Source organism: Apodemus sylvaticus, chromosome 22, assembly GCF_947179515.1.
Source record: "Apodemus sylvaticus chromosome 22, mApoSyl1.1, whole genome shotgun sequence".
NCBI classification, from domain to species: domain Eukaryota; kingdom Metazoa; phylum Chordata; class Mammalia; order Rodentia; family Muridae; genus Apodemus; species Apodemus sylvaticus.
The window spans coordinates 19632961-19705049 of record NC_067493.1 but is presented as its reverse complement, the minus strand read 5'-3'; the positions used below and the strand labels follow the sequence as shown (position 1 = coordinate 19705049).

The window sequence follows — 72089 nt, the reverse complement described above, 5'->3', positions numbered from 1 at the left end:
GGTGAGTACATTGCACATGATATATAGGCTGGGTGCATGTGTACATGTATGGGGTGTGTGCATGCATACATGTTTTGCGTGTGTGCACATGTACAAGTATGGGGTGGGTGCATGTGTACATGTGTGAGGTGGATGCATGTGTACATGTGTACATGTATTGAGTGAGTGCACTTGTACATGTGTGGGGTGGGTTCATGTGTACATGAGTGGGGGTTGTTGCATATGTGTGTGGGGGTGGGTAATGTGTATGTACCTGTGTAGAGTTGCTATATGAGTACATGTGTGAGAATAGGTGCAGAAGCCAACCTCTATTATCTTTGCAGATCATAATCTACCTTCTAGTTTGAGACGGTTTCTCAGGAACCTAGAGTTTGCTACTGAGATAGGCTGGCTCACCAGCAAGCTCAGGGAGCCTCCTCTGTCTGCACTCCACCCTCCAATGCTGGGGTTATAGGCACACAGCTGCTGGATGGGGGTGGGGATCCAAACATGGGTCCTCATGCCTATGCAACAAGAACTTTATCTAGTTAGCAATCTTTCTAGATCACTACTTTATCCTTTCTAAAAACTTAGGCCCAGTCCACGGAAAAGTGTTGTCAGCATTAAGGTTGAATCTTTCTACCTCTATAACCCGATCTAGAAACTCTCTCACAGACATTGCAGATCCTTGTCTCCTAGATGATTCTAGCTTCTATCAAGTTGACAATTGGTATAAACCACCACTGGTGGTAAAATTTCTTGTTGCCATAGAAAACATTCCTTGTTATACTTATAGATCCCAAATGCAGGAACAGACATCATGTCATGGAAATCACAGAAGGAAATACCAAGTGTTGAAAAAAAAAATCTGTGGGGTCAGGGTGGGGGTGGGAGTTGAAGGCAAGAACTCTTGTTCTGGTGCCCATAGGAATGAATGACTATAGCTGTATTCCAGGTTTAGGACTTGTCAGTTTGGAGTATCCTTGGGGTTCTGGAGTGTGGATGCTATTCCTGACACTGTAGTGTTTGGCCCTGGATATGTATATTGCAGCTAAAAGTACAAAATCATGCGAAGGAAAGTGGCTTCCTTCTGTGTAAGTCTGTGGAATCTGAGTTGGCTGGTTATATTTGAAGAAGGTTCCCCCAGTAAGATGTCCTCCTTCAGTCATGGAAGATGACAAGGATCATGATGGGCCAAGGTTAAAGGACTTGGGTAACTGTCATACATGCAGGGCAGATACGAAAGCTTGCCATTTCAATGATAGAAATGTGACTGAGGGAGCAGGTAATGACTGAGTTGGTAAATCACTTGTCATGACTGTGTCCTAGTTTCATTTCTGTTGCTATCATAAAATACCCTGGTTAAAAGCAAGTTTTGCGAGAAAGGGGTTAGTTCAGCTTTCATAGTTCCAAGGTACAAACTGGCATGGTGGGAAAGTTGAGGCACCAGAAACTTGAGGTAGTGACATCACATCCACAATCAACAGCAGAGAGAAATGGATGCCTCTGTGCTCACTCACAAGCTGGATCTCTCCACTCTTACACAGTTCAGGGTCTCTTGCCTAGGTAGTGGTGCTGTGCACTGTGGGTTTTCCCACCTAACTAACATAACTAAGAAACTCCTCCACAGACACACCCACAGGCCAACCCAATGTAGACAAACCCTAAGACTATCTTTCCAGGTGACTCTAAGTTGTATTAAGATAACAGTGAAAACTAACCCTTATGTGGTGCAAACATGAGGCCCTGATTCCATCCCCTGAACCCACAGAAGAAAGACAGGTGTTTTGTCATGTGCTTGTCTTCTCAGCACTGGGAAGGCAGAAACAGTGGATCTGATGCTCACTAGAAAGTTAGTGTAATAAAGAGCGTTTAACTGGTGCTTATGGTTCCAGGGGCTTACAGTCCATGACCGTCATGGAAGGGAGCATGGCAGCAGGAATGTAGTCATGGCGCTGGAGCAGTAGCTGAGAGTGCACATCTCAACCCACAAGCACAGGGCAGAGAGCTGGCTAGGAGTGGCGTGGCCCTTTAACACTGCAAAGCCCACCCGCCACCCGTAACACACCCCCTCCAACAAGCCACACCTCCTAGTCCTTCCCAAACAGTTGCACTTACTGGGACCAAGCATTCAAGTGTGGGAGCCTGTGGGAGCCATGGTCATTCAAAGCACCACAATTGGTTTTGCAGTTTCATGAAATACTGGAACAAAGGAGAACCCAACAACGAGTGGGAAGAAGACTGTGCAGAGTTCAGAGGTGATGGCTGGAATGATGCCCCATGTGCAGTAAAGAAATACTGGATCTGCAAGAAGTCTGCTATGTCCTGCCCTGAGAAATGATGTGTCATCTCTCTGTAACACCTGTTGTCCAAATGGCCCTGCAGGGTGACTGAACTTAACCCACAGTCTATGCATGCCAGTTCCTTCTTCTGCCAGCATGAAGCTCTTAAGTGCATCTGTTTCCTGATTCATCCTCCCCCCTTCACTCTCTCTCTTTCTCTCTCCCTCCCCACGCCCCAGTGTGTGTGTGTGTGTGTGTGTGTGTGTGAGTGTGTGTGTGTGTGAGTGTGTGTGTGTCTTATATTTTGCTGCTAGGTAGGGGGCACTTTAAAGGACATATGACAGGAGCTGGAGTGGGACATAAGGAGTGGTGAGCTGGCCAGTCCAGGTGGCCCACCCGCAAGGCATTGTTAAACACCTCTGAGTCTTGATCATGCCCTCACAGCTTCCAAACAAGGGTGAGGGACAGGAAGGAAGCAGGACACAGAATTCCCTTCTGTCATTCCTGGCCCCCAGCAAGGACATTCTGGAAACTGTTAGATTGGGAGTCCCTGCCCTATCTGTGTCTATATCCTCATCAGAACAAAATTAAGGCTGTACCCATTAAGCAAGAGGTCATACAGCCCCCTGGAAACCTTCATTCCCTTTCATGTCTCTGTTAAAGTCACCACTCCTGCAAACAAAATTCTACAACACCTTTCTTTCTGCAGCTAGCTTGTTTTGCTTGGCATAATATCCCTAAGGCCCACAGTGTGGAGTCTATCATACATTTTTCTTATTCACCCCTAATTGTGGGCCGGACCTAGTAAGGCACCCCCCCCCATGCACATTATGTAACCGATATACAGTTCGGTCTTCATGTGGATCCCCTAACAACTGGAACATGGCATTGTGTGTGTGTGGTGGGGAGGGGTGGCCCTGACTCTATTGCAAGCTTGTGGATCCTGTTCTCCTAACTGGGCTACCATATCTGCCCACAGAAGGAGAGGATATACCCAGCCCTACAGTGACTTGATGTGCCAGGGAGGGTTGGTGCCCAGGAGGGTCTCCCCCTTCTCAGAGGAGAAGGAGAGGGGGCATAGGGGGAGGGAATGTGTGAAGGAGGTATTGGGAGGAATGGGGCTGCAATCAGGATGTAAAGTGAATAAATAAATTAATTAATGGGGAAAATATTCCATTGTATGTGTGATGGTTATGTTTGGTTGTCAACTACCAGGATCTCCGGTCAACTAAGAGGCAGGCCTATGGAGCACATCTGTGAGGGTATTTTTTTTTTTTTTGAAGTAAGAGGATTCTGATCTGTATGTGAGTAGAGAGGCACAGACATGCTCTCTGTTCTGGTCTATGATCAGTTGTTTCAAGTTCCTGCAATAATAGACTGTAATATGAAATTGTAAGCTAAATAGATGCTGAGTGCTTTTCTTTGAGTAGTTTATCACAGCAACAGGAAACTTAATGGAGACCCAGCATCTTTTATGAACCTGGAGCTTGTTACATAAACCAGGCTGGCTGGTCAGACTGCCCCGGGGATCCTTCTGCCTCTGCCTTCCCAGGTCTTGGGTTATAAGCATGCCTGGCTTTCTCATGAGTTCTGATGCTTGGACTTGGCTCCTCATGCTCACTTAGCAAACAGCTAAGCAATGTCCTAGCCAATACAGAATTCGTTATGTGTAAGCATTTTCTCCCATCTGTGAGTTTCTCTTTATTCCTCTTCCTGATTTCAAGGGGAGTGCTGGTAACGTTTTTTGAAATGTGAATGAAGCTTACTGTGGTTTCTGTTTGTGCATGTGAGGAGTGATATATGTGTACCTGCATGTATGCAGGTTCACATGCCCATGCACATGTATGTGAGACCAGGAGAAGAAGTCGCACGCCCTCCTCTACCTCTGCCAACTTTATTACTTTGAACCAAAGTCACCTCTGACTGAGTGTAGAACAGCCCTTTTTCAGTTAGGTTGGCATGTAGGGATGCCCAACGATCCTCGTGTCTTCAGTCCCAACCCAGCACTGATATTTCAGGGCTACACCCAGTCATCTAGTCTACTTCAACTCTCAATGGGTTATATAAAGGACAGGAAGAAATAAAATTGAGAGGAAAATGAGAGTTTGGGAAGGGTTGTCAGGAGAGAGAATGGTGTGAGTATGATCTAAATGCAATGTATATGTGAAAGAAATCACCAAAGAACAAGTTAAAGACTGGTTGTTTGTTGTTCAGAGTGTATGTGGAGAAACATAACCTCTCACCTCAGCCAGTGCATCAAGCTTTGCCTCCTCAGTCACCCAGGTGTCTGGACTCTGGGGTAGGGGGCGGAGCAAGATGGTTTCATGGTGTGGGCACCCCTGACACACTAACAACAGCAGCACGGACAGCAGTAGGTTTGGGACACTGTTCTGGGACTTTTATTCACCCCAGGTGAGGCGACAGTGATGGATCAAAGAAACAATTCCACTCAAGTCTAGCTCAGTGGACCCATGACTCTGTTGGAGCTACTTATAAAAATGAGCGGCTGGAGAACACTGTTGCGGGGAGTATTAATCAAGGTCCCGCCATCTCTCCCATCCCGCCATGTCTCCTGCTCAGCCCTGAACTAGTGTCTCCCAGCTGCCTCCCACAGCATCTAAGCTGGGTTTCCCCTCTGCCATAAATCCCTTTAGTCGGCTGTCTCACATTCCAGTAACCAAGTAAATCAAAACTCTTAAAGCTTAATTGACCAATCAGATTTATGTATCAATAAAATCACAATTTACAGGATGTCAATACAGTCATTTAAGAGCCAATTGATAATGGTAAAAGCTTTATCCCAATATTTCTAACCTTATAAAAACTTAACTATTTGTGGCTAGTAAATGCCACACAGGTCCATGCTCGAAGCCATCTCGATTCTTCTTTTCCCTTTCCCTCCTGTGACCTCTGCCCCCACAACTCCTAGCTCCCCCTCCCTTTTCCTGTCCAATCACAGGCGTTCCACTGCCCTAATATGATTGGACATGGAAAATCCTGCAATAAAGCACCTTGACATTTTTCATTTCGATTAACATACTAGGTATTAGATATCACAAAGGAATTTTCTAACAAGATGAGCTCCTGGATTTTCCTTTCCCTGGGAGTCGACTCCCTCCTCTGAGCTCCCTGAGCAGCAGGCAGCTAGCTCTCCCTTAGCTAAATTCTACATTGTGGGATTTAATGTCTCCTATGCAAATCTATTCATAAAGTCATCATCTGTAAATCCCTTGGAGTTTCTTCTACATCATTCCCACAGGTTAAAGGCATTAAACATCTTTTATAAAGCTCAATTTAAAGTCATTTGCCATAGGTAACTGACCATTCAGTGTCCTCCTGTTTGACCACCCAACTGGCTCTGAGGCCAGAACCATTTGTAGCCTCTCAGCTTCTACCCAGGTTAAGTCAGTAAGCAGCTCAGAAGGCATGGCCCAAACCACAATCCTAGTACAGCCAGAAGAAAGGGACATTAGACAAGTTAGAGACATTAGACAAGTTTTAAACATCCATCAGCCATTCCAAAATACCTAGAGCTTGTTTTGAAACATGTTTTGAAACATTCCTGGCTTGTTAGCACAGTAACTGTTAGCATTCTGTCTAAACTCCACCTCCACAGTTACCTGGCAACAGTCAGGTAGCCCAGCCCACTATAAAAGGGGCTGCTTGCCCCGCCTCCCTCTCTTGCTCCTCTCTTGCCTTCTTGTTCCTTCTCTCTCCCCATTCCCTTCTCCCTGTCTCCACTGGGGCCAAGTCTGGTCTCTACTTCTCTACTCTCTCCTTCTCTCTGCCTTTCTCTGCCTCTAGTACTCTCTTAACTCCCCTCCCCATGCCCTAAATAATATCTCTATACTATACTGTTGTGTGGCTTTTCCCTCAGGGGGAAGGGATGCCTTGGCATGAGCCCGCTGAGGCACCCCCTTCTCCCATACCTCACCACACCCCCATAGAACATACCTTTGTATCTTTTTCTCTTTTTATAATCACAACAGTAACAGCACCCTTCTTTCAAGAAGGCACTTAACCCCCATTCTTGTCAATTGGTAGATGGCCCTTTTACAGGATTGGAAGGCTCTATTCAATTTCAAGATTGCATTCAATGATATATATGTGTGTGTGTGTGTGTGTGTGTGTGTGTGTATACATATGTATATATATATATATACACACACACACACACACACACATATATATATATATCATTGTTATTTGGATTCATAGACAGGTATAGCTTGTTAAAGAATTCAGATTTTTTTTGTAAACCTATATATTTCCAGATATATCAGAACTAGCAAAATTCTTTGTCAGAGTCCAACCCTGAGGAGCCACAATGGCTAGCCCTGTAAAAGGCATAGTGGATACTATATACTATTATCATGAATCCAAAAGGACTAAGGGCCACCATTACCCCTGACTCCAAATGTCCCCTGCTGAATTCCTCAACTTTCTGCACTGCGTAGACCTGCTGGCACCCAGATTTACAACTAGAGCAGGGATGAAGAACCAGACCTCCTGTCTCTGAAAGGACTGATCTGGGTGAGCTTTCACAGTCCGGCTCTGCTGCTCAGGTGGCACTGCTTCCTTGACCCAGGCACCCAGGCGTGGTGGGTCCACGGGATGGCACCTGTAACTTAGTGTTTAAATGAGGGCCCATAGTTCATTCTGATGCTGACTGGTTCCGACTTATATTATCTAAAACTCTCCTGGGGACTCCTTGTAGAATCGGGTATCATTCTCAGGACGACTTTGTTAAGAGAACAGAAAGCCCAGGGGAAAGGGTATGGCTGATTGAACTAGTTGTGTGGCAAGCTTAGGCACAAGATTTCCTTGTTCACAATATCTTCATGTATCAGTTTGGGAGACACTGAGGACAATGTATTTATTTGTTTCCATTGCTTAAGGTTGCTTAAGATGTTTAAGATGTGAGTACTGGGTTAGAGTTTTAGAGAATTTAGCCCCCTACCATGTCAGACATGAGGAATAATTTGTTTTCCCTATAGATAGGGAGGAAGTTTTCTTGACCTGGTATATACAGAAGAAGACAGAGCAGCAGGCTCTGGTCACTCTTGTGTCCCTGTGCATCCTTATCCTATATACAAATTTTCTCTGATGGGGTCTGTGTCGCATCTGAGGGAAAAGGTATTACCTGAGCCTGGAGATGTCCTGCCATGTAGATGTATTGTAAACATAACCCATTTTTCTTGAATATTGAAGTCTCTATAACTAGTTTTTTAATATACCTGACTTTAAATATTACTTTATATAAAACAAACTTTAATTTTTACATTTAAACTTGTTTTGAGTTAAACCGTTTTAGGCCTAACTTTAACAATTTTATCTAGAATGACAATTTTATCTAGAATTTTATCTACAAAGGGAGATATGACTTGATCTGTCATGAAATAAGTTCCATTTGCACTAACATGACTGCAGACATAACTCTGGGGCACTAAGGACATGGAGGACAGAAGTGGCTGCTGATTAGCTGCTTTTGTAGTTGTTTCAACAGTTCACAATATATTAGCAACTCTCGAAAGATTAGAATTTGTTAACTATGGAAATGTATCCCTGTTTAAGCTTTTGAGCCTCATCCCAAAAGCTGTTGCCAGTATATGGGATATGTTCTTCTAGCTGGGCTGCCTTGTCTGGCCTCAGTGGGGGAAGAAGTGCCTAGCCTTGCAGAAACTTGAAGTGTCCGGGTGGGGGAATACCCAGGAGAGCCCCGCCTACTCAGAGGAGAAAGGGAGGAGGTAGGGAGAAGAAATGTGTGTGTGTGTGTGTGGGGGGGGGGGTGTTGGCCTGGATGGAGCAGTGAGTGGGGTGTAAAATAAATAAATAAATAAATAAATAGATAGATAGATAGATAGATAGATAGATAAATAAAAATTACAAAAATTTTGAGGCTTAAAAACTATAATTTTTGAATTGAACCTTTTTTTTTAGTACTAAAATGTGGCCGCGGTGAACTGGAGACCTGGAAGAGAATTTTGGGGATAAACAGGGAGGCGATGAAAGAGAAATGAGTCAGGACGACATTTGCTGATCAAGACTGATTTTTACTAATATTTAGTCAATATATAGCCTTTAAAGAAAAGCCCTGCCCCTCCCCCCCACTTCAAGGAGATAACCGAGAACTCATTGGCTCTTCTTCTCAGCCTGCTGGGATTAAAGGACTTCATGTCTCACCGGTCTCTGCGGGTAAGACTGCCCTGAGGCAGCCTTGGTTGTCAAGGTGAAAACAGCAGTATTGTTCTCAGAGGAACAAAAGCCAGAGATAACACAAGCGGAAGGCTGGGGGCTGGCAGCCAATAATGTCGTAGCTGATGGGATGGGCTGAGAAGTCCAGCTCAGTGCCGTGGGGGAAGGGACACTAAAATAGGTTTTAAACCTTACACAAAGTTCATGGGGAATCTGGGCATCTAAGTCTCCTGATCCCTTTAAAGTATACTTTAGCAAAGTCTAAGTCAATTTGACAGATCTGTTTATGGCCTCATTAGCATAGAGGATACAGTTAAAGGACAGAAGAATAAGATTGCTTCTCACAGAGATGTCTGTGAGAGTAAAAAGGTGCACAGCTAACTTTTACAACAGTTCTTACATGACTCAGTTTCTCCAAATAGCAAAAGCTTAACAAAGTTGCCAAACACATGAATTACTCGGTATACAACTTTAAGTCAGTCTATATCTGAAGGAACATTTTTAAATTTTCAGCATTACATAATTTATCTTTGCATGTGGGGTACTCAGACCTTCTCCAACTTGGCTTCAAACTTTTATGGTTTTGTCCCGAGTCTTTATTTACCTAATTTATCCTCTCCACAATAGCTTAACACTTTTACTAGGTAAACATGTCTGCCCCTGTGCCAGAGACTCTGGTTTATGTTATTATCACTTCATGTTTATATCTTTTGTAACTTTCTTATGGTCCCATTGGGCCTGAGAGAGAAACTCACATCTCAGCAAGACCTTTAGTGATATCAACAACGTTGAATAGGAGAACATTCTTCACAAACACGAATGGGACTATTTAGAGACCTAAACACAGGAAATTACAGTTTTAGATAGAAATGACAAGTGTTAATGTCACCATGCGAGAAAACCCACCACGACAACTTTTGAGCCAAATATAAAGTAATCTTTATTAAATTCTGGCCAGGAAGATGGACTCTGGCTAGATATGTACCTGGGATTCCCAGAGACAATGCTACATTGTCCAGGTGCTTATAAAGGCAAACCTACAAGGTTATCTATTTCCCACCTTATCCAGTTGAGGACAAGCATACATCCTAACATATTTCCTGCCTACATGATTCCCACTTAGATGTCACCAAAGGCATCTACTGCAGTTTGGTCAACCAAACTTGCTTAGAGAAATAGGAATATGTGGCTTGTTTTCTTATGTGAGCAGCAGCCTCCAACATCCCAGGAAGTATCTGTCTTTGGGCAAGGAGCTAACAGATTAGAGGTATTTTTGTATTATAGATCTTTTAGGCACAGTAATTAAAACTTAAAAACATAACTTTGGCTCTCACATAAGGTGCTGTCTTATCTAGATTCCATTCTGTACCTGCCAAGTTACTTTACAGCCATGCCTACTTTTGTAACACATTTGGGATTTCCATAACTCTTGGTTATGTTCTGGATGCATTAACCAAAGCGATTAATCTTTATACAAACTAAACATGAGCTAAAATAACAGAAAGGGCTATAAATCAAAATTAATTGTCATTCTGTGTCTGAAATTGTTAGGGTTTAGCATCTGGAAGAGTACATCTGTGGATGGGGCCTCAGAGATCACACCACAAAACAGATCTCACACAAGAGATTTACTGGGGGGTGAGGTAAAGGCCATCTCTGAATGGGGACAAGAGACAGACAGATAGACAGACAGCAGGCCATGGTGGCAGGGACTTTTTAAAGATATATAGCACATTCACATAGGGAGACTAAAATGCTCACGGCAACAGTAGAAAGGGTGTCAAATTTGGAAGTTAGTGATAAGGTAATAAGGGCTAGGTGGCCCTTGGTTTACCAACAGAAATAACTACAGTGTTCTCTTAAATGTTTTAAAGTTACTCTGATCCTCATCTAACAATCATGCAATTTTGGGTTTGCCTCTAAAAAAAAAATTTTTTTTAAAAATCAACCTACTGAGCTTTGACACCAAAAGATTCTGAGAAGTGACCCTGCTCTTGGTCTCCAGCCAACATGAAAGGACACATAATTTTTTCGTTATTGTTGTTTTGGATTTTGTTTGTTTGTTTGTTTATGTGAGTCCAACATGTCCTGATTGGCTCATGTAGTCTTTGGGGTTTGTTTGTTTTAATTTTAAAATTTTATTTATTTATTCACTTTACATCCCAAAATCAGCAACCGATCTCTCCTCAGTACCCCCTCACACAGATACACCTCCCATTTCCCCCTCCTCTTCTTTTTTGAGAAAGGGAACCCCCCCAACCATCCTTCCTACCCCCCCACCACCACCCCAGCACATTAAGTCACTGCAGGAGTAGAGGAATCCTCTTTCTTTGAGGACAGACCAAGTGTTAGGGGAAGGATCAGGGACAGCAGATGCAGGGACAACCCTCGCCCCACTCTTCCTCTTAATTGCCTTGATCAGCGTGCTGTTTGTACCTTTCTCACAAGGATTATTTCAAGATGAAAAATCATATTTTACCTTGAAAACATTCAGCCATCTTAATCTTTACATATAAATCTCCTTGATCAAACAACTTAAAATTTTAAAATGCCATAAGACACAACAACAATAAATTTGCCATTCACTGTGAGAATTTTTTCCCCCCAAAGGAAATATCTTTACCCAGAACTTATAACAGCTTTCCCACTGCTGCTTAGATAGCTCCTTTTTCTTTTAGAGATATAGGATACTGAATAGGACTCCTTTTTCCTTGTAGAAAGGGTCCCAGGTTTTAATTGGACCTTTTTTTTGTTAGGGAGTGAGGGGAGAGATCTGGGACAGAAACTTAGCTCTCAGTCACAGATGGTGCAGGCTCCAGTGTGGAAGTGAATTTACAATCTAGTTTATTTGGCTCAATCCAGCTGGACAGGTTTTCTGAAAGCAAATTCAGCCTCATCACCCTGCACATCAGAGTCTCCACAACATACAGAGTTCCAGGACAAACAAGCAAGCCTCACAACCCCTCACTATTCCTTTGACGCTTACAACATGCTCGCTCCCATTCTTTTCCTAATAGACAACCTGACTGTCGGCATTCCTAGGAAGCCTCTCTGGTGGGCATCATGTGCCACCCCAACCTGTTAGCTTTACTAGAAAGCTCCCTTAGGGCTTGCTCAGAGCCCTCTTCCACCCTATGGGGAAGGACCTGGGTTGAGACCTGGAGCTCTTTGCCCTAACCCATCCTTCATGTTCCCTCTTGAGTTTTTCTCTCTGAAAGGGTCTGACTGGTGATCAGCGGTTGGGAGAGTCCAGAGTGTCCTTCAGAGGAAATACTATTTTCCCAGACTCCTCCTGCCCCATCAGCTGAGCAACCTTCCCAGTTAGGAATTACTCTGAACACTTAGAATCCATGAAGAATGGGCCCTATAATAGTACTTGTCCAGCTCTGGCTAGTACACACGGTAGACACAGGCATCCCACACACCATATTCTTAAATCTCTTTCAGGTCCCAGCCCCAGGTTATACTTTGAACATTTTAAACAGAGACAGGAGACTCCAAGTCTGCACTTAGACCAATAAGAGACTTACAAAGCAAAGATAATGAAAAAAAAAAAACTTTATATCAATGTTATTTTTCAAGCAGTTGTTTCCTAGGATCATCTTGCTCACCTAGCAGAATTATATTTGTCTCAGGAAGAAAGCAAGGGGCTATCTGGCAGGTCAGGACTTAACACTAGCTGTCACTATAGAGGTGCTGATGTAGAAGATGGACCTAATGGCTGTTTTAGATCACTGTTGTCTTCTTTGTACTGGAAATGGACTCAAACAGCCGTTATATCCACGTGAACAAAATTTTTATATCCTAGACTCATTCATGGCTTTAGCTTCTCTAACGGGCCTGGTTATCATGCTGCTCACCTTAAGTTTTGAGATAGTCTGTCAGTGAACCTGGAACTACCAATTTGACTAGGTTAGTAGATCAATGAGCTCCTGTGGTCGTCCTGTCTCCACTTCTCACAATACTGGGGTAACCAGTGAGTGCTGCCACATCTGGCTTTTTACCAGATGCTGCCACATCTGGCTTTTTACCTGAGTGCTGGGATCTGAACTCAGGTCCTCTCCCTTGTACAACAGCACTTTACCCAGAGAGCCACCTGGCCAGCTTGGTTTGTTGTCCCAACATTCTACGATTCTGATATAGCTGGGGAACGTATCATTTCATCCTTGGAACTATTTGATTCTCCTTGGTTTACAACATAGAAGCAGATTACCCACGTTCAATCCTCAGCTTCACTGTGAACCAGCTGTCTGACTATTATTAGACAGTTGCCTAGTCTGGCTATTATGCAGTTTCCCAGCTACCACAGCGCAACGAGGTTTGAGGACTGATCCCACTCAGCAGTCAGAAGTCCTGACAACAGCAGCTGAACAATTGACAGGTGCATGAGAACAGCAAAGTCAGCAGAAATCTCCATGGATCAGGCAAAGCAAGATAGCCTGGAGTCAGAACGGTCAGAACGGCAGAGGAATTGGGAAGATGGGATATTGCTTTCAGCATAGGTGAACAGGGCATAACAAAGTAGATTTGTTGTATTGGCTTTGAAATGGCACCCATAATTTGGTCACACCATGAACACACCAGTTCTTTCTGCTACAAAATCCGAATCTTCAATACCCCCCTTAAGAAACAAACAAACAAACAAACAAACAAACTAAATCTTGAGTTATCTTACATGAGATAAACTGTGTCAAAGGTGCAGGCTCTCCCTCAGGCTCTTCTGCAATTCATGGGCTTCCTTTTTCCCCTTCCGGAGTGAAAGGACATTTAGAGAACATCAGGATATAAAAGCTGTGGTCTCCAGCATTCCTGCACACCAGGGGACGGTGATGACCATGAGTGACTTCACAGGAGCCAAGATGCAGCCTTTTAATTCCATGGGTGAGGCTAAGATGGGATTCTGGGAGCTTGGTAAGGGAAGTCAGAGGGATCTGCTCAGAGCTGAGCCCACCCAGTCTTCACTGATGCTCTCTTTCCTCAGAGGATGACGAGTTGAAGGTCAGTGACAGCAGGTATTCTATCAAAAGCTCCAGACTACGAGCAAATTCTGGAATCAAGAGTTTGGCAGGTACAACATGGTGGGGGGGGACTGAGGAAAAGTGGACAACCCTCTTCAAAGTGGGTCTTCAGGAGTTGAAGGCTAGGACTCTGGACTTCTTCTTCCTGGGGAGAGAGTGGCTGGACAAGGAATGGAGGGCGACTGGGAAGGCTGGGGTAGATGGTTAGGGGAGACATCCCAGGCTGTGGGAGGAGGGGTCTAGGGAAGGAAATCATTCTCCATGGGAAGGAGGAGGGTAGGACACGAAAACTTGGGCTATGGTACGGTGGAAGTTGGGACAGGGAATGGAGGGTCCTGGAAAGATGGAGGGTAAAGCAAGGAATTAAAAGTCTTGGGGAAGAGGAATCTGTGGAAGGGAGCTGAGGGTGTGAGCAGGGGGAGGCTGGATCATAGGCTGTGAGGAGACTGAGGCCAGGGGATAAGACCGTGGCCCATGGGGAGGTAGAATCTGAGTCTAGAGTCACATGCCAGGTGAGAGGGGGCGCTGATCATCTGTTCTGTAACCAGGTTACTAAAAAATGCACTTTTTCCCTGGAAGGATGCCTGGGGCACAGCCAAGCCCCCTTGGTCCTGCAGCTGTTCTCCTTCCTGTTCTTGACTGGGCTCCTACTGATGGTTCTTTTCCAAGGTCAGGCACAATGAAGGGCTAAGCTATTGCAGGACCTTCTGCTAGGGCCTTTCTGGGTCTGGGAGGGAAATGGAGAGTGTAGGTGGGTGCCATATCTTTAAAGGTCATTCCCATCTCGGGTGTAGGACAGAATGAGTAAGGAGAGATGGGTGGATCGAGGGTCCATTTCTCCTTATGGCTCAGGCTTTTCTGAGTGGTAGGTTTCCTAGTCTTCAAACAGAATTAAGGAAGACATTAATGAGAAACTGTCTCAGACCCTGGAGTGCTGCCGTGAGCCTATAGTCCCAGCTACTAGGGAAGCTGAGGCAATATGAGCATATTCTTTGCACCAAAGAGTATGAGAGATTGACAGCACAATGAGACCCATCTAAAAAAGATAAAGAAAAGACATAATGTATCTGTGCAGGACTTGACACATAGGAAGTATTTAATGATGAAATTCTTTTTTTTTCTCTTCCTCACAGTCTCCAAAACCTCAAACACCCAGGGACAGGAGGAACCAAAGGAAGAGAAGATTCTCCAGGAACTGACCCAGCTGACAGATGCACTTCGTGAGTAACCACCAACAGGAAGTGTCCTGGCCTCAGGAGGGCTCTGGGAAAAGGGGTCAATTTTCCCAAGTTGTCAGATCTCTTTGATCCTCAGTTTTCTCAATTCTGTGAATTAAGACCACAAGATTAACAATGACCAAAAAAAAAAAAAAAAAAAAAATGGTACTTGGTATCAATATGGGTTGTGCACACAGTAGGTTCTCAGTGTCTACAGAGGCTGTGTACACAGTAAGCACTCAATATCCACAAGGGTCATATACATAGTAGGCATTCAGTGTTCCCAGAGGGCATGCACATACTTGGCACACAACACGTACTGTGCATGCAGAAGACACGGCATATTCATTGGGTCCATAACCACATGGACTCATTCACAGGACTCATTCACACAGTGAGTACTCAATTAGACAGTTCTCTTGGCCTCTGTTCTGATTGCCAATCAAATTCTCTCAGTCTAGAGGATCATACTTGGGACTCCTGGTGCTGGGGGTTAGGGGTGGGAGGTGTTGGGAAGTAGAAAGGGGAATGTTTCCCTAGGATGCTGTGTCACTCTGGAGGGCCTGAAGCTAAAGTAGACAAAGAGCATAGCCATCCATTGGTGGGTTTATTCTGACCTGCCTCCCCTGAGATTGGATGTTCTTCTGGGCGCTCCATTTCCCAGTCTTCAAAGGAGATAAAACAAACTATCCATCAGAAACTGTCCTAGATCCTGGAATGACAGCAGCTACCTGTAGTCTGAGATACTGGGGAAGCTGAGCGAGGGATGGCAATTTATGTGCAGGAGTTTGAGAGAAGCATTGACACCAACTGAAACTTGTCTAAAGAGCAAAATGGCACATGAGCCAGCAGACAAAAGTTAATTTAGCAGACAAAAGTGCTTGTTTCCAAGCCTGATGACCTGAATTCAATATCTTGAACTCACATGGCAGAAGGAGAGACTCCTCAAGTCTTCCTCTGACCTCCATGCACACACACATGCATACCCCCTCACCCCCATGATAAATGCTTTTTTAAATGATACAATATCCCTGGAGACCAGTGAAACATGGTAGGTGTTACTAATGACCCTTTTTTTTTCTTGGTACAGTGTCCAGGATCCCTGTCTCCCAAGGGCAGAATGAGTCCATGCAGGAGAAGATCACTGATCAGTTGATGCAACTGAAAGCTGAACTTTGTGAGTGATAAACCAGCAGTCCAAGGCCTTGGGTCTGTAAGGGCCAATTTTAAGCCATCAAACTTCTTTGAGACTCAGTTTCCTCATCTGTAAATTGAAACCACAAAGCAACAACAAGGATAATATTTGCTCCTTACAGGGACTGTACACATAGTAGGCACTCACATTCCCAGGGCTTGATCACAGGGTAGGCCCTCAGTGCTCCGACGAACCATGCATACATACCTCAGGCATCTAAGGTTCACAGTCGTCATATGCACAGTGTAAACTCAGTGTTCACAGTGCTGTACACACAGTGGATATTCAAGCCAATGTCTTGGCTCCTATTCTGAACTCTCTATTTCTCCTGTCAGAGGAAGCAGATAGGGACTCCTGGGCTTTCCTGGGATTGGGGGGATTTATGAGGCAGAGAAGGGAGTAGTTCTCCAGAGTGCTGTGTCAAGGGAGGACCTTCACTCTGGAGGGCCTGAAGGTTGAAGAGAAAAGGAACATAGGCATTCACTCAAGTGTGGGCTCATTTTAACCCCCAACCCCAGTTCCAGGATTAGACGCCTTCTGAATGTTTACTTCCTCAGTCTCCAAAAGAGAGTAAACATGACATCAATCCAAAACCATCCCAGAAGCCAGGGTGGTAACCTGTGCCTACAGTCCTAGCCACTGGGGAACTGGAAAGGGAATGCTCATTTGGGCCAGAATTTGCAGCAAGTGTGGTTTTTTGTGACACAGTGTGGTTCATAAAATATGACATAAGATCTCCCAGGGACAGGCAATGGCACGTTGTAGCTGTTTAATAATGGCAGTTTGTTATTTTTCTCTTTGTTTTTCTTGGCACAGTGTCCAGGATCCCCATCCTCCAGAGGCAGAACGAGTCCATGCAGAAGATCTCTGACCAACTGACGCAGCTGAAGGCTGAACTCCGTGAGTGATCAGAACCCAGAGGTTCTGAGGCTTCCAGCCACTATAGGGGTCAATCTTCTTGAGTCGTCAGATGCATTTATACCTCAGATTCTTCATCTGTGAATTGAGGCCACAAGCGACAGCAAGGAGAGCACTTGACGTTTGCAGAGGCAGGCACCCAGTATGCATTCAGTGTTGATAGGGGCCATACACACATTAGGTACTTGGGGCTTATAAGCACCATGCATACCATAGGAACTCAATGTTCAGAGGGACATGCACACAGTAGGTACTATGTGTTTGTAGGGACCATATACACACTAGGCACTCAACATTTACAAACCCTGCATTGCTCAGGTTCTCTGGAAGAACGGATTCTATAAAATGAATATTTATCAAAAAGACTCTCCTAGATTAGTTTACACGATATGGTCTAACAAGTCCACGGTAGCTGTCTCCATGCTGCAGAGGATGAGAACATGGCAGATGCCCACCCCTTGAGTCTGGGTGCCTCTGAGTCCTGATCTGGGGCTTGGAGGATTCCTGGAAAGCACAGATTATCAGGCCACAATAAAAAGCTGAAGTTGTGAGGATGAAGATCAGCAGAAGACAGATGCACCAGAGGCGGTATCTTTCCACCAACCAGAGGGTACCTGGTAGATCCTCTGGTAGATGGAAAGATGGACAGACAACAGCAGTCCTGACGTTCTCTCAGGTCCTTCATATCTGGGCCAGCACTGGAAGGTGTTCCTTATCCTGTTAATCTTTCCTAGAAACAGTCTCACAACCATGCCCTAAGGTGCATCTCTTGGTTTGTTCAAGATATAATCATGTTAACATCAACTGTGCCATGAGTGCAGTAGGGACTCCATTTTCACCAAATTTGTGCACATAGTAGGCAGTCAGTGATCACAGGGACTGTGCACAGAGTCTTCACACAATGTTCTTGGAGTTATACACAGAGTAGGAACTCAATATTCATAGGTAACATGCACATATTAGGCACTTAGTTAACTCAGTCTACTGGCCTCTGTTCTGAGATCTAAGCCTCTACTTCTCACATATAGAAGAAAAAGTGGAGTCAAGACTCCTGGGTGTTAGCTCCCCAAATCTTTATAAGGAAAAACTATCCCTGACTCTGGGTTGGGGCACTTGCCTGAAATCCAAGCTCCTCAAGAGGTCAAGGGATGCTGTACCCTAGGAGTTTGAGAGGTTTAGACAAGAGGGTGAGCTCCACGTCAAAGGAGAAATTACATAATGTCCATGGGGACACAGTTCCAGTCAATGTACTCAGTAGCTGTTTAATAGCTGCAATTCCACCCTCTTTATCCTTGACCCAGTTTCCAAGATCCCCAGCTTCCCAGTACAGGATAATTCTAAGCAAGAGGAGATCTACCAACAGCTGTTACAGATGAAGACTGAACTCCGTAAGTGAACAGAGACCAGAGGCCTCTGGAACCTCAGGCAGTCATTTCTCTGGGTCAATTTCTTTGAGTTCTCAGACATCTTTGAACCCCAGTTCCCTACTCTAAAATGGGTCTATAATGTAGCAGCAAAGATTGCAATTGCTATTTAGAGGGGTTGTGCAAACAGCGGGCACTCAGTGTTAACAGGGACTGTGCACACACAGTGAACACTGAGTGTTCATAGTTGTGCACACTTCAGGCACTTTAGTAATCACAAAGGCCATGAGTTCATCTCCTACCCTCTGTCCTAAACTTTATTCCCCACTTCTTCCAGTCTAGAGGAAATGGAGCTAGGATTCCTCTGAGTTCCTCTAGAGTTTCAAAGGGGTATAGAAAGTAGGGAAGAAATGGTTCCCCAGGATGTTGTGTAGAGGCCCTGATTCTAGAGTTTGAAAGCTAACCAGGCACAAGATCACAGACATCCTAACCCACTTCTCCAACAGTCCGCCTGTGTAGACTCTGCCCTTGGGACTGGACATACCTCCTAGGAAACTGTTATTTCTTCTCCAAGTCCCAGCGGAACTGGAATGATGCCGTCACAGCTTGCAGAGAAGTGAAGGCTCAACTAGTCATCATCAATAGTGATGAAGAGCAGGTACATCTGGTGGGACTCCGTCATTGTCTGGTCTGTGAACCTGGCTCCTGCTCACGTGGGATTAAGATAATTTGCCAAAGTTATGTGAGGAAAAGAAGAGAAGGGGACCTTGAGCTCTTGGCATACAACTATGTTCTGAACATCTGTGAGTGCTTTGAGGACTAAAACGCAGTGGATATCATCTCTCTGCTGGTCACTATTTAGTCACCTGCTCTTGGAGAGATAAAAGTCTTGGTGTGCAGGCTGGTTAGATAGCACAGCATACAAAGACGCTTGCCTCTAAGCCTCATGCCCTGAGTTCAATTCCTAGGACCCTCATGGTAATAGGAGAGAATCAGCTCTTTAAGTTGCCCTCTGTCAGACATACCTACACTTGGCATATGCCCATCCAGACATAGAATTAGACATAATTATAAGAAAAAATTAAGTCCTGATATTGGCCTGCTTCACAAGCTTGAGGACCTTGAGTTCAAATCCCGAAGATAGGGTATGAGGTGAGATGGCTCAGCAGGTGAAGCCTGCAGTTGATGCCAAGCCTGACAACCTGAAATTTATCCTCTGAACCCACATGGAGAAAAGAGAGAACCACCCTACAAATTATCCTTTGACCTCTACATATGAGCTGTGGCATGTACACCCACACTCATATACATATACACATATATATACACATGCATAGATAAGCACACATACTCACACACATAATCTGATATGACATATAGTGCTTGCCAGTTCCCCTCATGTATTCTTACCATGGACAATTTTAAGTTTATGAAGAGATGCCACTGAAGAATTGAAAAGAAGGGGTATACATCTTAGGTAACCATGAATTGGCATGATCTGCTTCTATCACAGTAAAGCCAGTCATGAGGAAATTCTATAGACTCATTCTATAGACTCAGAATTTTTAAGAGCTATCCAGCAATATAAGCAGAATGGGAGATGTGGTGGACAGCTGTTTTAAATATATATATATATATATATATATATATATATATATATATATATATATATATATATATATAATTGCTATCTGGCCTGGAACTCACAGAAATCCTGTGTATTTCTGAGATTAAAGGCATGTACCTTCATGTCCAGCCAGCTGGATACTACCCTGTGCCAAGTGAATGTGCTGCCAATAGGCTAAAGATACAAAAATAGCTGACATCATCTAAGCACACATGAGTGTTCATGGTCTGATAGAGCAGAAGGGGAAAGATAAGATTGCGAGTAGAAGATTCTGCAAGAGGTTGGGGAGAGAAGCTGAAAGTAGAAAAGAGTCTCCCCTAACTCCCCGCCTCTTTACCTCCAGACCTTCCTACAGCAGACTTCTAAGGCTAAAGGATTGACCTGGATGGGCCTGTCAGACCTGAAGAAGGAGGCTACGTGGCTCTGGGTAGATGGTTCTGCTCTGTCATCCAGGTAGATCCAGGGAACAACCAGTAGAATGGAGTCGAGAGACAGGTCTCTGATGCTCTGATAGCTACCTTTGGGTCTCATCCTCCTCTCCCTGGTCTCTTCAGAATAAGAGCTGCCCATATTAGCTGATAAGAGGAAGTCTTCCTACCTATGCACAGATACAATATCAGCAAATCCCACCATCAAAGCAACAAGAGAAACTTCCCCCTGAAGGGTGTTGATTTTAATGTAGGCTATTAGTAGAAAATACAAAATAAAGCAAGGCCACAGGGTGAGAGAAATATCAACATTGAAAGAAGGCTTGTTGGCTTGGGGATATAAGTATGTTCATAAAGCAGCACAATGTTTGATCCCCAGCACTGCATAACCTGGTACGGTGGTCCATGCCTGTAACCTGACAAGTTAGGAAGCAGAGGTTCAGTGTTATCTTTAGCTACATAATGGGTTCTGAGCCAGCCTAGGCTACACGAGACCCTACCTCAAAAATAAATGTTTTGAAAAGGGGAGATACAAAGGAAGGAAGGGGGAGGGAAGAAGAGAAAATGGGAAGGAAATGTAAGGAAGGGGAAGAGGACAATAGCTTAAAGGTAGTTTACAAGGACGCTCACCAATCCCACAGCACACAGAGAGATCATGGAGAAGAACCACAACAAGTCAGAATAAAAAGGAAGGATACATTGTGGGAAAGAACCTTTACTTTGTTGTCTATGCATAAGAACAGTAGAGACAAGCTTAGCATATGTTAGTTTACCATTTTAGCGTTCTGATCCCTAATTGTCTGGCGCTTGGTATGAGGCAGATTTATTGTGGACCAGAGTACAAGACCCCAGTAAGAAAGGTGGGATCCAGATTGATTGGTTTACATCAAAAAACCACACTCTTTCAACATAGGGCATAGCAAGAGTCAGAATCCAAAGCCAACTGGCCCGGGCATGCCCCTATCTCCAGAGTGAGGCCCATCTACAGTAGGCATTCTGGAAAGATGTGGAGATATTGAGTTTCAGAAAGCTAAGAATGTGGCATGGTTCAGAGCAAGCCGCTGGAGCAGACTAATGTTTTGCTGACTGACTTTTCAGATTCCAGAAATATTGGAATAGAGGGGAACCCAACAATGCTGGTGAAGAAGACTGTGTCGAATTTGCTGGGGATGGCTGGAATGACTCTAAATGTGAGCTCAAAAAGTTCTGGATCTGCAAGAAGTCTGCAACCTCATGCACTGAAGGCTAGCTCATCTCAGCTTCTACCTTCATGATACTCTGCCAGGGAGATGGATGTGCCTCAGTTCCGTGCCCGCTCCTTTTCCCTGTCTGTTGGACTCAGGATGTTAAAAAAAAAAAAAAAAAAAAAAAAAAAAAAAAAAGCCCTGGGATTCTTTTTTTATCAGATTCTTCATCCTCTGCATTTACCCTTGTTTCATTTCTGTTGGTGTGATAAAATGCTCTAACAAAAGAACAACTAAGAGAGAAAGGGGTTATTTTATCTTACATTCCAGACGACAGCAGGGAGGTCAGGATGGCTGGAACTTGAGACAACTGCTTACACAGCCAGGAGCAGACAGAAGTGTGTGCAAGCTAACTCACCATTTGCTTATTCTCAGTTCCATTTTCCTACTCCTACAGTGTAGGACCCCTGCCTAGGAAATGCTGCCATTCATACTGGCTAGATGTTCCCACCTCTGTTAACTTAATTAAGGCAATCCCCCACAGTCTTGTTCACAGGCCAACCCAGTGCAGGCAATTCCCCATTGAGACTCTTCCCAGGTGACAATTAAACTGACTGTCTCCTAGGGATTCACTCACTATTGTCTTTTTGCTTTCAGGTTGCTCTGGGCTTAGGGCCCACTGTTGTCCCCCACTTCAACCTGAGGGGGGATGCATTCAGGACCTGGGTGTTTTCTGCTAATCTTCTCCATCTTCCTTGCTGAGATACATACACTCAAAGGCCAGAAGAAGATATTGGTATCCTTGATAGCGCTTCACTTTATTCCCTTGAGACAGGAGTTGGAGGTCATTATTTTTCAGCAAGGCTAGCAACCTGAAAGATGCAGCATTTTCCCGTCTCCACTCACCTCCTAAATGGAGTTACAGGCACATGTGGCCACCCACACACCCACGCACGTACTCACACACGCACGCACGCACGCACGCACGGCCCTTAACAGTTACTAGGGCTCCGAGCTCAGGTCCTCTTTTTTGCACATCAGTACTATTACCCACTAAGCATCTCCCCAACCCTTTGTCCATTATCAGGTAGTCTAGTCTGTAATAAAGTCCTGACAAAATGCAAGCTGGGACAGAAAGTGATTGTTTGGCTTACAATTCTAGGTTTCAGCTCATCCCTGCAAGGCTATTAAGGAAGGAATTTGAGTCAGGTAATCATATTACATCCAAATGCAGTGAGAATAAATTGCCTGCATACCTAGCTTTTTCTACTGCAAGACAGTCGCCCAACTCCAGAGAATGGGCTGCCATGTTAGGATGGGTTTCTGTTCAGTTGACTTGAGAAAATTCCCCATTGGTACTTCTGCAAGCTCACCCAAAATAGACAACTCCTAGGTTGTGTCAAACTAGAAACTAAAGCCAACTATCACATCAAGTCATATCTGCCTTGTCCTCTGAGACTTGATCCTATCCCTGCATACTCCCATTCTATGTGTTCACTTTCCATCAACCTGCCTAAAAACTTTTGGCTAGGAACCTTCCCAGGCCTCTGTAATCAATTCATCCTGCAAACTAAAGCATGATGAGGGAGATAATTCTTCTTCTCCATCTATGAATTCCAGGCATCATCACATAAATATTTCAGCTCAGGTGCTGGAGAAATGGCTCAGCAGTTATGGGTGAACTCATTGCTCTCCTAGAGGAGCATAGCTCTCTGCATCCATTACTAATGAAACTAAAGCCCCAGGGAATCTATCACCCTCTTATGGCTTCCATGGACATTTGAACTTATGTGGGGAACACACACACACACACCCAGATTGTATATATTATATATAATATATTGTATATCATATATATATGATACATGCAATGTTATATAAACAAGTATATGTATATGTGTATGTGTGTGTGTGAGTGTGTGTATGTATGTGTATGTATATGTGTATGTATATATGTATATATGACAGCTGCTTCCTGTCTTGGAGATGTCATGGTGGATACTGAGAGGATTTCCAAGATTTCTCCTCAGAAAAGAACATGTTTCCCCTACTACTAGATATCCTGTCAGAGATAGCTGTGACCTGTCAATATGTCAATGCTTAGTCTCTGATGTAAAGAGCTGCTTTTTCCAACATGAGACTCATGCCTGGGGCAGCTCAGGTATATGGCACAAAGCTGATGTCTTCTTCTGTTTCTTAGTTCCTCTTTCTCTTAACAAATGTGTTAGCATTACTTTTTCCATGTGGTATCTTGAATGTACTTATCATTCTTTTCATTCCCAAGTAGTCCTTCTGGTATCACACAGGGCTGGTTTGTGTTAGATTAAGAACCTGTATCTTTAAGATCTTTTAAGGTCTCCCAGCCTGAAGTAACCAGGCAACCCCTCTTCTCCTAAAGCTGACCAGCTCTGTGGGGGGAAAACTGAAACCATCTCAAAGAGAAGAAGCAATCACAAAACAAAGGAAACCTCATCATGCCACGCCTCTCCTGAAGCCTGGCGCCTAAGGACTTAGGATATGACAGAGCCTATAAACAAATTCACTCCCTACCTCTGAAGTCCTGACCTTCAGTAATGATAAGACTAGAAGCCAGCAAGCAATGTGTTATCCTAGAGAGAGTAGCTGGTAAACTCAGTAACATTCCATTGGAGAGAACTGATTTTTCCCTTTGCAAGTGGGTGTCAGTTGCAAAAACATTCTCTGTTAGGGGCTATCCACGCCCATCTTACTGCTGGGAACTCCATCTGGTTGGAACCTGGGGGATTCTGCACACCTTCCCACCAGCTCACTTGAGTCAAATAGCTCCCTTTCCAGGTGCATACGTGACCATCTGCCTCCACCACACATCAGCCTTGTACCTATATGTTCTTCTTGCTCTTTCCTGCCTCTGGAGTCCTCTCGACAGTTGTTTCTCTGTTTTAAAGGTTGAACACCATACACTTCCTCAGCCTCTTCTTCTTATGAGATAGGTCCCTCTCTCCTGCAATTATAATACGTAGCTTTGTTTTGTTCCATGCTACTCATCATTTGTTTTAACATGATAATTCACAGGAAGCAATCTGTTTATCACAGACTTTTTTTAAGTCTAGGGTTTTTTATTTCTATTAAACTAATCACATTTATTTTAAAATATACAATGCAATGTTGACATTTTTTAAGTCGTCAAATAATTTATAATAGTTAAATGCCTCTTAAATATACACGATGCCTTCTGAAGCTAAGAGTAATATGCACTGAACCAATTTTTAAAATCTATTTGGAACATTAAACATGATAGAAGTAGAAAAAAATCTCTTATGAAGTCCTTTATGAAAGAAAATTATGAAAAGTTCCTGATTAGACAGAAGCCATTCCATCTCCAAGGGAGAATACTTGGAATAACTGTGGCTTCATAGAATGAATTAGGTAGTGTTCCTTCTGTTTGTATTTTGTGGAATAGTTTAAAAAGTATTAGTATTAGGTCTTCTTTGAAGGCCTGATATAATTCTGTACTAAAACCAACTGGTCCTGTGCTTTTTTTGGTTGGGAGACTTTTAATGACTGCTTCTATTTCTTTAGGGGTTATGGGACTGTTTAGATGGTCTATCTGATCCTGATTTAACTTTAGTATTTGGTGTCTGTCTAGAAAATTGTTCATTTCATCCAAATTTTCCAGTTGTATTGAATATAGGTTTTTGTAGTAGGATCTGATGATTTTTTTGAATTTCCTCATTTTCTGTTGTTATATCTCCCTTTTCATTTCTGATTTTGTTAATTTGGATACTGGGTCTGTGTCCTCTGTCTGGTTAGTCTGGCTAAGGGTTCATCTATCTTGTTGATTTTTCTCAAAGAACAAGTTCCTGGTTTTGTTGATTCTTTGTATAGTTCTTTTTTTTTTGTACTTGGTTGATTTAAGCCCTGAGTTTATTTCCTGCCATCTACTCCTCTTGGGTGAATTTGCTTCTTTTTGTTCTAGAGCTTTCAGGTGTGTTGTCAAGTTGCTAGTGTTGAAGGGAGTTGGGACTTTTCAGAATCCATAGCTGAGGCAGCAAGCAGACTAGATCCAGGGCATGCTGGACAAGCTTGTAGCAAGGTTGTGGTTGAGCCATTTCACAAACAGTCCGGCCATAAAAGATAAGGGGCATGCCTGGGAAAACTCCTAAGGGTCATACACTATCTGGACTAGAGTCTCCTGTCTCCTGTCCCTTAGATACAGTTTAAAATGACCTTCCTGCTAACAAAAATAAACCGCCCTCCTACATTGCTGATGGCCCGATCTGCACGTATGCCAAAAAACAAAAAACAAAAAACAAAAAACAAAAAACAAAAAACAAAAAACAAAAAACAAAAAAACAAAAAAAACCCAAAAACCACCCTGCTCGCCAGAATCTCCCGCCAATGTTTAAATCAGCAAATCTTGTGTAACAGCGCCAACCCACCCGTGACAACCCCCCTGACTTTTCCTATATAAACCCCTAACTTTTGAGCTTCAGGGTTGACTCCTCTGTCTCCTGTGTGAGATACGTGTCGATCCAGAGCTCTGATAATAAACTACCTCATGCATCAAGTCGGTCTCTCACATTTCCTTGGGTGTACGTTATCCTAAGAGTAGAGTGGGGGTCTCCCCAAAAGGAGGTCCTACAGTGTATGCTCTCTCCAATTTCTTTTTGGAGGTACTCAGAGATATGAGTTTTCCTATTAGTATTGCTTTCATTGTGACCTATAAGTTTGGGTGTGTTGTGCTTTCATTTTCATTAAATTCTAAAATGTCTTTAATTTCTTTATATCTTTCTTGACCAACTTAACATTGAGTAGGGAGTTGTTCAGCTTCCATGTGTATGTGGGCTTTCTGATGTTTTTGTTTCTATTGAAGACCAGCCTTAGTCTGTGGGATCTGATAGGATGCATGGGATTATTTCAATCGTGTATCTTTTTAGGCCTGTTTTGTGAAAAATTACATAGTGAATTTTGGTGAAGGTACCATGAGGTGCTTCAAAGAAAGTATATTCTTATGTTTTACGATGAAATGTTCCATAAATATCTGTTAAATCTATTTGGTCCATACCTTCTGATACTTTCAATGTGTCTCTGTTTAGTTTGTGTTTCCATGATCTATCCATAGATGAGAGTGGAGTGTTGAAGTCTCCCACTATTGTTGTGTGAGGTACAATGTGTGCTTTGAGCTTCAGTAGAGTTTCATTTACGAATGTGGGTGTCCCTGCATTTGGAGCATAAAAGTTCAGAATTGAGAGTTCTTCTTAGTAAATTTTTTTCTTTGATGAGTATGAAGTGTCCTTCCTTATTCTTTTTAATAACTTTTGGTTAAAAGTTGCTTTTATTTGATATTAGAATGGATATTCCAGCTTGTTTAGCTTGTTTCTTGGGACCATTTGGAAAATTGTTTTCCATCCCTTTACTCTGAGGTAGTGTCTTTATCACTAAGGTGTGTTTTCTATATCCAGCAAAGTGCTGAGTCCTGTTTACATATCCAGTCTGTTAGTCTATGTCTTTTTATTGGGGAATTGAGTCCATTAATGTTAAGAGATATTAAAGAAAAGTGATCGTTACTTCCTGTAATTTTTGTTGTTAGAGGTGGAATTATGTTTGTGCGGCTATCTTCTTTTGGATTTGTTGAAAGATTACTTTCTTGCCTTTTCTAGGGTGTAGTTTCCCTCATTGTGTTGGCATTTTCCATCTATTATCCTTTGTAAAGCTGGGCCTGTAGATGGATATTGTGTATATTTGGTTTTGTCATGGAATATATCATTTTCTTTGTCTATGGTAATTGAGAGTTTTGCTGGATATAGTAGGTTGTGCTGACATTTATGTTCTCCTAGGATCTATATGACATCTGCCCAGGATCTTCCAGCTTTCATAGTTTCTGGTGAGAAGTCTGGTGTAATTTTGATAGGTCTGCCTTTATATGTTACTCGACCTTTTTCCCTACTGCTTTTAATATTCTTTCTTTGTTTAGTGCATTTGGTATTTTGATTATTATGTGACAGGAGGAATTTCTGTTCTGGTCCAGTCTATTTGGAGTTTTGTAGGTTTCTTGTATGTTCATGGGCATCTCTTCCTTTAGGTTAGAGAAGTTTTCTTCTATAATTTTATTGAACATATTTACTGGCCCTTTAAGCTGGAAAGCCTTGCTCTCATCTATACCTATTATCCTTAGGTTTGGTCTTCTCATTGTGTCCTGGATTTCCTGGATGTTTTGGGTTAGGACCTTTTTGCATTTTGCGTCAATGTTTATTTTGCATGTTGTGTCAATGTTTTCCATGATATCTTCTGCACCTGAGATTCTCTCTTATATCTCTTGTATTCTGTTGTTGATGCTTGCATCTATAACTCTGGATCTCTTTCCTAGGTTTTCTATCTCTAGAGTTATCTCATTTTGTGATTTCTTTATTGTTTCTATTTCCGTTTTTTAGATCCTGAATGGTTCTGTTCAATTCCTTCACCTGTTTGGTTGTGTTTTCCTGCAATTCTTTAAGGGATTTTTGTGTTCTCTCTTTAAGGGCTTCAAGCTGTTTACCTGTGTTCTCCTGTATTTCTTTAAGGAAGTTATGTATGTCCTTCTTAAAGTCCTCTATCATCATCATGAGATGTAATTTCAAATCAGAATCTTGCTTTTCTGGTGTGTTGGGGTATCCAGGGCTCACTGTGGTGGGAGAACTTGGTTCTGATGATGCCAAGTAGCATTAGTTTCTGTTGCTTATGTTGTTGTCCTTGCCTCTCACCATCTGGTTATCTCTGGTATTAGTTGGTCTTGCTGTCCCTGACTGTGACTTGTCCCTCCTGCAATCCTCTCTGTCAGTACTCCTGGGAGACCAGTTTTCTCCAGGATGAATTTGGATATGGAGTGCTGTGGCACAGGATCAACTCCAGGCACAGACAGAAAACTGTCCCAGGCTGCTCCTCAGTTCCTATGACCTGAGGGCTCTGGGAGGGTCCCTCTGAGCAGAAGTGGTGGTCTTACCTGTGCTCACAGGTGAGTCAGCACTCCCAAGAGACCCTCACGACCATTTTTGTTGCTATTCATTATTTTGATCTTATTCATTCTGACTGAGGTAAGGTGGATTTTGAAGTAGTTTGAATTTGCATTTCCCTCATGACTAAGGATGTGAAACTTTTTTATTTTTATTTTTTAATTGATTATCTGAAAATCCCATATCATATACCCTTGAAGCACTCACCTCCATTTTTTCCCATGTCTACCTCCCTCCTAAAAAAAAAAGGACAAACCATGTCCATTTTGTATTGTCCATATACTCATTGGAGCATGGTCAAATTCCTAGTGGCCAGCTCCAGGAGAAAAGATAAGTCCTTTTTAGCCTGCATCTACACCAGAAGCCATCAACTGAGAGTCATGTTGTGGAAGGGAGGGACAGGGACAGTTATCTTGTGCCCATGGGCAATTAACATGGCTTCAGAAAGCATCTCAGATCACAGATAACTGAGTGGGTTTCTGCTCAGAGGGACCTGCCCAGAGCCTCTTATCTCAACTGAACATCTCAACCTCTCACCATTCCTCCTCCATCCTGACATTTGTATTTCCACTCTCCCCTGGATTTAATATCTGGGCCCACAACTTCACCTGAAGACTCTGTCTCTACATTGTTACTAGAAACTCAAGAAGACTCCTGCTCTACCAGAGGCCACACCAGTACCAGGAACCCAAGAAACCTCTGTTACCTGGACTGTCAGAGGGCATTCCAGTTCCAAGAACCCCAGAATTCCAGAGGTCAGTTCACAAAGGCCACCAAACCATCAGACAGATATACTGGACATCAGAACAACCCACATATACTCATGGAAACTGAACAACTTTTTACTCAATGTATTACTCCAGGTTCTCTAGAGTCACAGAATGTATGGACAGTCTCTATATAGTTAGGGAATTTGTCGATGACAAATAACTATGATAAATCCCTTAAGATTATTGAAAATCATATTTAGAAGGTAGTTTTTCAATATGACCATTTGTAAGTTTCCTCCTGGTATATGACCTTGCCAGCTATGGATTTTTGGCCAGATTTTGTACCAGTCATGAATGGTACAAGTCCATGAATGGACTACATGAACCTGCAGTCCAACTCCCCAGCAATGGTCAGCAACAGCTGTGGATGGAAGTCCAAGGATCTAGCATTTGCTCAGTCCCACGAGGCAAGGAAGAGTGAGTGAGTCTTCCTTCTTCCAATGTCCTTATATAGATCTCCAGCAGAGGGTGTGGCCCAGATTAAAGTCATGTGCCACTGCACCTTTAATCCCAGATGACCATGACCTTGGAGATCTCCTTGTCTTAATCTTCTGGAATTCATAGCCACTATGCTTTCAAGATCTCCATGCCAAGATCCAGGTCAGAAACTTGTATCTCTCAGCCTCCAGATTAGGATCATAGGTGAACCTTCCAATTCTTGATTGTAGTTCATTCTAGATATAGTCAAATTGACAACCAGGAATAGCCACTACGCTCAATGATCATGTGGTCAGGGAATAAATAAAGACAGAAATTAAAGACTTTGCAGAATTCAATGAAATTGAAGGCAGAACATATTCAAACTTATGAGACACAATGAAATCACTGTTAAGAAGCAAATTCATAGCACTAAGTGCCTTCATAAAACTGGAGAGATTTCATACTAGCAACTAAGCAGAACATCTGAAAACTCTAGAACAAAAAGAATCAAATACACCCTAGAAGAGTAGATAGCACAAAATAGTCAAACTCAAGGCTGAAATCAATCAATAGAAACAAAGAGAACAAAACAAAGAATCAACAAAACCAACAGCTGGTTCTTTTGTGAAAATCAACAAGATAGACAAACCCTTAGCCAAACTAACTAAAGGGCACAGAGACAGTGTCCAAACTAACAAAATCAGAAAGGAAAAGGTAGTCATAACAACAGGGACTACAGAAATTTTAAAAATCAGGTCTTACTTCAAAAACCTATACTCCACAAAACTGGAATCTAAACAAAATGTATGATTTTCTAGACAGATACCAACTACCAAAGTTAAATCAAGATCACACCATCCAAACAATCCTATAATGCCTATGGAAATAGAAGCAGTCATTAAAAGTCTCCCAACCAAAAAAAGCCCAGGGCCAGATGGTTTTTGTCTCAGTTATGGTTTTACTGCTGCAAATAGACATCAGGACCCAGGTAACTCTTATAAGGACAACATTTAATTGGAGCTGGCTTATAGGCTTAGAGGTTCAGTGCATTATCATCAAGGTGGGAACATGGCAACATCCAGGCAGGCATGGCGCAGGAGGAGCTGAGCGTTCTATGTCTTTGTTTGAAGGCTGTTAGTAGAATACTGGCTTCCAGGCAGCTAGCTCAAGGGTCTGAAAGCCCACAACCACAGTGACATACCTGCTCCCACAAGGCCACACATACTCCAACAGGGCCACATCTACTCCAGCAGGGTTATACCTCCCAACAGTACCACTCCCTCCACCAAGCATATATAAACCATAACAGTTTTACTGCAGAATTCTACCACACCTTCAAAGAAGAGCTAACACCAATACTCCTTAAACTATTACACAAAATAGAAACAGAAGGAACATTACCTAATTCATTCTATGAGGCCACAGTCACCCTGATACTTAAACCACACAGAAACTCAACAAAGAAACAGAATTTCAGACAAATTTCACTAATTGACATCAACACAAAAATATTCAATAAAACTCTCACAAACAGAATCCAAGAACACATCAAAACATCATTCACCATGATCAAATAGTCTTCATCCCAGGGATGCAGGGATGGTTCACACTACAAAATTCATCAGTGTAATCCGCCATATAAACAAACTCAAAGAAAAAAGCACATGTCCATCTCAGTAGATGCTGAAACATCCTTTACAAAGTCCAGCACCCTTCATGTAAAAGTCTTGGGGAGATCAGGGAACCAAAGTACATACCTAAATATAATAAAAGCAATATACAACAAGCCAAGTCAAGAGCCAAGATCCAATTAAATGGAGAGAAACTTAAACGAACTCCACTAAAATCAGAGACAAGACAAGGCTTCCCACACTTTCCCTGTCTATTCAATATAGTACTTGAATTTCTAGATTCAGCAATTAGACAACAAAAGATCAAGGGGATACAAATTGGATAGGCAGAAGCCAAAAAAGTATCACTATTTACAGAAAACATGATAGTATACATAAACAACCCCCAAAATTCTACCTGAGAACTCCTATAGCTGATAAACACCTTCAGTAAAGTGGCTGGATAAAAAATTAACTCAGACAAATCAGTAGCCTTCCTTTATACACAAGATAAACAGGCTGAGAAAGAAATCAAGGAAATGACACAACACCCTTTACAATAGCCACAAATAATATAAAATATCTTGGTGTAAATTTAACCAGGCAAGTGAAAAATCTATATGACAAGAACTTCAAGTATCTGAAGAAAGAAACTGAAAAAAAAAATCAAAGGACAGAAAGATCTCCCATGCTCATGGATCAATAGGATTAATATAGTAAAAAGGACCATCTCACAAAAAGCAATCTACAGATGCAATGCAATCCTCATCAAAATTCCAATGCAATTTTTTATAGACCTTGAAAGAGCAATTATCAACTTTGTATGGAAAAGCAAAAAACTCAGGATAGGCAAAACAATTCTGAAAAATAAGAGAGCTTCTGTAGGAATCACCAACCCTGACCTCAATCTGTATTACAGGACAATAGTAATTTAAAAAAAAACTGCATAGTATTGATATAGAAGCAGAGAGGTTGATCAATGGAATTGAACCAAAGACCCATAAATAAACCCACACACCTATGGACACTTGATTTTTGACAAAAAAAGCCAAAACCATGCAATGAAAAAATAGAAAGCATCTTCAACAAATGGAGCTGGCATAACTGGATATCTGCATGTAAAAGAATGCAAATACATCTATATTTATCACCCTGCACAAAACTCAAGTCCAACTAGGTCAAAGGCCTCAACATAAAACCAATACACTAAATCTAATAGAAAAAAAAATAATAGACTTGAAAGCATTGGTACAGGAGACAATTTCCTGAACAAACACCAATGACTCAAGCTGTAAGATTAACAATTAATAAATGGGACATCATGAAACTGAAAAGCTTCTGTAAGTCATAGGATACTGTCACTATGACAAAAAGGCAGTTTACAGATTGGGAAAAGTTCTTCACTGACACTACATTGGATTGAGAGCTAATATCCAAAAGATATGAAGAACTCAGGAAGCTAGAATCCAACAAACCAAATAGCCCAACCTATCCACAAAATTTTTGATCCAAAATTTGTTCTGTCTAAAAGAAATACAGGGACAAAAATGGAGTACTGCCTGAGGAAATGGCCAACCAATAACCAGCTCAACTTGAGACCCCTCCCACAGAGAAGCACAAATCCTTGGCACTATTAATGATGATCTGTTATATTTGCAGACAGAAGCATAGCATACTGTCCTCTGAAAGGCTCTACACAGCAGCTGTCTGAAACAGATACAGATACCCAAGCCAAACATTGGATGGAGGTCAGGGACTCTTATGGAAGAGTTGGGGGATCGGTTGAAGGCCTTGAAGGGAATAGGAACTCCACGGAAAGACCAACAGAGTCAATAACCTGGACCCTTGGGAACTCTCAGAGACTGGGCTACCAACCAAAGAGCATACACAGGCTGGACCAAGGTCCCAGCACATACAGGTGCCTAGTCTGGCCAGAGTAGGAGAGTGTACACCTAACCCTACACAGACTTGATGTGTCAGTGTGGGGAGATACCAAGAGGGTGCACCACACTCTTAGAGGAGATGGGGAGGAAGTATGGGGGAAGAGACTCTCTGAGAGAGGAACTTGGAGGGGTGATAACATTTGGATATGGATAGAGAGAGATGATAGACAGACAGACAGACAGACAGACAGACAGATAGATGAATAAAAATAAGAAAGATCTCACACTAGCAATTTAACAGCACTCCTGAACAGAAACAAAAAAGGGGGCACAGTAACAGATACCAAGGAAATCCAAAGAATCATTACTGATACTTCAAAAATCTGAACTACAAAGAATTAGAAAATGTAAAAGAAATGAAATTTTTTTTTGATAAATACCACTTACCTAAGCTAAATCAAGATCAGATAAACCATTTAAATATAGACCATAAAAACATCCCAGGGCCAGATTGTTGTAGCACAGAATCTGCTAGACTTTCAAAGAAGAAATAATACCAATGTTAGGACCTAGATAAAATATTAATGCCTAAATTTAATGTTAAGACCTAGGTAAAATGTTAAAACCTAGCCAACTGCCATCTGGATAGCCTGACATTATAAAGAAACTTTCCCATATGTTTCTACTGTTACTAGGAAGCTTTCTAATGCCAAGATTGATTATAATTTTATTATATTTTGTGCCCTTTGAAAATAATCATGATAGAATTCAGTAGAACTGTTTTGTAGAGTTACTTACAATAAACTTGGACCCAAACCAACCACCCAACAGCATTTCCTGCACCTGTCCACATGCTTTTGTGATATAAGTTGTCCTTAGGATGGACCCCAACATAAGAGAGATATCTGCACCAATATAATGAACTATTTGGAATAAGACTTCCATTTTCCATTTTGAGTTGTGGTCAAGTAAAGTTTAAGTTCCAAAGACCTCCCTGGGAACTGACATCCTACTTGGCAGAAGGAGATATGTACATCGGTAACTGACATCCTGGTTGGCAAGTTAAGACATGTATTTTAGACAAGTCAGTTGCATACCCCAACCAATGGAAGCAGGATAAATGTACAATAAAGACATTTTCCTAAAGAAATTCCCTATCCTTAAATTCCAATTGGTGAAATAACTTGCACAGATGTTTGTGGATTTGGAGCTTAAAAACCCTGTAGGAGCTTAACTTGGGGTCATTCATGGTTCACTTCCCTAATCTGGACCATGGTCCTAACTGATCAGTTCTGTGGCATACACTCAATAAACTATCCCTGTCTGACTTAGATGAGTGTTGGTGTGATTTCTGAGGTGATTCCTGGACCCTAACAACCAATACTCCTCAAATTACTCCACAAAATAGAAACAGAAGGAACACTGTCAAATTCATTGTATAAGACTACAGTTACCCTGATACTCAAACTACACAAAAACTCAGCAAAGAAAAAGAATTACAGACTTATATCCTTGTGAACATGGATGCAAAAATACTCAATAAAATACTCACAAATGGAGTCTTGATGAGTTCCTCAAGAAGCTCATGTGCAGTGATCAAACAAGCTTCTTTCCCAAGATATAGGACAGTTCTACACATCAGCATCTGTCAACGTAATCCATAATGTAAACAAACTGAAAGAAAAAATACACGATCATTAGCTGAAAGTTCAAAATTCAACACTCTTTCATGATAAAAGTCTTGAAGTGATAAGGAATACAAGACATATATCTAAACATAATAAAAGCAATTTACAGCAAATCTATGTTGAACATCAAATTAAATGGAGAGAAACTTAAATCAGTTCCACTAAAATTAGGGACAAGACAAGACTGTCCACTCTCTCTGTATGTATTCAATATAGAATTTGAAGTTTCTAGCTAGGGCAATAAGAAAACTAGAGGAGATCAAGGGGATACAAATTAGAAAGGAAAAAATCACAGTGTAGCTATTTGGAGATGATATAACAGTATACACAAGCAACCTCCCAAATTCGACCACAGGACTCCTACAGCTGATAAATACCTTCAGCAATGTGGCTAGGTACAAGAACAACATAAAAAAATAATTAAAAAAAAACACTAGCCCTGCTATATACAAATGACAAACAGGTTGAGAAGGAAATCAGAAAAATAACTCCATTCAAATAACCACAAATAATATAAAATATCTTGGTGTAACTCTCACCAAGCAAGTGAAAGAGCTGTATGATAAAGAACTTCGGATGGCGGAGAAGCATCTTAAAAAATGCTCAACTTCATTAGTCATTAGGGAAATGCAAATCAAAACAACCCTGAGATTTCACCTTATACCAGTCAGAATGGTTAAGATTAGAAATTCAGGAGACAGCAGGTGTTGGAGAGGGTGTGGAGAAAGAGGAACACTCCTCCACTGCTGGTGGGGTTGCAAATTGGTACAACCACTCTGGAAATCAGTCTGGTGGTTCCTCCGAAAACTGGGCACCTCACTTCCAGAAGATCCTGCTATACCACTCCTGGGCATATACCCAGAGGATTCCCCACCATGTAATAAGGATACATGCTCGACTATGTTCATAGCAGCCCTATTTATAATTGCCAGATACTGGAAAGAACCCAGGTATCCCTCAACAGAAGAGTGGATGCAAAAAATGTGGTATATCTACACAATGGAGTACTATTCAGCCATTAGAAACAATGAATTCATGAAATTCTTAGGCAAATGGATGGAGCTAGAAAACATCATACTAAGTGAGGTAACCCAGACTCAAAAGGTGACTCATGGTATGCACTCACTAATAAGTGGATATTAACCTAGAAAACTGGAATACCCCAAACATAATCCATACATCAAATGAGGTACAAGAAGAAAGGAGGAGTGGCCCCTTGTTCTGGAAAGACTCAGTGAAGCAGTATAGGGCAAAACCAGAACGGGGAAGTGGGAAGGGGTGGGTGGGAGGACAGGGGGAAAGAAGGGGGCTTATGGGACTTTCGGGGAGTGGGAGGCTAGAAAAGGGGAAATCATTTGAAATGTAAATAAAAAATATATCGAATAAAAAATTTAAAAAAAAAACTTCAAGTATTTGAAGAAGAAAATCGAAGATGGAATAAAATGTGAAGATCTCCCATGCTCATGGATCAATAAGAGTAACAGTAAAAATGGCCATCTTTTTTTTCTCTCAATAAACTTGCTTTAATGGGTCTAACAATTCTGTGACAGATTTTTGTTCAAGTTGTGTCCATTTAAAAAGTACAGATTTAGAAAAAGAGTAACTTAAAACTCTCTCTCTCTCTCTCTCTCTCTCTCTCACACACACACACACACACACACACACACACACACACACACACACAAATGGTCCACAAAACATTCTCCTCTCCTTCTGATGTTTTTACAATGCATTGCTATCAATAACTAGTCTTTTACTATTAAACTTAAATAGTCAATTGAGGCAAACAGTTCTGAGACCATTCTTCCATGACTGATTGAGACTGGGCTGGCAGGTGTTGAGGATAATATTCATTTAGCTTCTGAGCTTTCTGGACCCAGCTCTAGCAGCAAAGTTGCCACATCTGCCCAGAATAATGGCCATCTTACCAAAAGGCAGCCTATATATATATATTTTTTACACAACTTTTTTACAGACCTTGAGAGAGGAATTCTCACCCTTATATGGAAAAGACCAACATGATACCTAAAACAGTTCTGTACAATAAAAGAACTTTCAGAGGTATCCCTGAAAGGTGTCTATCCCTGATTTCAAGCTGTAATACAGAGCAATGAGAATAAAATCCACATGATATTGGCATAAAAATAGACATATTGTTCAGTGGAATTAAATCAAATACCCAGAAATAAATCTACATATTTATGGACACCTGATTTTTGACAAGCCAAAATTATACAACAGAAAAAAAAGAAAATATCTTCATTAAATGATGCTGGTCTAACTGGAAGCCTGCATGTAGAAAGATGCAAATAGATCCATATCTCTCATCCTGCACAAAACTCAAGTCCAAATGGATCAAAGACCTCAACATAGAAACAGATACACTGAACCTAATAATAGAGAAGGTGTAGAATAGCCTGGAACACATTGGCACAGGGACAACTTCCTGAACAGAACACCAATAGCATAAGCGCTAAGATTGACAATTAGTGAATGGGACCTCGTGAAACTGACTCAGGCACGTGCAAAGGACATGACCAATAGGACAACAGTAGCTCTCGGGAATGTGAAAAGGTCTTCACCAACATCTGACAGAGGGTTAATTTCATGTGTGTGTGTGTGTGTGTGTGTGTGTGTGTGTGTGTGTGTGAAGAAACTAGACATCAAAAGACCCCAAATAACTGAGTTTTAAAATGGGGTTTGATCTAAACAGAATTCTCAACAGAGAAATCTCAAATGTTCAAGAAATACTTAAAGAAATGTTTAATATCTTAAGTCATCAGCAAAATGCAAATCAAAACAACTGTGAAATTATATCTTATGCCCATCAGAATGTCTAACATCAGAAACACAAGTGACAGCTCTTGCTGGTGAGGATATGAATTATGGAGAAAACGTCTCCACTGCTGGTGGGAATGCAACTTCTAAAAGTCACTCTGGAAATCAATACGGTGGTTTCTCAGAAAACTGGGAATTGATGTATCTCTGGACCCAGATATACCACTCCTAGGCATATACTCAAAGGATGCTTCATCCTACCACAAAGAGACTGGGTCAACTATGTTTATAGTAGCTTTATTCATAATAGCAAGAAACTGGAAACAATCTAGTTGTCCCCCAACTGAAGAATGGATGAAGTAAATATGGTTTATTTACATATGGTATTTTACTCAGTAGTTAAAGATAGGGACGTCATGAAATTTGAAGGTAAATGGACCAAACTCAGAAAAAAATAATCATCCTAAGGTAATCCAGACCCTGAAAGACAAACTGAGAAGGCTAGGCTGACTCCATGACAAGTTTTAAATTGGCAGTTTAGGAGACTAGACCTAAGGATTGGCCAAGTCCAGGCAAGCCCAGCTAAGTCAGTTTACTAGAATTAGTAAACTAGTAAATTAGAATTAGAAAAACAAAAGCCGACTTTAAGGCAGCTCCTCAGAAACTGCATTGCCATCAGAAGCTGCCCTGCCACCTGGCCTGAAACAAGGTCAATGGGTCAACAACAGTTTCCAGACTTCCCAAGCAACAGTTTCCAGACCTCCCAAGCAACAGTTTCCAGCCCCATGCCGGAGTAATGGTTCTGAAATACCTCTAGAGATGGAGTGAGATAAAGGTCACCCACCCAAGAATTCCCCTAATGGACTTTAAATTGGGCCTGCAAGCTCACATGGTTGCCTCCATTTTGGAATGGGAGAGCCCAGCACGCTGGACTTCTACAGAATAATACACTGTCCCTTCCCCCACAGCATTGAGCTGGCTGGCAGCCCCCACTTTTCCGCTGGTGTTATCTCCGGCCCTTGTTCCTTGGGAACAATACGGCACTTTCACCCTGACGACCAAGGCTGCCTCAGGGCAGTCTCACCTGGAGACCAGCAGAGACCCGCTAGACTTGAAGCAGGTGACCCACTGAGAAGTGGAGCCAAGGAGCTCCTTGATGTGGGGGGGGGGGGGGTAGGGTTGTTTTCTAAAGACTATATATTTTGGCTAAATAATAGTAAAGTCAGTCTCTATCGGCAACTGTCGTCTTGACTCATTTCTCTTTCGTCCCCTTCCCGTTTATCCCCAGAATTCTCTTCCAGGTATCTGGTTCACATGTGGCCGTGGGCAGCTACATAACGGTGCCTTGAACACAGACGGACCTGATATGGGAGAATTTCCTGAGGTGACCCTATCTGGCGAAGCTTCGCAGAAAAAGTGGAAAGAAGATGGTATCCGCACGGTAAACAACTATAGGAGTTAAATGCTAGCGCTAGTGTAAAATTTTATCCTTTGAAACTATTGTTGTGGGTGCAGAGGGATACGGTTAGGCAAGCAAAATTATGCTGACCTGGCATAGTGGCTGCTTGGGATAGATAGATAGGGAAAAATGGAATAGGAAAGTTGGCGCGGAAACTTGTGCCCTGCAGCATCCTAGGGCTGCTTCAGGCGAAAGGGAAAGGGTTTGACTCCCACCCTAAGTTACAAAAATGCGGAGATAGTGCTGATGAGCTAATTATAGAAAAGGCAGCTCATCCCAAAAAGAGAACAGCTGAATTTTATGGGAAAGAATGGGCCCCTATTGTGCCATCTGCTCCGCCTATGACCTTGATGGCAGGAGACGAGATTGAGAGAGATATACAGTTACAAAAGTTGGAGTTTGAAATTAAATTGCAGAAATTGACTAGTGAGGCTAGCAAAAGAACTGCCACCATAAATACTCAGGCAGGCCATCCAGAATGGAATGCTGATATGTTATTGGGAGAAGGTGTATATGAAGGAAATACTAATCAGATTGGGTTTCCCATCGCAGTGTATGCGCAGATTGCGATGGCTGCCCGCCGTGCTTGGAATCTTTTACCATCAAAGGGAGATCTTAGTGGAAACTTAACAGGTGTCAAACAGGCTCCTGATGAGCTTTTTCAGGATTTTGTGGATAGATTGTTAAAAACAGCTAATAGAATTTTTGGAAATTCTCAGGCAGAAAATCCGTTGGTTACTCAACTAGCTTATGAAAATGCTAATGCAGCCTGCCGCGAGGCCATCAGACCTCACAGGGGGAAGACAGACTTGGCTGGTTATATTCGTCTCTGTTCTGAAATTGGCCCCTTGTATAATCAGGGTCTAGCAATGGCTGCAGCCTTGCAGGGAACCACCATCCAGGGAATACTTTCGCAGAGACGAGGAAATAAAAAGTGTTTTAAATGTGGTAGTATGGGTCATTTTAAAAGCGATTGCCCTAATAACAGAGGTGCTATAAGCGGGCAATCAGCTTGCTCCCCAGAAATCTGTCCTAAGTGTTGGGGAGAGACCTTTTATCACAGATGAATCTGGTTGCAAGAAAAAATCCTCAGACTTTGCTTTTATGTTTTAAAGATTTACAGCAAGCTTTAGCCGCTAAAAGATTGCAACTAGCTCCAGAGAAAGTACAAACCCAGGATCTGTATAACTATCTGGGTTTCAAACTTACAGATCAAGCTATTTTTTCCCAGAAGATAATTATTCGCAGGGACAATTTTAAAACTTTAAATGATTTTCAGAAGTTATTGGGTGACATTAACTGGCTTCAACCATATTTAAAGCTTACTACAGGAGAATTACGACCTTTATTTGATATTCTAAAGGGGAATGCTAATCCCACATCCCCTAGATTATTAACTTTAGAAAGACTTTTGACTTTACAGCTAGTGGAGAAAGCTATTAAAAATCAATTTGTTACCTATATAGATTATTCTTTACCCTTACATCGGTTAATTTTTAATACGACTCATTTGCCTACAGGTTTATTATGGCAAAAGGCTCCTCTGATGTGGATTCATTTGAGGGTGTCTTCAAGGCGTAATATCTTGCCATATTATGAGGCAGTAGCCCAAGTAATTGTGCTTGGAAGAAAGCAGGCGCTAACTTATTTTGGCAAAGAACCAGATGTTATTATTCAGCCTTATAACATAGATCAAGATGCTTGGTTAAAACAGCATAGCACAGATTGGTTGCTTGCTCAAATAGGCTTTAAAGGGACTATAGATAACCATTATCCTCAAGACAAATTGATAAAGTTTTTAAATATGCATGAGGTTGTATTTCCTAAAATGACATCTTTACAGCCGTTGCATAATGCTCTTTTAATTTTCACAGACGGCTCTTCCAAAGGAAGAGCTAGATATCTTATTAATAATCAACAGGTGGTTATAGAGACCCCTGGGCTTTTTGCTCAGTTATCAGAGCTGACAGCGGTATTAAGTGTCTTTCAATCTGTAGATAATACCTTTAATCTTTTTACAGACAGTTTGTATGTTGCCGAATCTGTCCCCTTATTAGAAACCTGTGGCACGTTTAATTTTAATACGCCAGCTGGATCCTTGTTTTCACAATTGCAAAGTATCATTCTTGCTAGAAAAATTCCCTTTTATATTGGCCATATACGAGCTCACTCCGGTCTTCCTGGACCTTTGGCTCAGGGTAATGAGTGCATTGACAGAGCTCTTATAGGAGAGGCTTTAGTTTTAGAACCTGTAGAAATGGCTAGATGTGATCATGATAAATTTCATCTTTCTAGCCATACATTAAGACTCCGTCATAAGATCACAAAGGAACAAGCAAGAATGATTGTAAAACAATGCCCTAGCTGTCTTACTTTAGCACCAGTTCCCCCATTTAGGGGTTAACCCACATGGCCTTATGCCCAATCAAATTTGGCAAATGGATGTAACTCACTATGCAGAATTTGGAAAATTAAAATTTATATATGTTTGCATTGATACTTTCTCAGGACTCCTTTTTGCCTCCCTGCATTCGGGAGAAGCCTCTAAAAATGTAATCGATCATTGTTTACAAGCCTTTAATACCATGGGATTACCCAAGGTCATTAAGACAGACAATGGACCAGCCTATTCTGGTAAGAACTTTATCTCATTTTGTAAAGAATTTGGTATTAAACATAAAACTAGAATTCCTTATAACCCAATGGGTCAAGGAATCGTGGAGCATGCTCATCGCACCCTTAAAAACTAGCTTCTTAAAACAAAGAAGGAGAATCTATACCCCCCTGCCAAAGTCACCCAAAGCACATCTTGCCTTTGTCTTGTTCATTTTAAACTTCCTGCATACTGATTCTAAAGGTCTATCAGCAGCAGACAGGCACTGGCACCCCACCAGTTCTAATTCTGATGCCATGGTTAAGTGGCGGGACCCTTTAACTAATACATGGAATGGTCCAGACCCTGTTTTAATTTGGGGGAGAGGGTCAGTTTGTATTTTTTCTCAAGGAGAAGATGGAGCATGTTGGCTGCCAGAGAGATTGGTAAAACAGGTAAACACACCCTAAAGCTGCTGGTAAGTATAATTAATTCACAAAGGCATTCCCTAAGCCGCTTCTCACTTACTTGGGAAGAAAGGTTCCTTTGTGTTCTTACAGTTAATTTGCAAGCCAGGCCTCTTGCTGGAGCCACAAATTTGCAATCAAATTGAACACCTTGGGCCTTCTGATACTGACCAAACAGGTTTTTTCTCTTAATCTCCTTTTGTGCTTCAAGCAGGTGTCTCTCAGATTCAACACTCAGAAGATCAGCCTCTATAGCAATGGCCGCCAGGATGAAGATGGGTGGCTATAAAGGCCAGCCAGCCAGCTCGTATTCACAGAGCATTTACTTTACCAGTGGATCCTCAAAAATGAGGCTGCATAGTATTTGGAACTATGCATGTTTGTTAATATAACAAACATGGGCATCAGTTTGAGGTACGAGGCGAGGCACTGCAAGGGAAAAGGAAAAAATCCTGCTTCCGAATTTCCCTGAAAAGCACGTCTGGCTGCATAAGGGTTGACATTGAGAGACTGTCCTTAAATTATTAAGGCAGTCTATTTCCCCTCCCCTGAAAAAGATGTCGTTTAATGTTTAAGGGGGTCGGACCTCTGTTTTTCCCTCGCTGGTAAAAGCCCGTCGTCCATTGGATGAATATATTTATATCCACTGAGTTGTTAAAAATTAATAATTAAGGGGGAATTGTCCCTTCCCCCACAGCATTGAGCTGGCTGGCAGCCCCCACTTTTCCGCTAGTGTTATCTCCGGCCCTTGTTCCTTGGGAACAATACGGCACTTTCACCCTGACGACCAAGGCTGCCTCAGGGCAGTCTCACCTGGAGACCAGCAGAGACCCGCTAGACTTGAAGCAGACAACCCGCTGAGAAGTGGAGCCAAGGAGTTCTCGGCCTGCTCCTTGATGTCAGGGGGCAGGGTTGTTTTCTAAAGACTATATATTTTGGCTAAATAACAGTAAAGTCAGTCTCTATCGGCAACTGTCGTCTTGACTCATTTCTCTTTCGTCCCCTTCCCGTTTATCCCCAGAATTCTCTTCCAGGTATCCGGTTCACATGTGGCCGCGGGCAACTACAATACACTCTGTGCTTTTACATACTGTTTGAGTCAGGGTATCATTTGTCAGTGAATCACAGACTCTTAGGAAACATGGTGTATACTCATTTATAAGTGAATATTAGCTGTAAAATAAAAGTTAACCATGCTACAATCCACAGACCCAGAAAGGCTAAGTAACAAGAAGGGCTCAAGAAGAGGAAATAGAAAAGACCTCATGGGTGGTGGGGAGATTCACAGGAGAGGGAACAGGAGTGTTCTGGTGGGGGAGGATGGAGGGAGAGAGTACTAAGAGAGATAACCAGAATTGGGGAACATCTTTGGGACAAAGCATACGATTTATTTTGTGTTTGATTTTGTATGTGTTAGGAGGGCATGTACATGAGTTCAAGCGCTTGTGGTGACCAGAACTCTCATATCCCTTAGAGCTGGAGTTACAAGCAATTGTGAGTTGCTTGGCATGGGAGTTAAATATAGATCCTCTGCAAGAACAGTATTTGTTCTTAAACACCAATCATCTCTCTCACCCCAAGACACATCTATCATTTAGAAAGTCAACACTGATGCATTGTCACTATTATCACATTTCACTATGTTGGTGATCAACATTCGAGGATCCTGGAAGGCAGGAAATGTGTATTTTACTTTGGCACAATGCTGTAAATCTATAACTTGCACAAAATGGGAACTGGGGTTCTCAGAAGGGGGAAAAGCTGCACTTGTTAAAGATTATACAAGATAGTTTAAGATTGTACAAGGTTATGATGGTTAGATCTAATTGTTAAGTAAATAAACCCGGGACCACCTAGGAAGAGAATCACAACAAAGAACTGTCGACTTTGCATTGTTCTGTGAGCACATTTGTGGATGATTGTCTTAAGTAATTGATAGGGGAAAACCCAGCTGACTGTGGGTGACACATTCCTTAGTCAGGGAGTTTTGCATTCTATAAGAGAGTAAAAACTGTTCTTTTCTCTAGTTCTTCTGCACTGCTCTCAGTTCCTTTTTTCTCTTCCTATCAGAATGTCTAGGAAGTGTGCATTAGGGGAAAACAAAAGCTGTGCTCTCTCACAATCCCAGGCACTAGCAATAGCAGTAACCATGAGTGACTCCACGGAATCAAAGCAACTGGGCACTCCAGGTAAGAATGGGCTGGGTCTGTGGGGTCTCAGAGAGGGAGCCTTGAGGGGAAACTTGTGGCTGAGCCTGCCCAGGCTCTGACTGGTGCTCTGTTTCTCCAGAGGATGAAGAGTGTTTGATGAGTGGTACCGGGTATTCTGTTGCCAGCTCTCAATTACGAACAAAATTTGGAATCAAGAGTTTGGCAGGTACAGCAGGGTGAGGGCCTGAGGAAAAGTACATGACCTTCCCCAGAAGTGGGTCCTGGGAAACTAGAGTTGAGATCCTAAACTTCTTATTCCGGCCTGGGAGATGGAGGCTGGGGGACGGAATTGTGGGCCGTAGGAGGTAGAGGCTCAAAGTCCAGACTCACTGGCCGAGGAGGAGGAGGAGGAGGAGGAGGAGGAGGAGGAGGAGGAGGAGGAGGAGGAGGATGGCAGCAGTACGTCTGTCCTGGGGCCACGCTGAGGCAAGCTCACTATGGTTCTAATACAACTGCCTTCTGTTCTGCAGAGTGTATGAAGCAGAGACACAAGCCCCTGGCCCTGCAGCTATTCTCCTTCCTGTTCTTGGCTGGGTTTCTGCTGATCATTCTTGTCCTAGGTCAGGCATGATAAAGGGCTCAGTTCTCCGACCTGACTCTGGGGCCTGTCTGGGAAATGTGGAATGCAAGTTGGGAACTTAATCTCCAGGGCTGCTGGGAACTTCTCAGGGACATCTCCCCCATCTCTGGTCCACCAGAGAGGGGAGGGGGGCTTCAGAGAAGAGCTGTGGCTCCATTTCTCCTGGTAGGTCACCTTTCTCGGGTGTCTAGTTTCCTAGCCTTTAGAGGTATTAACCAAGGGCAGGAGAATTGTCTCAACAGTTAAGAGCACTTACTGTTCTAGAAGACCTAGATTTGGTTTTCAGCATACACACCGTGGCTCACAGCCATCTAAACCCCAGTATCAAGGTACCCAATATCCTCTTCTGAATTCCTCAGACACAAGACAAACACATAGGGTATATACATATATGCATGCACGCAAAACAGTCATACACATAATAAAGAAATGAATAAACAAACAAGCAAACACATGCTTAAAGATATCAGGGAGAAATTGTCCTAGACACTGAGGTGGAAACATGTGTCTGGGATCCTAACTACTGGTGAAGCCTCAATAAGATGAGGACATGTGCCCAGAAATAATCAGTGCCAAGGCAGTGAGACCCGCCTTCCAAAAACAACACGCTGTCCCAAGAGACCCAGTGCAGGCCGCAGCAGAAAGGAGGTGTTTAATAACAGGGATTTTTTTTCTCTCTCTGATAAGTCTCAAAGGTCCCCAGCTCAGAGGTTCAGGACAAAATCTACCAGGAGCTCCTGCAGCTGAAGGCTGAAGTTCATGGTGAGTGATCAGAGACCAGGGACTCAGGTCCTCAGGACTCCATGGGAAGAGTCAGTTTCCCCTAGTCATCAGACTCTTCGAGTGTAACTTTCCTTCTCTGCGAATTGACCTCACAATATAATCCTAAGAAGAGAACTTGGTATTTACAGGGGCCATGCATACAGTAGGTACTCAGTGTTCACAGAAATTGTATGCAGCATAGATAATGTTCACAGTAGCCATTCACACAACAGACATTCAGAGTTCAAAAGGGTTATGTAAACAGTAAGCATACACTGTTCATAGGAGCTATGCACACAACAATCTTCAGTGTTTGCAGGAGCCATGTACACACCGATCACTCAATGTTTGCAGGAGTCATGCATAGAGTTAACAAGGACCATGTACACCATGGGCACTCTAAGTTCACAGAGGTTGTGCACACAGTAGGTACTCTGTGTACGGTCAAGTTAGTCCTGAACTCTGTGCTGAACTCTAGGCCCCTACATTTCCTTGACTGTAGAAGATGGGCTTAGGATTTCTAGATTTTTCTGGGTGAAGAAGAGGATAAGGAAACACAGAGGAGAACAGCTCCCTAGAATGCTGTGATGAGTAAGAATCTTGGCTCTGGAGACCTTAAAGATTGAGGAGAAATGGGAACACAGACATCTAAGTATGTCCATCTGATCTGCTTCCTCCAACAGACGGCTTGTGCCAACCCTGCCCCAGGGACTGGACATTCTTCAATGTAAGCTGTTACTTCTTCTCCAAGTCCCAAAGAAATTGGCACAACTCCATCACTGCCTGCCAGGAACTGGGGGCCCAGTTGGTCATCGTAGAGACTGATGAGGAGCAGGTATGCCAGATGGGGCCCCACCCTTGTCTGGAACATGGATCTGTCTGTGGTCACCTGAGACAAGAGAATGAGTAGGATGCTGCTTTCCTATTTGAATAGAGAAGGGTAGGAATGAGGGGCCCCAAGTACCCTCCACAGAAGCACACATAAGACTTAAACATTTCTGGAGCATTGGGGAAATGCCTAAAATGTAATTGCTATCTGTGTGCTGGTCAGTATTAAACTCCTTCCTCACTGGGGAATGTATGTCCTGCTAGACTAGGGACTAGGGAAATGTCTTTCACAAAGGTGCTTGCCTTGAAAACACAAGGACTTGAATTTGAAACGTCATTTTGAAAGTTGATTATGGGTTTGGGGAGATTTCTGAGTGGGTAAGAGTGCTTACTGCTAAGGCATGAAGATCTGAGTTAGGGCCTCAGCATCTGTGGGAAAATACAAGCATGGTCACATGTGACCTTAAGCCCCTTGTTGGGGATGGGGCTTGCAGACAGGAATATCGCCAAGGCCTGCTGACGGCCAGCCTAGCTCCAAGACCAGGAAGAAATTCTCACCCAAGAGAACTAAGTGGAGACCAATCCAGCAGGATGCCTGTGGCCTCTGCATGTGCATTCACCATTTGCAAACACCAGCACATACATATGCACATACAACACAAAGAAAGAAGGAGGGAGGAAGGAAAGGAGGGAGGGAGGGAGGGAGAGGGAGAGAGGGAAAGGAAGGAAAGGAGGGAGGGGAAGGGAGGAAAGGAGGAAGGGAGAGAGAGAGGGAAGAAAAGAGGTAGGGAAGGGGAGAGAGCCAGTTAACATGCCCACATTTTAACATATCTGTTTTTAGTATTTGAAAGTTTCATGCATGCATTTTGAGCCTATTCGCACCTACCCACTTCTCCCTCTAACTCCTCCTGAGCGCATCCCCCATCCCCTCCCAACTTCATGCCCCATTCCCCTTTCTGTATCCCACTGAGCACAATTATGTTCCCCACATATATTCGTGGACCTGGGCCCCTCCCAAGAGCTTAGTCTCTCCCAGAAGCCATCAACTGTCCTAGTACCTCATGGAATCCACCCCTCTCAGTGCTGTAGAGATGACAAACTTGATCTTGTACAGGCAACCATAACTGCTGTGAGGTCATGAGTGCAGCAGTCCTCCCCAGCCTCTGACTCTTATAACCTTGCCTTCTCTTCCATGATGCTCCCGGAGTCTTGAGGGCAGACATGATACAGATGTCCCATTTAGAGCTGAGCACTAGACCTTACTCTCTGCACTTTGAGCAGCTATGAGATTCTGTTTCAGCCATCATCCACTACACAAAGAAGCCTCTCTGATGAGGTCTGAGATCTGCACTAATCTGTAGCTGTGGAGACATGAAGTTAGTAGGCAGTTGGAAGTATTAGCAAAATAATAGTAATAAGTTCATCCCTGCAGTCCATGAGCTAGCTCCCCAGCCACGGATTCTTGGTCAGATTTAAAGTACCAGGCATATGTTTCCTCTTGTGTAATATCGCTTAAATCCAAGCAGAAAGCAGTTGGTTACACCCATAATATTTACAATGATGTTGCAGGCGTAAGCATGTCTTGCAGACTGTTCCTTACTCCGGCTCATGCTGTTCACTGCTGAGTAAGCCTGCTGCTTGCTTTTCTCTTGTAGCCTGTGTAGCACGTCCAGGTACTGTGGAAGTTAGTGAGCCTAATGCCAGCACTGGGGAAGCAGAAACAACATATTTCTAAGTCTTGCTGAGCAGCTAGTCTAACTGATTGAACAGTAGATCCAATATGAAATTTTTATCTCAAAAATTTGTAGAGGGCAATTGAAGAAGACACCTGACCTGAATTGAAGAAGAGAATGCTGACCTCTAGCCTTCATAACCATGTATACACTCACATGTATATACACGCAAATACATACAGACACTTCACACATACACACATGCAAAAAAAAATCTTACTACATAGTTCTTCCCATTTCCTTGGTGTTTACGCTCATCAATAGGACACCACCCAGTACAGAGCAGGACATGGCCGGTAAGCATCTTTACCAACCATTATGAACTGGTACAAATGTTTCCATCACAGTAAAGCTAGTCACAAGTCAATCCCTACAGACATTCTCAGATCACCTAAAGCAGACAACCTTGCAGCATTACTAGTGTGTTTGGAGGAAAGCCAGCTGAGTATGTCTGTGTATATTCATCTGCCTATAAGATGCATATATGTAAGCAGCTGAAACCACCTAGGTACCCATGAGTGCCCATAACCCAATAGAGCAGAAGGAGGAAGTCAGACTGCAAGTAGAATTCCTGCAAAAGTTCATGGAGAGAAAATCTCCTCCTTTGACACCTCCTTGTGTCCTACTCCAGACCTTCCTGCAGCAGACTTCTAAGGCTAGAGGAGCAAGCTGGATGGGTCTCTCAGACCTGCACAATGAAGCCACGTGGCACTGGGTAGATGGCTCACCTCTGTCACCCAGGTAGGTCTACAATGAAAGGGACACTGTGTACAGTGTGTGTACAGTGTATGCATGTCTCTGGTACTCTGACTTGAGCTGTTTTGGGGGCTCATCCTCTTCTCCCTGGTCCCTCAGGAAAAAGAGCTCCCACATTTGCTAAGGAAGATCTTCCTACCCATGCACAGACAGAATAGCAGCAAATCCCACCATTAAATCTTCAAGACATGCATCCCTCTGAGGGGTATTGATTTTGATGTAGGGTATTTAGTGTAGGTATGTAGGTATACAATACAAAATAAAAGTCACTGGGAACGGGGACTATTAACCATGGCCACTGGGTGAAGTAGAGGTTTAGTTAGACTAGAAATGTAACTGTTGATTGAGTGGTTGCCTTAAATGTATAAAGCCTTGGTTCTGTACCCAGCACCATGTACACCAAGTGTCTATAATTCCAGCACTTGGGAGGTAGAGGCAGAAGATCAGAAATTTGAGTTCATCCTTGGCTATGTAGTGAGTTTGAGACCAGCCAGGGCCACATGAGATCATGTCTCAAAAAAGAAAAATAAAATGAAGTTAAAATGAAGGAGAGGAGGTAGGAAGAGAGGAGAAGGGAGAAGAGGGGAAGGAAGGGGAGAGGAGAAGAAAGGAGGGAAGGGAGGGTAGGGTAAAGAAAAGGAGGGAAGGAAGGGAGGATGTGAAGACATTGACCTTCCAGAAACTAAAAATGTAGTTTGTAATACGCCAGTGGGGCAGATTAAGGTTCTGTGAGCTAGTATTATAGTTTCTCTCTCTCTCTCTCTCTCTCTCTCTCTCTCTCTCTCTCTCTCTCTCTCTCTCTCTCTCTCTCTCTCTCTCTGTGTGTGTGTGTGTGTGTGTGTGGTTATTTGGTTTTGGTGGATATAGATTTTTGGTTTTTGTTTGTTTTGTTTTGTTTGTTGTTGCTATGATAAACTATCCTGGCAAAAACAACTTGAAGGAGACATGGATCACAAGATCAGGTTACAGTCTGTCTTATTCCTGTGACGCAATATCATGGCCAAAAAGCAAGTTGGGGAAGAAATAAACATTTGACTTACACTTATACATATGTAGTCTATGATGGAAAGAAATCAGGGCAGGAACTCAATCACGGTAGGACCTTGGATGCAGGAGCTCCAGAGGCCATGGAGGGGTGCTGTTTACGGCCTTGCTCCCCGTGTCTTAACTCATCCTGCTCTCTTATAGAACCTAGAACAACTGGCCCAGGGGTGTTCCAACCCACAGTGGGCTGGGCTCTTCCCCATCAATCACAGATTAAGAAATTGCCCCACAGGCTTGTCTGGAACCCAATCTGTTGGAGGTGCTTTCTCAACTGAGGCTCCCTCCTCTCCAGTGACTCCAGATGACTTAACTAGCCAGCACACAAATCACTTTTGGGAGGAAATCAAGGCAGGAACCTGAAGCAGCTGCTCACATTCACAGTCAAGAACAGAGAAAGAGGGTGGTTACGCGCCTTCACTCATTTCAAGCAACAGCCCATGGCATGATGACACACATCTGGGTGTTTTCCCATCTCAATCAATTCAAGTTTTAAAATTCCTCAGACACATCCACAGGCCAGCCTAATCTAGACAATTCCTCATTGAGACTCTTTTCTCCAGCGATTCTAAATTGTGTCAAGTTGACAATTAAAACTAACTGTCACAACTGTCTTTGCAGCTTTACACGGTATTGGAATAAAGGAGAGCCCAACAATTACGGTGATGAAGAAGACTGTGTAGAGTTCTCTGGGAATGGCTGGAATGATCTCAAATGTGATACCCTCATTTTCTGGATCTGTAAGAAAGTTTCAACCTCATCATGCACCACCAAATGAAAGAGCTCATCTCAGCCTCTGCATCCCAAACTATGCCAATTGAATGAACCTGACTCATGTTCGTGCTCCTTCTCCTTGTCTTTTGACATTAGGATGCTAATAAAACACCCTGTGTTTTCTCTGTCAGAATCCTTGTCCTCTATGGATTTGGGCCACTGCTTCCTTCCAATTCTCATTCTGGAGTGAGGAAGAGTTCAGATTTTCTATGGCTCAGGTCTCCTGGTTGCCCCCCTATCTCGGCAACTTAATATTGTTACCAGATATAGGACACATTCAGGACCCTGCAAAAAAAAAACTAAGAGCATTTTCATTGTGGTGTCACAGCTGCTTTGTCCCTGGGATGTGATCCCATTCCTGCGTTTTCTATCCATCTGCTCAGTCTCTACCCAGCTCCGCTGAGCCCTTTTTGGCTGATGTCTTACTTTTTCACTGTGACAAAATACCTGTTGAAAACCACTTCGGGGTGGGGAGCAGTTCCTTGGTCTCGCAGTTTGAGGGTACAGATTTGTCACAAAGGTGAAGCCATGGGAGCTCATACTGCAACTCTATCAGAGAGCCGAAGTGAATACTTTCTCCATTTTCTTCCCTTTGGGATCACAGATCTTGAAATGAGGCCATCTATATTTGAGATATGTCTTCACACCCCAGTTAACCAAATCTAGAAGCTCCCTTCCAGAGATTCATTTTAGTGATTTTAGATTGTGTTGAGTTGACTATAGTAACTACCACAGCAGCAAGCCTTCCCTGCTTGGCATAGCCCATTCTGCAGATGGAGGAACCCAGGAAATAATTCTTCCAGTCAATCAGTGACCATTGGACACTGGGATAAGAATACCCCAACTCCCTTTAGCCAAGGAGATTCCATGCTGCATCTTGGGAAGGGAATCTCCTAGCTCTCTGCTCAAGTGTAAACATGTTTGCTAGCCTCTGGAAGTTCTTTAAAGCAGTTATCACATTCAGCCTGTTCATGCTTTGACATAAGGATGTAAGGAGATGACCTCTCCAAGTCCAGACTTCTTCCTGGTACATTGCTCATACATCAGAACAATGAAGATCTGAACATACTGGGTGCACTTGAAATGGTATTGAAGTTCAGGTGCTGTAGGAACCTGTTTCCCAAGCCAAAGTCACAGCCCTTGTTAGGGGAGGGCAAGACCACTTCCAACCATCAACCTATGAGTTCCTAAGCCCAGGTGTCTGCACTCTAGGAGAATCACGGGTTTCATTCTCACTTCCCCAAGGAAGTTCACCGATGTCAGGTTGCCAGAGTCTCTAAGATGGCATGGGAGCTAGTGGTACAGACACATCCTCCTACGTGGAATTAATTCCCTTCTTTCCACCCCCCTTGCTACTGGCTGTGGAATCAGAGACAGACCGCCTATTAAATTTTCCACTGTTCTCTGAGATCTATATGAAATGACCCCTACTCTGATTCATGGACATGGATTCTTCTTAGAGCCCCTGCCGTGTTGTCTGCCTATCTGTGGAATTGAGACCTCAACTCTCCTTACAGCCCTTGCGATACTGCTGTATGCATGTCTGTACTCTCTTGAAATTAATAACTCTGCTAATAAATTTATTACTCAAAATGGCAATCTGCCTCAGTGTTCCCCTTGTCCCCAACAGGGGAAACCTTCCAGGAAGTAAGGACTAGAAGCAGCAGCCTCAAGACTGACACATAAAACAAGCCACTGGCAGAGAGGAGAGACTGGGTGTTCTTACCTGTGTGGACTACAGGTGAAAAACTGAGCATGCCTAAGAAAAGCCCAGATACACAGGACAGAACAGCAGTTGTGTCACAACCTACAAAGGATCATGAGTGCTTTAGGGAATTTTTCCTTTTCTTACTGGTCGCTCCTACTGTCAAAAGTGTGTTCCCTTTCTTAATCAACTCTCCACTTCTCTTTCTAAGCATGTGTTCCTGGTCCAAGTCCTTGCCTTGGTGCACAAGAACCTGATAACTTCAAAGGTTGTTCATGTGGAGCCCCATAAAAGCTGGAGCTTCCAGCCAGGAGGTGCTTTCTATGGTATTTGTTTCCCTGCTTCCTTCTCTGCATAGCTGCCACAGGAGACTCACACCTGGGGCACCTCTCCTCTCCATTCTGACCCTACGGTCTTGCTTTTCCCAGACTCTTGCAGCAGGAGTCTGCTACACCCACTGTGTGTGCTACAGCCACTATGCTGCTCTATGGGGTGTTAGCTCAATTTATCCATGGGATAAAGACTCACATACCGGCCAGAAGCTACCCAAGAGAGCCAAAACTTTTAAGATGGCTAAACGTGAGAGACCACTGCAAATCTTTAGCAATGTAGCACCAATCCTGGTAGGCACATAGATCCTGGTAGGAAATTGTACCCTCAAGAAAAATAAGTTATGGCTTATTCTGGAATCAAACAGGAATAAATAGCATGGGGACATAATTCAGGTTTCGCCAGATTCTATGTTCTATCATGGAAGTAGCTACATAAGATTTTATTAGTTACATAAAAAATAAATCCATAAATCAAAGCATTTGCCAAATACATGTGTGGGGACTATGGCTAGGCAGGTTACTGAAATACAGGAAACCTCTGCTACAGATTTCAGGTGCCATTTGGTGATATCCTTGGCTTTTGGATCAGTAGAAGTTAGTGCTCTGCTAACAAATACACTGTAAGGTTTGATAGTCACAGAGGTATTAGGTCAGACATAGGGGTAGCCATTGAGCAGCATATAAAGAGACCAAAAATGGCCTAACATACTTTGGCTCTGGTCAGGGACATTTTAATTCTCCATAATTTCAAAATTCTGTCATTTGACCTTGTAGAATCTTTAACAAGTGGTGCAGTCCTTTCCCCTTACCCCACCCCCCACCCCCCCTTTACCTCCCCACCACAGTCCTGTGTTTTACTCTTTTTCTTTCTCTTCTCCTCTAGGCACTTCAATCCACACAATGAACTGGCTCATGCTTGCTTAGACCACTGGCCAAGCCATGGTGGCAACACCCACGTGGTTCAATGGGAGTTCCCAATGCTACTGGATTCCCCAGAGCACCATGTCAGCTTCTGACTTTCCCTACACTGCTGGCACTCCTTCAAACACCCCCCAACTTCCTTCCATCTTCACATATGTCCACTGAGATGATGGGAATGGCAGACTCAGAGGGGGCTCTCTTGTTCTGGGCCTTTGGGCCATCCTATCCATGATGGCTACCTTTCCCTTTATGCAATCTAAATTTTGCAGTTCTCCAGTTTTTGTAGGATGCCTCCCTTCTTTGGAGACTCAGCTCCTTTTTATCAAATACAATAAATTGTTATTTTTAATGCTCCCTATCTGGAATGTGTTTCATGGATCCCATCATGGTGGTACCTATCTCTTAAGAAAGCTCATTCTTTAATAGTAACTTTCTGTCAGCTCCTTTCTAAATAAAAGTTCCTGCTGCTCCTTTCTCTTCTATATCTAACAGCACGTATCAGGCATTTGAATATGTCCCCAACATGCTCACATTGCACCCACATACTCTCATATTCTCACACGTACATACACAAACTAAAAAGCACAAAAATGAATCTACTCATTTGATTTTCCTTTACTGGATGTGGATACATATAAGTGTATATGTGTACATGTGTGGGATGCACACATATGTGTGGATGCATGTATGTACGTGTGCATGGAAACCAGAGGACAAACTATGGTGTCGTTCCTGAAACACTGTCCACCTTCCTAAAAACATTTTTTTACAATTATTAATTTACTAGGGAGAAGGGGTATACACAAACCACAGCACAGGTAAGGGTCTGGGGATCGAACCCAGGTTTTCAGACTTGGTTATAAGTGCCTTTGCTTTACACACTGAGCCATTTTATTCCTACCACACACAGGTTAACAACAAGCCCCAGGGATTTACCTGTCTGTGCCTCCCAAGCACCAGGATTACAAACATCACCACAACTGGCTTTTATTATTATCATTATTTATTAATTATTTTATTCCTGTACATCCTAAACGTTGCCCTCTTCCTGGTCCCCCCTCACAGAGTTTTCCCCCTGTCTACCCTCCCCTTTGCCTCTCAGACAGTGGGCCTCCGCCATGTATTCCCCAATCCTAGGGCATCAAGTCTCTTTAGGTCTCCCACTGAGGACAGACAAGGCAGTCCTCTGCTACATCTGTGTCTGGGGTCTTGGACCAGTCCCTATATCCTCTCTGGTTAATGACTCAGTATCTGGAAGCACCTAAGGGCTTGGGTTAGTTGATACTGTTGGTCTTTTTATGGCGTCGCCATCTCTTCAGTTCTTTCAATTCTTTCCCCAATTCTTCCATGGGCTTCCCAACCTCTGTATGTTGTTTGGTTATGAGTATCTGCATCTGTCTCAGGCAGTGGATGGTAGAGCCTCTCAACAGACAGCCGTGCTCGACTTCTGTCTGCAAGCACAATGTAGCATCAGAAATAGTGTCAGGGTGTGGTGTCTGCCTATTCTATATATCCCTGGTCGGCCATTCCTTCCATCTCTCCTCCATTTTTGCCCCTGTGTGTTCTTTTTAAAGACAGGAGCAATTTTAGGTTGAAAATTTTGTAGGTGCATTGGTGATCCCATCCCTCAATTGGTAGTCATGTCTGACTACTAGAGGCTGTCTCATCCAGTTCCATATCGGCAGTATTGAGCATTGCGGCTGAGGTCACACACACTGAGTCTTGGGAGATTCCCCCATTCCGGGTCTCTAGGACTTTCTAGAGGTCCCCTCACACCCCACTGCTGCATAATTCCATTCACTCTCCTGGCCCTCTGGGACTCTCTTCTGCTCCTCCTACCTGATCCTCACCCCCCCTTTGCCCTCCCACTCTGCTCTCCTACCCAGGTTCCTCCCTTCTTCTGACTCCTATGATATTTTGTTCCCCTTTCTTAGTGGGATTGAAGCATCCTCACTTGGGTCTTCCTTCTTATTTAACTTCTTAGGATCTATGGGGTGTATTATGAGTATTCTGTACCTTTTGGCTAATATGCATTTGTCAGAGAGTACATGCCATGCATGTCCTTTTGAGTCTGGGTCACCTCACTCAGGATGATCTTTTCTAGTTCCATCCATTTTCCTGCAAAATTGATTATGCCCTTGTTTTTCATAGCTGAATACTATTTCATTGTGTAAATGAACCACATTTTCTATATCCATTCTTTGGGTGAGGGGCATCTGGGTTGCTTCCAGTTTCTGGCTATTGCGAATAAGGCAGCTATGACCACAATGGAACACATGTCCTTGTGATACAGTAGAGCATCTTTTGGGTATATGCCCAGGAGTATCTGGATCTGCAGGTAGAACTATTTCCAATTTTCTGAGGAAGCACCAGATTGAGTAGCAGAGTGGTTGTATCAATTTGCAATCCCATCAGCAATGCAGGAATGTTTCTCTTTCTCCACACCCTTGTCAACACTTGAGTTTTTTATCTTAGCCATTCTGATTAATTCTTGTTTCTTTTGATTTGCATTTCTCCGATGGCAAGGGATGTTGAACATTTCTTTAAGTGCTTCTTGGCAATTTGAGATTCCTCTATTGAGAATTCTGTTTAGTTCTGTACCTCATTTTTTAATTTAATTAAATAATAAATTTTTTACACTACATATTTTATTTCTCCCCTGTCCACCCTCTGACTGTCCCACATCCCATACCTCCTCCCCACCCCCTATCTCCACGTGGATGTCCCCACCCCTACCCTAAACTCCCTGGGGCCTCCTATCCCATTTTTAATTGGATTATTTGGTTTTCTGGAGTCTAAGTTCCTGAGTTCATGATATATTTTGGATATTAATCCTCTATCTGATGTGGGGTTAGTGAAGAAATTTTTCCAATCTATAAACCAAAGTTTTGTCCTATTGACAGTGTCCTTTGTCTTACAGAAACATTTCAGTTTCAAGAGGTTCCATTTACTTATTGTTGATCTTAGAGCCTAAGTCATTGGTGTTCTGTTCAGGATATTTTCTTCTATGTCAATGAGTTCAAGGATATTCTCTAATTTCTCCAATATTAGATAGAGCATATCTGGTTTTATATGGAGATTCTTGATCTACTTGAACTTGAGCTTTGTCCAGGTTGATAAATATGGATTAATTTGCATCCATCTACATGCAGACTGCCAGGTAGACCAGCACCATTTGGTGAAGATACTTTCTTTTTTCCATTGTACAGTTTTGGCTTCTTTGTCAAAAATTAAGTGTCCATAGGTGAGTGGGCTTATTTCTATGCTCCATTATGGTCATAATCTGGGACTTTGATTCTTTTTTTTTTTTAATTTTTTTATTCGATATAATTTATTTACATTTCAAATGATTTCCCCTTTTCTAGCCCCCCCATTCCCTGAAAGTCCCGTAAGCCCCCTTCTCTTCCCCTGTCCTCCCACCCACCCCTTCCCACTTCCCCGTTCTGGTTTTGTTGAATACTGCTTCACTGAGTCTTTCCAGAACCAGGGGCCACTCCTCCTTTCTTCTTGTACCTCATTTGATGTATGGATTATGTTTGGGGTATTCCAGTTTTCTAGGTTAATATCCACTTATTAGTGAGTGCATACCATGAGTCATCTTTTGAGTCTGGGTTACCGCACTTAGTATGATGTTCTCTAGCTCCATCCATTTGCCTAAGAATTTCATGAATTCATTGTTTCTAATGGCTGAATAGTATTCCATTGTGTAGATATACCACATTTTTTGCATCCACTCTTCTGCTGAGGGATACCGGGTTCTTTCCAGCATCATAGCAGCCCTATTTATAATTGCCAGATGCTGGAAAGAACCCAGGGACTTTGATTCTATTCAATTGATCAAACTGTCTGACTCTGTACCAATACCATGCCGTTTTTATCACTATTGTTCTGTAGTACAGCTTGAGGTCAGAAATTCCTCCAGAAGTTCTTTTATTGTTAAGGATTGTTTTGGCTATCCTGAGTTTTTTATTTTTCCATATGAAGTTGAGAATTGCTCTTCCAAAGTCTGTAAAAATTGTGTTAGAATTTTGATTGTGTTAGAACTTAGATTCAATTGCATTGAATTTGTTGATTGCTTTTGATAAGATGGTCATTTTCACTATGTTAATCCCACCAATTCATGAGCATGGAAGATCTTTCCATCTTCTGATATCTTCTTAGACTACTTTCTTCAGGAACTTAAAGTTCTTATCATGCAGATCTTTTACTTGCTTAGAGTTACCCCCAAGATATTTTATATTATTTGTGGTTATTGTGAAGGGTGTTGTTCCCCTAATTTAGTTCTCATCTCTTTATCATTTGTATAAAAGAGGGCTATCAGTTTCTTTGAGTTAATTTTATATCCAGCCACTTTACTGAAGTTGTTTATCAGTTGTAGAAGTTCTGTAGTAGAATTTTGGGGGTCACTCATGTAAACTATCATATCATCAGTGAATAGTGATGTCTTGAATTCCTCCTTTCCAATTTATATCCTCTTGATCTCCTTTTGTTGCCTTATTGCTCTACCTAGAATTTCAAATACTATACTGAATAGATGGGGGGAGCATGGGCAGTCTTGTTCGGTCCCTGATTTTAATGGGGTTGCTTCAAACTACTCCCCATTTAATTTTCTGTTGGCAATGTGTTTCCTTTATATTGCTTTTATTATGTTTAGGTATGTACCTTGAATTCCTGATCTCTCCAAGACTTTTAACATAAAAGTGATGGATATTTGTAGAAGGCTTTTTCAGCATCTAATGAGATGATCTTGTGATATTTTTTTCCTTTGAGTTTGTTTACATAGTTGATTATGCTGATGGATTTTCGCAAAATGAATCATCTCTGCATCCCTGGGATGAAGCCTACTAGACTGTGGTGAAGGATGTTTTTTTTATGTGTTCTTGGATTCTGTTTGCAATAAATTATGAGTATATTTGAGTTAGTGTTCATAAGCCAAATTGGTCTGAAGTTCTCCTTATTTTTTGGCTCTTTGTATGGTTTTAGGTATCAGGGTAGCTGTGTCCTCATAGACTTAATTAGGTAGTGTTCCTTTTGCTTCTAGTTTATGAAATAGTTTCAGGAGTATTGGGATAGCTCTTCTTTGCAGGTCTGGAAGAATTCTGCACTAAAACCATCTGGCCCCAGACCCTTTTTTTTCTTTTGGTTATGAAGTTTTTAATAACTGCTTCTATTTCTGTAGGGGTTATGGGACTCTTTAGATGGTTTATCTGACCTTGATTTAACTTTGGTTTGTGGTATCAGTCATCCATTTCTGTAGGGGAATTTTCCAACATAGAATAATAGATGAGTTTAGGACAATAGATCCCACACCCAGGGGTTGTGCCATATGTTGATTTTAAACTAAGATTGTCTGGTATTTTCTATTTGCAGCAACTCAAGGGTGTAGCCACTTCAGCATGGATCTTATTTTTTAAACTACCCACTATGCATTTCATCTAGATTTTCCAGATTTATTGAGTATAGGCTTTTGTAGTAAGAACTATTAATTTTATAATTTCCTCAGTTTCTGTTGCTATATATCTTTTTTCATTTGATTTTGTTAATTTGGATACTGTCTCTGTGCCTTTTAGTTAGTTTGGTTAAGGGTTTGTCTATGTTGTTGATATTCTCAAAGAATCAACTCTTGATTTTATTGATTCTTTGTTTTATTCTTTTTCTTTGTTCCTAATTGATTGATTTCAGTCCTTATGACTATTTTCTGCAATCTATTCCCTTTTCCCTTGTAGCTTTTAATATTCTTTCTTTGTTCTGTGTGTTTAGTGTTTTGATTATTATGAGACAAGAGGATTTCCCCCATATATTGGGTGTTCTATAGGCTTCTTGCCCCTTTATGGCTATCTCTTTCTTTAGGTTAGGGAAACTTTCTTCTATGAATTTGTTGAAGACATTTCCAAGTCCTTTGAGCTGGGAATATTCATTTTCCTCTATTCCAATTATTCTTAGATTTGGTCTTTACATTGGGTCCTGAATTTCTTGGATGCTTTGGGTTAGGAGTGTTTACGTTTTGTATTTTCTTTGACAATTGTGTCAATCTCTTCTACAGTATCTTCTACACCTGAGATTCTCTCTTCTATCTTTTGCATTCTGTTGGTGATGCTTACATCTGTAAATGCTGATCTGTTTCCTAGGTTTTCCATTTCCAGGTTTGCTTCCATTTATGTTTTCTTTATTGATTCTACTTCCACTTTTAGGTCTTGGGTTGCTTTGTTCAATTTCTTCATCTGCTTACTGTATTTTCCTGTCTTTCAGTGAGTTACTGATATCCTCCTTAAAGGACTCTATTATTTTCATGAGATAGGATTTTAGGTCAGCTGCCTGATTTTCAGGTATTTTGTTGTATTCAAGGCTTGCTGTGGTGGGAGAACTGGGTTTTGATGATGTCCACATATACTGGCTTCTATTGCTTTTGGTCTTACTCTTGCCTTTCACCATCTGGATATCCCTGGAGTTTGCTAGTCTGGAGTCTGTCTCTCTTGTCTCTGGGTTGCTTTAGGTCTTCTGGTAGGCCTACGGCCCTGGCTGCAGCAGACCACCCATGGGGTCTTCCTAGTGGGTGCTCTTCACAGGGACAGAGAAGCTGCTGATCTGTTGTTCTGGATGCAGTAGATCTCCTGGGAAGCTTTCAGACTGTCAGGTGTTCAGTGAAGCAGTCTAGATGCTGTCCAACTGTTCTGAGTGCAGCTGATCCTTGACTAGTCTGAATGCAGTGGATCATCAACTAACTCTCAGGCTAATAATCTTATGTTTCTAGTGGATTCAGGTCCAGTGAACACATTGGTTCGCCATCTGTTGGGGGAAATATTAAAAAAGTAGAACCAGCACATTTCTGCACTTGTGCCTCTAACTCCTTGTCCCAGTAGCCTGGCCAGTCATGCACTAGAGATTTGTGGAGATTCACTGGAACTTCTGAAATGTCTCCACCCTGCTCACTATGTTCCCAGTGGCAGGTCATAACCTGTGCTTCAAATCCTCCACGGTCTTTGTGGTACACATCTAGAAAACCCACACTTTGCTGCTGTACCTTTCTCTCTGAACCCAGATTAGCCCACTGCATGAAGGAAAACACAACACAAACTTAGTTCAGAAACAATGGTAACTCAATCTATGGGCAGAACTAAAACCTAATCTTGTAAGCCTTATTAAAATCTGATCCCTCCAGTGGCAGATCCTTGTGGATTCATCATGATACTAGGAAACTCTTATCAGATACATCTTACCCCCATGCTGTCCCAGCTCCAAAAAGAAATAACTCCCTCCTGCCTCCTGTCTTCTTTCATACAGCCTGGAAGTCCCACCTACTTGCCCAGTGATTGACTTCTTTATTCATTAGGGTATTGGTTCACAAGAACAGCACAACGCCCATTTACAACATGGAGATGCCAAACTGGCTTTTTAAAAACAAAACCAAAGACCATAAGGCTTGAGTTCAGGTGCTTGTGTTTGCACAGCTAGCACTTCATTAATTGAAACACATCCTGAGCTCCTGGAGTATTTGTATCTGAATGCTCCACTCTTCTATACATGTTGTTGCCTTCATTAAGAATTTTCTTTTTCATGGCTATGTAGTCCTCATTCTGTCAAAAGGCCACTATTTTTCTCCCACTCACTTATTGATGGCCACGTGGAATTTTCCAAAATACAGCTATCCTAAATAAACCTAGGCAGCTTTTTGTTTCCTCCTCAAGAGTGTGTAACTTTCTTTGGAGCAAATGTGCTCTGTGGAAACAAACTAGGATAGTTTTTCAAGGATTTTAAAACATTTTTGTTGCAGCATGCTACCTGTATGAAATAGCAGGTGTTCAAAGAGTCATTTCCAGCAGCCAGTTCAAAACTGTCTACCACTACCCCAGTGGGTAGTGACATGTGGGAAGACCTAAGGGTCCTGTGCTGCATATATGCTAGAAAAGAGACCAGGCTGGGGTTGCAAGAGCTACTGTGCCAGCTCACATCATAGCTGCATCCTTAATGCATGTCCTGAACAGTGCAGTCAGGCTCTATGCTCCATTTTCCTAACCCTGTGACCTTTAGAAATAAAAATTCACCATCATTAAGATAATTTCCTTTCTAAATGTTTTATTAGAATATATTAATTATACATAACAGTGGGTTTTATCAGTGCCTTTTCAATTATGTATATAATGCATTTTGTGTGTGTGTGTGTCTGTGTGTGTGTGTCTGTGTGTGTCTGTGTGTGTGTGTCTATGTCTGTGTCTGTGTGTGTGTTTGCTTGCTTCTTTGAGACAGGATCTCACTATGTAGCTCTGAGTGTCCACCAATTCACTATGTCCACCAGGCTGATCTTGAACTCACAGAGACCTTCTGCCTTCTGCCTCCTGAATTCTGAAATTAAAGGTGTAATGCTCCATTACACCCTGCTATATAATGTATTTTTATTGCACTCACTTCATTACCCTCCCCGTTTATATACATATAAACAATGTATATCCCCTTGTTTTCTCACATAGTCCTCTTTCACTCTCATGTACTTTTCTGTGTAACAGAGTTGGGATTATGTGCAAGGATAAGGGGTTGCTTAAAGGAACATGGGAAACTTCTCAATGACTATACCACTGAAGAAAATGTTCCTTCATCTCCCAGGAGCCATAAACTGCCTACAAACCTCTCAAGGAGGGAAGGACACTGTGAATCCCTCCCCCATCAATGATTAACTGTCCCCTCCTGGAGAACTGGGGCCTCTTGAGCCCCTCCTATCATTTTATTGCTCTACCATTTCTAACTGTGCTACCCTGGGCCCATTACCTGGCCAAGCTGAATCAAAATGATCCACCCGTAAACTGGGTGAATATAAATATGAAGCACTTCAGAAAAGGCCCTAATGGGAATCCCCACACATCAGCCTAAACTCCCTTCAATAGATGGATGCATAATAAAAATTTACTTTGAGGAAAAATCAGGAAAGGGGATAACATTTGAAATGTAAATAAGTAAAATATCCAATAAAAAAGAAAATAAAGCAATTATATCACTAAAAAAAGAAAGAAACATACTTTATATACACTGTGGAATTTTATTCACTATGAGAAATAAAATTTTCAGGATAATGCATGCATGGATCTGGAAAGTATTATATTGAGGTTACTGAGACTCAGGAAAACTACATGTTCTTTCACATATATGAGTCCCAACATTTAATGTGTATATGTGTCTAAGTGTGTTATGGAGTGCCAAACTATAACTAGGACCAGAAGAGAAGAGGAGGAAGTATTGGGTAAGTATGAGAAGGCACTAGAATATGGGACCTGAAAACAGAAGCCATCATGGGCAAAAAGCTTCAGGGAAAGAGAGCATGGGGAGGAAGAAGTGGGAGGGGAGAGGGCATAGGGAAGAAGGGGTGGGAGGGGAGGAGGGCATAGGGAGGAAGGAGTGGGAGGGGAGGAGAACATGAGGAGGAAGGGGTGGGAGGGGAGGAGAGCATGGGGAGGAAGGGGTGGGAGGGGAGGAGAGCATAGGGAGGAAGGAGTGGGAGGGGAGGAGAGCATGGGGAGGAAGGGATAGGAGGGGAGGAGAGCATGGGGAGGAAGGGGTGGGAGGGGAGAGGAGCACGGGGCAGAAGGGATAGGAGGGGAGGAAGATGTGGGGAAGAATGGGTAAAAAGATTACTAAAATCAAATCCTGTTTCAAAAAGATCATAATGAATCCTGATACTTTGTATGCTACTTAGTCTTTTTCATTGTAATTATATTTATTTAGTTTGAGGGAGGATGTGAAGACTGGAGAAGTGCTTATAGGAATGGATTCTCGCCTTCAACCACTAGGTCTCTGGTATTGAACACAAGCCATCAGGCTTGGTGACAAGCACCTTTACACATGAGCCATTTTGTACACACAGACACACACACATATTAATATGCCTGCACACACACACACACACACACACACACACACTACCATGAAAGTAGAGGGAGTGGTTGGAAGAGGGAGAGGATGAGCAAAAGAGGGAAAGGAAAAAGTAACAGATAAATTAATAAGGCATTAATGAAATAAAATGAGGAGTCATCCCAGATTCCCAGTCAGCAGAAATCGCTATGATTTATAGCACCAAAGGCCTGGTATCACAGGGCAGAGTTTTCTGGGAAGACTGGGGACATTGCAAACCCCTGACTTTGCTACTGATAGAGAAAAAATTAACAGGAACTAGAAGAAATTAGAAGGCTAGAGAGAAAGGTCCATTTAAAAAATGTGCTTGCCTCAGAAGCAGAAAGTCCTGAATTCAGTTCCCAAAACCAAATTCAAAAAAAATAAAAAATAAAAAAAAAAATCGGGTGTGGTGGCACTGCTGTGAAATCCCAGTACTGAGGAGGAAGAGAACTGTAGATTCTTGGGGCTTGCTGATTGCCTACTTAGCAGGTTCCAGACCAGTGAGAGAAAATTCATACTAATGACTGGGAAGCTGGGGCTAAGTTCAGAGTGTGTGTGTGTGTGTGTGTGTGTGTGTGTGTGTATCCCTGAGCCCGGAGAATGCAGTTAAATCTTAGTGAGGGAGAGACATTTCTTCAGTGGTGTAGCTACTGATAAGATGTCCATCCTCCTGAAAAAAAACAAAAAATAAAAAACAAAACAAAAAAACAAAAAAACAAAAAAACCTCTCCAGTGCTTTTTCTGTAAGCAAACCCCAACATACACACATGCTCGCGCACGCGCGCACACACACACACACACACACACACAGAGGAAGGGAATGAGCAGGAACAGGAATAGAGAATGTAACAGATGAATATAATCAAAATACACTGTGGGTGGAGACTGCTCAGCTGTTAAGAGCAGTAGTGCTCTTACAGAGGACCTGCGTTGAATTCCCAATAACCATGTCAGATGGCTCACAATGAACTCAAGTTCCAGAGGGATCTAAGACCAATGGCCTCACCACACACACACACACACACACACACACACACACACACACACACACACACGCTTAAAAATGAAATGAATCTTTTGAAAATGTATTGTGTACATGTATGTAAAAACTTTAATGAAAATCATTGTTATGTGTAATTGGAATATGCTAATAAAACATTTAAAAAGATTTGCTTTTATTTTTTATTTATATGTGCATCTGTGTGTATGCCATTTGAGTGCAATGCCTTAAGAGCCAAATGAGGAAATCAAATACCCTGGACCTGTAGCTCCAGGCAGTTGTGAGCTGCCTGACATGACATGGGTGCTGGGAACTAAAGCCAGGTCTTCTTGAAGAACAACAGTCCTGCTAGTTGCTGAGTCATCTCTCTAGGCCCTGTTTTAAAGAAATCTTTTTAAAAAATGATAGCACTAAAGTATTATGTCCAAAGTGATCTGGCCTCCATATGCTGTACACACATATCACATTCATGCACACACATGTACACTCATATATGCACGAGAACATGATACATATATCAACACAGAAAAGCTTGTGTGTACACACAAATTTAAAATGAAATAATTTTATATGACAAGTTACTGTTACATGAAAATCACTATATAGTTTGCCCATCCCATAGGTGAACCAGATCTCTTTGTGATGGAGATCAGAACACACACAGTTCTCTGAAATTCTTAGAATTTGAGGCCTCTGCTATATTGTGTCAAAATCTTCCTTCTCCTCTACCTCTTTCCGGTGCTGGAACCAAGTTCCTTGTTTCTCTTCCTAAGAAGAGTAGCTGTGACAAATAAGGCACAGTGGGCAGCAGATAAAAGCTGTTGTTCTAAGTAGGACCAGGCACCAAGGAACAGAACTATCCAAAGACATGAGGACACAGCAGATGGGCTTTCTGGGTAAGACTACACTAGAATTCTGGGAGCTTGGGGAGGTAATTTGGGTGATGATTAGCTCATGTCTCAGCCTGTCTAGGTTCTGACCAAAGCTCTGCCTGCTTAGATGAGGAGAAAAGCTGATAACTCATGGTAATAAATACTTGAAAATAGGCTCAGATTCTGTCCAACTTTAGAACTCAACAGTTTTCCAAGTACAGAAATATCATAGGATGAGGAGTAGATATCTCCCATCAGAAATTTGGTCCTAGAAATTTAAGACTGGGTGTCTAGATCCCGGAGTCACTGAGAGGTGCAGTTTCTAGACATTCAGCCCTGACTGAAAGTTGACTTCTGAAACCCCAAAACCCAGGGAAGTGGAGGTTGTGGATGAGTCCCTCCATCCTGGCGATATAGAGGTTTAATCTCTGGACCTCTAAGTCCTGAGAAGGTGGAGAATTGGGACTCAGTACCTGGATTCTGAAGAGCTTGAGGCTCCAGATCTCAACAGTCAAGTCATGGAAAGGGGAAAGTTATGGGTCTGGACATTTGGTTGGAAACTGACTTTAGAAATCCTTCCTGGGGATGAGAAAGCTAAGGCTATGGATCCTGACATGAAGAGGCTATCTCTAGGTTCTCTGGGCCAGTAGTAAACTATCTATCCTTGGCCTTGCAGGATTTCCAGACAGAGGCTACATTCCTCTGGCGCTGCAGCTGCTGTTCCTCATTCTCTCTGCTGGACTTCTAGTGGCCATCATCATCCAAGGTCAGGGTCATCTCAGTAGCTGGAGTTCCCTTGGGTGACCTTTCAGCTCAGACGTCTAGGTCCAAAACATGAAGAAGCGCTGACAAGAGCAGCTTCTTGGAACCCAACCCCCATTTCTATTTGTTTGGCGGGTGAAATAGAAACAGTAGAGGGTTCTAGAGTGTTAGGATTCCTTATCTTTGAAGGAGATTTTTAATACAGTGTCTGTGTGATATATAAAACCCAGTGAATGTTTAATAATTAAAATATCTTTTCTGTCAAGTTTCCAAGATCCCCACCTCAGATGAAATTCAGTGGGAACAGAAAAAGCAAGAGAAAATGTACCAAGATCTGAGCCAAATGAAATCTGAAGTAGGTGAGTGAGCAAAACCAAATGTCCCTGATTCGGAGAGGGCCTTCATGTGGGGTCACTCTGTTCTAGTCTCTGGCCATCTCTGCAATTTCAATTCCTTATCTGTGAATTTGGAATAGTGATAAAAAATAAGGAAAGCATGTGATGGTCAACAATGATCATGCACTCAGTAGGCACCCAGTTAAGCCAGTCTTCTGTCATCTCTGGAGAAAATGGGTCCATCTATCCTGGGCTCTCTTGGAATGGAGAAAGAGCTTAAGAAGTAGAGAGGGGGTAATGGATTGATGAGGTACTATGTCAAGGGAGGAGCCTTATTCTGGAGGTCTTGAAGCTAGACAAACACAGGAACAAGGAGGTTCAAATATAAGTCCAACCTGATCTACTTTCATCAACAGATAGCCTCTGTCGCCTCTGCCCTTGGGATTGGACATTCTTCAATGGAAACTGTTACTTTTTCTCCAAGTCACAACGTGACTGGCACAGCTCCATCACTGCCTGCCAAGATATGGAGGCCCAACTAGTCATCATCAAAAGTCATGAGGAGCAGGTGTGACTGGCTAACTGTTCTGGGGCATTCATCTGGATACCGGCAAACCAGGGCAGAGACAGTTTATATATATATATATATATATATATATATATATATATATATATATATATATATATATATATGATGTTTTCTAGAAAATGGACTACTTGCTCTACTTGGAAAGGGTGAAAAGTGGGTATGAACATGTGTTCCCAGGTACCTTGAAAATAGACATACCCAAGTTCCCAACATGGATAAATGTTGTGGGGAACATAAAATGAATGTCTGTGAGTGTACTGGCCAGTGCACAACAGCTTCTTTGACAGGGGTATTTTTTTTAATCCTTCGTATAAATATTCTCACCAGGGTTGATTTCAAGTGACCAGTGAGGTTCACTCAATGAAGACATGAAGACCATATGCATGCATAACCCACAGTCAGAAACTGATATAATCTAGCTTTATCATAACTGACCTTGAGCAAATTTATGTGGATGTACTCAGAACATGTAAGGCACACAAACATGTAGTGTTATCAAGTGCATGTGAAGTATGGCCAACTGTGAACACTACCAGCATAAGTCTACAGCGCATCTGCCTATAGGATCCAGGTATGCAAATAATTCAGAACTCCTGGGAACATCAGGCTGAGGGTAGAGCTCAACTTTTAGAGTGCTTGCCTAATATATGTGAATTCAATCCTCAGGGCCACAAAAGCCAGTGATAATGCAAACTTGTCATCCCAGCTCTTGGGAGGTAAAAGCAAAAGGATCAAGAGATTAAAGCCATCCTCAGCTACATAAGTTTAAGGCCATGAGGCCTGTGTCAAAGGAAAAAAAATGAACTGCTCATAACATATGGGGGCTCCTGACTGGTGTACTAGAAATGTGAAAGGGTTAAAATCAGATTTAAAGCAGACCCTACTGCCAAGAGATTGGGGAGCATAATAGTTTTCCATTGTTGTAACAAAATATCTAAAACCAATTCCAGGAAGAAAATCATGCATAGTTCAGAGACTACAGTCCACTGTCATCTAGACCCATTTCTTCTATGTCTGTGACAAGGCAGAAATATAATATGAAGGTATAGCAGAAGAAAGCCTCCTACCTCTTGTAAAAGGACACACAGAGAGGGGAGCAGAGGCAAGACTGCAAAGATGCTACCAATGTGACCTACCTCTTCCATCAAAGCCACATTTCCCAGCTTCCATAGCCTCTACATAATACCATCAAACACTAAATCCAGCCCACTTCTCCCTGAGGATTGATGGGCAGTTACTAATGGTAGAAGTGGGAAGATACCAAGGACCCACGCCTCCCTACGGATCGATAGGGAGTTAACAGTTGCTGGGAACTGGGAAGATACCTTCTTCCATGGTGTAGTTACTGGTAGGGTGTCCTTGTTCCTATAAAGAACCCCTCTCCTATAAGGAGCCCTAACTAAACTTGCTCATTTACCAAATATAAAATGCTTTGGAATCCATTGATGAAGGCAAGCAAGGGAATAGGGAAAAGGCTGCCCCCTGACTCTTTCTCTCCCCCTCCAGAGCTTCCTGCAGCAGACTTCCAAGAAAAATGGCTATACCTGGATGGGGCTGTCAGATCTGAACAAGGAAGGAGAGTGGTACTGGCTGGATGGTTCACCTCTGTCAGACAGGTAGTCCCAGCAAAGGGAATACCCTGGAGACTGTAAGGGGAGGGGCTGTGTCTGATCTGTATTACCTTTCTAGTTCCCCCAACCTCTGCCACCACCTTCCCTGACTTGTAGAAATAAGAGTAAATAACATTCCTCCAATAGATGGAGGAAGGAGGACCTGATGTTCACACAAGACAGGAGCTTCTTAGGTTCCACCATTAGAGCTGAAGGAGGAGGCTGTAGCCTGTGTGGGTAATCTAAATGAAATGTGATCATGGCCAGCTTCAGAAGGAAGGTCACTAGGTCAAGGGATGACAGCATTTAAAAGAGTAGAATGTTGGACTGGGGAGATGGCTCAGTCAGTCAACTGCTTGGAGCACAAGTATGAGAAAGGACCAGAATTTGATGTGTATAATTCAGGTTTATTTGAGGTTTTTTTGTTTGTTTGTTTGTTTGTTTGTTTGATTAAAGCTGAACATAGCTGTGTGTGTATGTCATTGCAGTTCAGGGTAGACAGAGAAAGATGAATTGCTGAGACTCATGGTAAAACCAGCCTAACCTGGTGGTTCCAATCCAGTAGAAGACCCTGCTTCAGAAAAAAAGGTAGATGACTACTGAGGGGTCCCTGATGGATGACACCTAAGGTTCTCCTCTGGCCTATACACCTATACACACACACATACACACACACACACACACACACACAAACACAGACAAGCACATATACATCATACATGCATGTAGGCATGTACACAAACACATGTATCACATACTCATATATGAACATATACATACACACACATCACAGACATATACATGCATGTACACATGTGCAATGAGGCACAGATACATTACACTTGCATGCACTGACTAATGTACACACATCACATACATGCACACACATGCATGTATCCATCATATACACATACATGAAAAGATAGCATGCTATACTCACATATCCTCCCTCACATAAAAAGAGAGGGTTTTATCACATGTGGAAAACATTAGCCAGGACCAGAGCAGTGGGAATCCAGAGAGAACAGGAGCTGTGGGTAAAACCGTATGGTATATGTCAAAGTAAGGAGCACAGCTTGGAAGGAGGTAAGTAGTAAGTTCTGGAGTGTAGGCACTGTCCCTGGTTGCTTGTTATTTAGCCCTGGGTTTATATGTATTTATTGACCCAGAGTGCAAGAGCCCAGTGGAGGAGGTGATTGTATGTGTAAAGTTTACATTGGATAGTTGTACCTTATAGCCATGGTCCCTGTGGGACAACTCTTATCAAGCATGGAAGACAAGGGTAAAGGTCAAAGTGACATGAGAAAATCATGAGGTCCTACACAGGACATGTTTGTCACACATATGCAAGGAAGGTATGAATGTGCCAATTTCCAGGAACTGTGACAGAGGGTTCATAAAGCTCAGGGAGCATTGTGGATGCAGTCTTTGTTCCAATGTGTATTTATTGTCTCACTATTTCAAATGCTGGGTAGCTGTAGAAATGAGGACTTATATATCTGGGTGTTCAGGTCTATTCCATCAATCAACATGCCTGTATTTATGCAAGCACTAGGCTATTGTTATGACTACATTTCTATAGTATGTCTTGAAATGAAGAGTGCTGATATCTCCAACAGTGCTTTCAGTGTTCAGGTTTGTTTTGGCTATCCTGGGCCATTGCATTTCCACATAAAATGTAAGATTTCTACTTATGTGAAGAATTGCATTGGCATTTTGGTGGCGATTGTACTAAATCTGTAGGTTGCCTTGGGGGTGACGGCCTTTCCGTGATGTTAATCCTGAACATAGAAGGTCTCTCCACCACGTGATGTCTTCTTCAGTTTCTTCTGGGTTTTAAAGTTTTCATTGTAGAGGTCCTTAACTTCCTTGATTAGGTTTATTCCAAGATATTTTTAGACTATTGTCAATGGAACTGTTTCCCTAATTTTTTTTTTCTAACTGTGATTGTCTTTCAAAATATAGGAATGCTGCTGTTTTGTATAATTGTGAATGGTTTTTGCAGCCTTGAGAAGTATTGGAACAAAGGACAGCCCAACAATATTGGGGGACAAGACTGTGTGGAATTCAGAAATGATGGCTGGAATGACAACAAATGTGATGAAAGGAAATTCTGGGTCTGCAAAAAAACTGCAACTACCTGTTTCAACAAGTGATGACCAGACATTCCCTGCAGTTTGCACAGCCTGGGCATCCCAGTCGGGCAGTGAACTTTTACTCCTGCATTTCCTGTTGTGGTAAATATTAAAAAAATGACCCACCAGCTCTTCTGTCCCCATTGGATCATCTCTCTGGCAGAGTTCCAGATACCTCTCCCTTCCATGCAACGCCCCACACACCCCACGATCTGCCACCTCAACATCTAATTACCAGGCAGAATCAAGACTCTTTTTTTGTGTGATAAATATTTTTATTGAATATATTCTTCATTTAAATTTCTTTTTCTTTATTATTTTTATTAGATATATTCTTTATTTATATTTCTTGGTTCTCCCCCCCCCAAAAAAAAAAGTTGCTATAAACCATGTCTCCTCTCCCTGTTCCCCAATCACCCCTCTTTGACTCCCCTTTCCTGGTATTCCCCTACACTACAGCATCAAGCCTTTTCAGGACCAATGGCCTTTCCTCCCTTTAATGTCCAACAAGGCCATCCTCTGCTGCCTATGCATCTGGAGCCATGGATAACACCACGTGTCCCATCTGGTTGATGTTTGTCTCTCTGGGAGCTCTGGGGGTACTGGGTAGCTCATATCATTGTTCCTCCTATGGCACTGCAAACCCCTTCAGCTCCTTGGGTCCTTTCTCTAACTCCTACATTGGGGACCCTGTGCTCAGTTCAGTGGCTGGCTGAGAGTGTCCCCCTCTGTATTTGTCATGCACTAACAGAACCTCCAGTTGACAGTTATATCTACCACTGGTCAGGAAGTATTTGTGGGGATTGTCTGGGTTTTGTAACTGTATATGGGATGGATCACTAGGTGGGGTAGTCTCTGGATGGTCTTTCCCTCAGACTCTGATCCACACTTTGTCTCTGTTTCTCCTTATGTGGGTATTTTATTCCCCCTTCTAAGAAGGACCAGAGTATCCATACTTTGTTCTTCCTTCTTCTTGGACATCATTTGATATGAGTTGAGTCTTGGGTATTCCAAGCTTCTGGGTTAATATCCACTTACCAGTGAGTGCATACCATGTGTGTTCTTTTCTGATTGGGTTACCTCACTAAAGATGATAATTTCCAGTTCCACACATTTGCCTAAGAATTTCGTGAATTCATCGTTTTTAATTGCTGAGTAGTATTCCATTGGGTACCACATTTTCTGGGTTCTTTCCAGCTTCTGGTTATTATAAATAGGGCTA

The 72089-nt window shown here is 42.4% G+C and overlaps 2 protein-coding genes across 7 annotated transcripts in view; both read left to right on the top strand.

The window, feature by feature from the left end:
* The window catches only part of LOC127672626 (CD209 antigen-like protein C), an 8607-nt gene extending 5196 nt beyond the window's left edge, over positions 1–3411 (top strand). Inside the window, exon 7 of the mRNA XM_052167901.1 lies at positions 2170–3411. Coding sequence (XP_052023861.1) covers positions 2170–2320 — 151 coding nt within the window. The 3' untranslated portion in view covers positions 2321–3411. The remainder of the gene's footprint in view (positions 1–2169) is intronic.
* Positions 3412–13230: 9819 nt separating this feature from the next.
* Positions 13231–71171, top strand: LOC127672555 (CD209 antigen-like protein E). 6 transcript variants are annotated; one of them, XM_052167734.1, is made up of 10 exons: positions 13231–13337; positions 13438–13524; positions 14054–14143; positions 14608–14694; positions 15782–15868; positions 16703–16786; positions 66465–66557; positions 66950–67101; positions 68629–68738; positions 70738–71171. In XM_052167734.1, the coding sequence occupies exons 1-10, from the start codon at positions 13286–13288 to the stop codon at positions 70886–70888; spliced, it is 993 nt and encodes a 330-aa protein (XP_052023694.1). In that variant the 5' UTR covers positions 13231–13285; the 3' UTR covers positions 70889–71171. The 6 variants fall into 6 exon arrangements, with proteins under 6 accessions (XP_052023694.1, XP_052023696.1, XP_052023695.1 ...); XM_052167736.1 differs by having other exon boundaries at positions 70698–70799; XM_052167735.1 differs by lacking the exons at positions 66465–66557; positions 66950–67101; positions 68629–68738; positions 70738–71171 and adding exons at positions 18106–18192; positions 18675–18826; positions 20139–20248; positions 21322–22531 and having other exon boundaries at positions 13232–13337.
* Positions 71172–72089: the final 918 nt, after the last annotated feature.

Excerpts from the sequence above, each read along its gene's own strand:
- LOC127672555 (XM_052167734.1), top strand. The coding sequence starts at position 13,286 with ATGACCATGAGTGACTTCACAGGAGCCAAGATGCAGCCTTTTAATTCC. Across the intron at positions 13,338-13,437 it reads GCAGCCTTTTAATTCCATGG|AGGATGACGAGTTGAAGGTC; the intron begins GTGAGGCTAAGA and ends CTCTTTCCTCAG. Across the intron at positions 14,144-14,607 it reads ACTGATGGTTCTTTTCCAAG|TCTCCAAAACCTCAAACACC; the intron begins GTCAGGCACAAT and ends TCTTCCTCACAG.